Raw genomic sequence first — 72,089 nt, forward strand, 5'->3', positions numbered from 1 at the left:
GATATTAATAATTTAATCTTTAATTTTTTAATTAATATTAATAATTTATTATTTAATTTTGTGAAGGTGTAATATTTTATCCATGTGAAATGTCATGTGTCAAGGTTTTTTCAAATAAAAGAGTCATTTCAAATAAAAGAGAGAGTGTATTACACACACTACTGAGGTGTGTTTCTCAAACTAATAAGTGATAGTTTATGTATGAAAGTCACACTCTCAAAAATTTAGGTATAAAACTAAAAAAAAAGAATACATAAGAGAACCCTAGGCCCGCCTAAGTGGCGCCACCACAAATCAGGATTCCCTTTTAATTTATTTATTTCCAAAATAGTCTTCCCCTCCTCTTATAAACCTTAACTGCTTCATAGCCGTCACCACCATCTTACAAATTAAGCCTCAATCAAATCTTCCATATGTATAAATATAAGCCCCCCTTTGAACTTACTTAAAAAACTAATAGCCAGAGAGAAATACTAGGCCAAACTTAAGTTGCTCAGATGTATATATAACAGTTATACCTTGAGAATTTTCTTTTTGATTTTGGAATTGTGAATGCTTCTCCTTTAATCCTATGTATGCATTAGTCTACCGTTTCTCGATAATCTTACTTTACCTTTGGTGATTTGAGTTAATCATTTTTTGTCTAGGGGTGGTACAATATCGATTGAAGGTCAATGTCATTTATTAGAGTTGCGACTTTCATAAAAAGTAGTGACTTTTATGAAAAGTTACGACTTTTATGAGGAATTATGACTTTTATGAAATGTTGTGACTTTTTCAAAGGGTTGTAATTTTTCCAAAGAATTGTGACCTTTCCAATAAGGCACAATAAACATTTGTTCACATTACCCTTTGTTGTCTATAAATATAAAGATCTCCTCTCATATTAAAACAACGAAAATTCTGAACTACTACTTCTTCTTGTTCTTCTTTTTCTACACAATTGAATATTCATGTATTTTGCTCCTGTTGACTGGCTCACTGACACTATTGTTTTTTTATCAATACACTGGTGAATAGAATTGTTCTATCCTGAGAGAATTTATTCCTTTAAACCTTGGGTACTAGATGGAAATAATTTCCTTAAGGGGACACTGTGCATAAGTGCATTTAAAAGGCTCGATTTTTTCTTTATGTTTCTAACTATTGTTACAGATCCTGGTATGTTTTTTAAAGTCATTAATGTATGCTTATGTTATTAATTGTTGTTTTTGCGTACATGCTTAAAACTTTATTGTTTATGTTTCTGCAAAGTTATTGTTATAAAGTAATTGTTAGTACAGATTAAATAACAAACGTTAATTGACTAGTCACGTAAGTTTTTGCTACTGGAGTTGTTGAAGGTACAATTAAAAAATCCCTTAAAGATCTATACTACTATCTCTTGAAGACAAAATTCAAATTTGGTATGCCATTGTAAGCAAGGGCGGAGCTTCAGTAGGCTTAAGGTGTCCAAGCGGAAAATTAGACTGTATATATAAGTAAAATAATCGTTTTAATGGTTAGATAATACATTTTGGACACCCTTGAATCAAAGAAGTGTCTTGGCGCATTGGTTTCAGCTGCCCCGCGAAAGCTTGATGGCCAGTATGCACGTGGGTTCGATTCCCCATTGCTGCACTTTTTATTACACTTGATTTATTAATATAATATTATCTATTAAATTAGAGACTACAACTTAAAAATTTAAGAAAAAATAAAAGTTTAGTAGTCAATTGATTTTTTAATCAATCTGACTTCTGATTTTTTTTCTTTTCATTAAAATTTTTAATAAAATTTAAAAGTAATTATTTAATTTAAAGTTAATAAGTAGATCCTATTTTTTTTTTTATAAAGCTACTAAAAGTGAAAATGGCTCCGTATAGAATTTCTTTTTAAAAGAAAACTCATTCGATTCTACTATTTATTTACCATGTCTCGTTGTTAGTCCTCAGAGATTCGTGAAATCCTGAAGCATAAAAGTGATTTCATTCTAACTGAATTTTTACTTTTTTTTCTTTGTTCGTTCACTTCCTATTATATAAACATGAACGTCAAATCTAATTATCATGTAGTTTGATTTTATAATTTTTGGTATATTTATTAATTAAAATAAATTATCATTAATGTAACATAGTTTGATTTACAAAATTTTAGTACACTCATGCGTTAACTTATTTTTATTCACCTATGCGATTCTTGGACACCCTAAGGGGTCGTTTGATAGAGTGTATTAGGAATATAATGCATGTATTAGATGTGTGTATTAACAATACTTTATTTGGTACACTTTTTCATACCAAGTATAACTAATGCAATTGTGTATTAAGTTGTGTATTACTAATACCAAGGAATTCTAGGTATTAGTAATACATAACATTTTAACACTTGCATTAGATTAAATAATTACAAAACTACCCTTAAAGTCTTTTCATTTTCTTTGTTGTCATAAGTTTTTATTTTTATGTTGATTTATTTTTTAGGGTCTTTTAATTTATTGGTGTCTTAATAGGCTTTATGGCCTCTTAAGTATCTTAAAAAAAATAATCTAATTTCAATATAATTTAATCAAAATTTTTACTATTGTAACGATAAATTTTAAGCAGCCCACTGCCTCACCCCAACTTATTAACTCAAAAAAAAAACTTATTATTTTTTCACATCCGTTATGCTTTTCTTAATTAGTATATTCATCCTTAAAATATGATTAAAAAAATGAAGGTAGAATTTTTTTTGTTGTAAAAGAATCCGATCTTAGTTGATTTATCATAATAGCCAAGTAATAATTAGATGTGAACAAGTAAATTACTATCTTTTTCTTGATTGATTGCATTATTTTCCTGTATTTTATTAGTATTTGATGACAACCTAAATGCCTTATTTTCAATGTAGACAAAAAAATTTCTTTGCCAATTTTTTAAAAAATATTTTAACTCAATAGTATAACTATTTAATATTATTTTTGAAAAAAAGAAAAAGAAGAATGAAGAGTTAATGATGTTTTAGCAAAGAAATATATTTTTGATGTTTTAGCAAATAACTTTGTTACAAAGGAAGTGTACAAATAAATAAAGTGTGAAGGGTATTTTTGTAAACATATATTTTTTAATAGAAATTATGCAAGATTTGTTATTTTTAATACATCAAACCAAACAATGTATAAGAAATAATGCTTGCATAACGAATGCATGCTAATATTACTAATGCAAGCACTACTAATGCAATCATTATTAATGCATCATATTTTGCATTATTCTTATACACTCTACCAAACGACCCACATAAAGACCTTAAAAATCTTATCGTACCTTGATGTGCAAAGTTAAGCAAGTAAAGAAGACAATAATTAATGAACTTTTGACATGGCTTTAATGATGTTGTACCGAATGACCTATAGATGAATATGACTAGGCTGAAACCTCTTTTAATCCCAAGACATAGATAACTACATAATAAATTAATAACTCATATTTAATATGAAGTATGGATATATTTTCAAGTTTAGTGCAAGTTGTAAATACTTTTCTTGAAGTAATAAATGTGTTTCTCGACACTGCTATTGGAATAGAAATATATTTTCAAATTGAACTCTATCACTCTGGTGTGATGATTTTTAAAAAGCACCCAAACAAACTAAATAATTTTGTGTAATATATTTTCATTTCAAGTATATATAATAAGTTGAATTGTTGTCCAATATGATACATTCTCCCTTTAATTTTCCATTTTAATAACTTCTTATGATACATTTAAATGAGGATCTTTAAAATGATATATGTAAAACAAAATAGAGACTTACCTTTCTACATGTTAAAATTAAAATATTTGTTCACATTTTTCAGTCTTTTAAAAATTATTTATCCATTTACCAACGATTATTTATTTATCAGAAAATTTAACATCTCAGGTTGATGTTCATTTGATTCCCCAAAAATATCAAATAGTAACACTTCCTGGAAGCAAAATGATACATTATAAAATTAAATTAAAGATGATTGATCGAAACATAAAAATGTTATAATTATCATTTCTTTTACATTATTAATGTTTGTTACTACATAATTTTGTATGTAAGATAATATAATATTTTAGATTAATAACCAATAAGTTTTAAGTATTATTTTAGAAATTTCGATAATAAATTTGCAATTTTACTAGTTTCTAATTCAAATCCAAACAACCCAGTCTGTGTCACCGTTTTCTTCAGCCAATCACCGCTTATATCTTTAATAACAACACCACGCCGCCATCACCGCTAGCAGTCGCCTCCGCCGTTGGAATCTCCATTTTGAGCCAGGTGTCGCTCTCTCATTGGCTGGATTTCACACAATGTAACTTTTCCCTATTTTTTAATTTATATTCACCTAGTTACCCCTGTAAAAAAAAATAGAATTAGAGGTCTAAAGAGTAGAAGACGAATAGGCGTGGGAATTATAAGTAAACATGAAATTAAGGCTTTATTGCGACGATTCGAAAAAGGAGGAGAGACCATAAAACTCATAGCACTTTATGAAATTCGTGAAAGTGATGGAGATGGAGGTACAAAGCTTCTTATATACGGCCATTTTCATTTGTGAGAATTAGTTAGGGTTTGGGAGTTTGAAGAAATGGGAAGGAAGAAAGTGGAAATAAAGCGAATTGAAGATAAGAGCAGTAGGCAAGCAACTTTCTCCAAACGAAGAAATGGACTCATGAAGAAAGCCAAACAGCTCTCTATTCTCTGCGATGTTGATGTCGCCGTCCTCGTCTTCTCCAGCCGTGGACGCCTCTTTGAATTCTCCAGTACCAACAGGTTCTTCTTTATTTTTATTTTTTTTACTTCAAAATACTGATATGCTTGATTTTTCTATTATAATACTTCCTCCTGTTAGTTTGATTTTTGAATTAGCCTTATAAATATATATGTAATGTTTTAAAAAGCACTAAATCCTTTAATGGAAACTTTTTTTATTATTAAAACATACTTAAAAAAGAAAAATATAACGAACAAAGTATTATAATGATAATACTAATACTTTTTGAGTCCTAGATATTTGCAAAAGCAGTTTTTTTCTATCGGATTAAAGTCAAGCTATATAAGCTAACGCAGACGCCTATGTCATACGCAGTGTCTAAAACATTGTACGTATTTTAATTGGAATACAAGTCTTTATTTCATGCTCTACCTCACACCTCAGAATTCAGAAAAGTCTTCTTTGCCTTTGAGCATGTTTCACATGGGTAGAGAGTTTACTGCATGTCATAATATACTGTTGTGCAGAGGCGAATGAATTTAGCACTCTAGCTGGATTCGAACCCGGTGGTTCTTTGCCTTGTACAAGCAGCACAAGAACACCCCTATGCTCCTCATGGGTGCATTGTTAATTATATTTTTTTGTCAGTTTCTCAAAATAGATATACATATATACACATGATTTTTTTCGAAGTTAACGAGTGCACATGCACCCCACTAGTAAATGTAGGTCCACCTCTGCTATTGTGGACACCAATACTGAAATACCCATTAACCACATCAAAATTGAAATTTTACTACCATAGTACATGAAAATTATGAATGGACTCTTTAATCTGGTTGTTTCTAAAGAGAGCAAAGTTAGGAATAAGGGTGCATCTTTGTTGTAGATTTGGAAGCCCTATAGGGATAGTAGAGCATGTCCAATAAGATATAAAGGATGAAAGGAATTTGATGAATCTACCGTGTAAGTATTCATCACCAACTTAATTAATATATATTTTAAAGAAGAATCTAAAATATTCAAGAGTGTTGAGAATTGAAGAAAAAATCTCTAGCATGAGTATTCTCTGAGTTTAAAAATATTGTAGAAATAAATAGTTGGAGGAACATTCTAGAATAAAATAGTAAACATCCTTAGTAAACATCCTTTAACTAGATTCTTCCATCACCACCTAGAATCTTCCATCACCTATAAATAGAATCTTCCATCACTACATATAAATAGAAGTGGCTCATTTGAGGTGTGTGTGCTCAACAAGGTTTACTCAGTAAAGAGAGAGTGCGTAAATGAGTTGAACTCGAATAAAGATTGAGTGTTCAAGCAAGTAAATAAACAAGAAGTGAGTGATCAAGATAAAAATAAAATAGAGCAACAAAGGAGAGTTGCTTGAGTGTGAGTGCAAGAAAAATACAGGGTAAGAATTGTAAGACCGAACCCTTTGGGGTGGCCCAATGGTTTGGGCTTGGGACTTCCATGTTGAAGGTCTCAAGTTCGAAACCCCTTGCCAGTGAAAGCAAGGGGTTTACCTTCTGGGTCGAGCTCGTCGCATCGGGCTTGCCTAGTGCGGATTACCTCTCCTATGTGGTTTGCGAGCTATTGCATAGGAGTGGGGGTTTTACCCTGTGCGCACCCAAAGGGTAACTGCTGCGGGTTTCCCTTGTCATAAAAAAAAAGAAGAATTGTAAGACCAAAGTGGATCCTTACTTTGCAATGACATAATGAAATTCAAGTTATGAGCCCAACAATTCTCAACAAGTGGTATTAAAGTCGAGTGGGTAAAGAATGAGGTAGCAACTCTGACGACGATCTCATCTGAGAAGAATGATGCGCAATTACAACTTGAAAATGAGTTTTGTCGATCTCACAACGGATGATGAAGATCAAACAATACTTCTCAAAGGTAAAATGTTTATCTAATGAAATATCAAAATTAGATCCAGAGAATACTATCAGAGAGACAAGGATGAGGAGAATCACGGTTCATGTCTAAAATTGGAGTATAGAGACATAATTACGGCCACACGCTGGTTTGGCCAGAGAACCAACTTTATCTGTGTTGGAAAATTTATTGGTAAATGAAGAAGACTTTGGAGAAACCATTATCAAGTGTTCTTATTAAAAAAATGAAGATAAGGCACTCTTCAGCAAAAGGCAATGCTACTGAAAAAGGGGATGAAGAGAAGCTCATGGCCAAGGGAATGGGAATACCGGAAATAAATCAACCGTAAGAGCTTCTCACCTCTCACTCTAACGAAGAAAGGAAGCTAGATCTTGCAACTGTAAATGATAAACTTATTAGTTATGAGCATATGATTGAATCATTAATTTGTGATGCTCCAATCATATGACAAGTGATGTGAAAAGCTTATCGCCTTGAGCGAATATAAAGGTGGTAAGTAGTGGTGACTACAAGTAATTCAAAAATGCCAATAACTTATAATATTGGTAAGACGTGTTTGTGCTTCGTCATAGCCCCAGACAAGTGTAACTTCAAAATATCTTTCATGTCTATGAAGAACTTATATTTGTGTCACAACTAACAAATTCAGGAAGTTATGTCTTGTTTGGGCCAAATGACATAAAGTATATCAAAATTTGGAAGTCACAAGCACGTCAATCATCTAGAGAAGAAGATTAGAGTAAATCTATGGCATACCAGCTGAAATATCTTTTGTGGTATTTGATGAAGCACCAACATGGTGGTACAAATCAGTCGTACCAGATTCAAGATAACTAGAGCAAGAGTTACAATATTAACTTGAAGAAGGTATAGGGAAAATACAAATCACATACAAAAGAGCTATCTTCAAAAGGATAAAATAAGATCCCATGGCAAACTAGAGTACATGAAACCCCACAAGAGTTGTAAGGAGTCTAATAAGCTCTACAACCTCAACTAAGAAGATCGACACGACTGAAATGCCCAAATGACAAATATACATATGCAACAAAAATTAGTTGAGGTGGTCAATATCGAACAGTCTACTACCTTTGAAAAAGCTTTAAAGCATAGGGATCAGGAGTAATCCGGCAGAGATTGAGATTTTGAAAGGGCATAGACATCATGTTGCTTGTAGAGTTTCAGGGATCGCTCATGACGAACACACATAACACATTAAGTTGGCATTGAGGGGTAGTGTTAAGTATTTATCACCAACTTAATTAATATTTAAGATATTTCAAAGAAAAATCTAGATTATTCAATAGTTGTAGAATAATTGAAGAAGGATCTCTAGAATGAGTATTCCTCACAGAAGTCTAGAAATATTATAGAAAGAGTAGTTTTAGAATTAAACAGTTGGAGAAACATTCTAGAATAGAGTAGTAAATAGCCTTAACTAAATTCTTCCATCACCACTTATAAATAGAGGTGGTTCATTTGAGATGTGTGTATGCTCAATAAGGTGTACCCAAATAAAGAGTGTGCGCTCAAATAGGTTGAGCTCAAGTAAGGAATGATCAAGTGAGAAATAAGAGAGAATAACATAGAGAGTTTGCTAGAGTGTGAGTGCATGAAAAATTGAGTGTAAGAATTATAAAATTGAAGAAGTTCTTTACTTTGCTATATAAAATTCAATTGGGAGCAACCAATTGTGTGCCCTACAAATACTCAACATCTTCTTCCTTGGAAGACCCGTTATTGTATGTCTTCCAAAACCCGGGGATAAATTGTTGCTTTATATTACTACCATTGGATGTTAAATAGAGCCGTCAATATGGGCTAGGCCCGTTGTGCCAGTCTGGCCTAACCCGGGATTTGATAGGGCTGGGCTACGATTTTTGGAGTCCATTTAAGAAAAGGGCTTTTTAGCCTGACCTGAATAAGCCTGACGATTTGTGGGAATTGAGAAATATGGATAGGGCCGGCCCCTGGGCCAAATAAAAATTAATTAAAAAATAAAAAATAAAATAGAGTATTAAAATTAACAAGAGTCTAAACTCAAGATCAGTTTAAAGTTTGAAATATTACAATTTAAATACAAATTATGTTTATAAAATACATATTACGTAAAATAAAAATACCCTAAAATTTCTAGGAATCACTACATAGGCCGTAGCCTATGGAATATTGTCATAGTTTTTTGTGTTTTATTATGATAATTGGAAAACAATTAAGTTTATATTTTTATTTAGCTATTTATGCTTTTACTTGAAATCAAACTTAATAAATATTATAAAGATAATTTTATTTGTGGATTTGATTAACAAGTAGTAACACTAACACCATGTAATATTATCTTGTTGATATTTATGATAATATTTTTAAATTATAATTTAATTTAAAAAATTATAAAAAAATATATTTTTACGAAAAGAGGGCTGGCCCGGCAAGCCCGTAGCCCACGTACTTGTGGGCTGGGCCGACCATTTTCTGGCCTCACCAAAAATGGGCTAGCCTAGCCTGGCCTGACCCGTCAAATTTCAAAGCCTGTATGGGTTAGCTCGGATGGGGTGGGCCAGCCCATATTGACAGCTCTAAATGTTAAACTTGGTTTATGAGCATGCGATAGTAGTCTACGAGCTCTAGATCGAGCACACATTTTTGGTTCGAAAAGATCAGGACCTTTGCATAGTCCTTTTAAACCTTAAGTTGTTTCGTTGCCTCACTTAGTCCTTTTTTTCTTTTTCTTCACATGTAATTTCAATTAGTTTGACTCCATTGTTTAATTTGTCTCCACCACTCCTTCCACATTAATAGAGTTCCCATCTATCATTTTATGTTCCTCTTCTTGACATTATCCCCACATTAAAAGAAGTGTATGTTTATGGGATTGGATGCAAATATTTGTGCCTTTCCTTCTTTGTTCTCTTTAATTGGAAAGACGGAGGGAGGGGGTGGATCTATGATGACCTCATTTTGAGCTCTCTTTCTAGCATTAGAGGAACATCTATTTGATTGCCTTCTTTAATCAGAAGTAATATTGGACAAGTAGTTAATCTCTTTCTTTAGTATTTGAATAATCCAAGTGGTTAATTTCATAGAAATGTTCATTTAACTTTTAATTCATTGCATTGAAGTCACAAAGTTAATTTTTGTAATATAAGAATAATTTTGCAATTTTAAGTATGTCTTTTGACGTACACACTACAATTAGATTACTAATAATCATATGTTATTTTAATAAATTATTTCTATTTAGTAATTATGATCTTATATAACCAATTTAGCACTTGAATTGAAACATAGTTTAATCTTGCAATAGTCAACCTTACATCAATGCTCCTAAAGGATATCCCTATGCTTTGGTGGAGATGACTGTATGTCGACATGGAGAAAGGCTTATTATACATCAACAATTGTGAGTAGTTAAAAGAGATAAAGAGGCAATTACAAACTGCAATCGTTTGAGACGCAAATAGGTGCCATTATGTGGAAGTACATTAAGGATTTCATATGCTATGCTCTAAATTTCTAGCATGTTGGAGGAGGAATCCTATTTCATTTTGAAAATAGCTTGTGGTTGGACAAGCTTGAGCTATGACATGCTCCAAGTGTCCAACATGGATGAGACGGTAATGCTAGGAGTCTCTAAGACAACTTGTGAAATTAGAATTTTGTAACCTAAATTTTGAAAAGAAATATAAGTCGTTGTTGGAATCTGGTAAAGACTTATTTGTGTCACTGCAAAATTAGATCTGACAGGCACAAAGTGGTTTGGAAAATTATATGAGTATGGTCGGAATGATGGATGACCTACTGGAAAAAGAAATCTGATAGATAAGTGGCCAAAAGATTTCTCACACGCAAGTGTAGGACCTTCGAGAAGCGCATGAGATCACATGGGGGATTGTTTTCTTGGAGCGACAAACTAGGGTTTTCTCGACTGAACGTGATCTATGCTGTGGTAGTGTCGGATTTTGCACAACACTACTAGATAAAGATTGTGATGTGAGCACTGAGCAAGCCACCGGAAAAATTATGCATGGTGGTGATTTTTCTCCTGGAACTTCGCTAGAATATTGCACTACATATTAATTCTCACTGATGCTTTGATACCATGTGAGAACCAAGTAGGATTCTATATTCTATTCTTATTCATATTCCTATTCTAACAACTATATTTTTCTTTTTCAAATTTTACCCTCAATTTTTTATTTTTGTAAACATGACCCCATTAAAATTAATATTTGATGTATTTTTATGAAAAGGATATTCAACCAACCAAATATTGTTTTCGTAAACTATAACCAAACAAAACTCCATCTTCAACTCATCTATGCTCTTACTCGAGTTGCTTATAGAAAAGGTCATAGTAGCAGATCATTGACCATGAAACTCCAACTTGTGTTCTTGGCACCTAGCATCATTGTAGGCTTTTACATTCTTGCATTTGAAGGTCAGCTCCACCTCCTAGTTCTCTGAAAGGAACTCGTGGTGTGTTCTTTCATTAGCATTTATTACCCTGTTATCACTGTCTGGCACAAAGGCAAGGCTTCTTATTTCCCCAAAAGAACAGACTCTTCCAACGAATCTTCAATTGATAGAAAACCAACTTTTGGGTAATCAGCTCAAATAGCCAACTAATATATTCAGTGGCTTTAATAACCTGCATTTTTATCAAGGTCTGACATTATTTTACCTGGATCCTTACAATTTTCAAATCATCTTAGATTAATTAACTTGTAGAAAAATTTTATGGTGGTTGAGGCACAACCAACAATAGTTGTGTGAGGGCACCATTTCCTTTTGACATGTGTTTTCTGTGGGTCCCTCTTATTGTCACACTTTCTCCCCCTCACTTCCATTTTCTCAAAATTTACCCTTTTCTTTACCAATATTTTTACCGCTTTTTTTTTTTTTTTTTTTTTTTGTAGTCCTACCTTTAGTGAAAATAAATATATTCATGCAATTATTTATTTTGTGCTTTATCAAATTCATTTGGTTGACTCTTTTTTCTATTAATTTTCGTAACCCACAAGAAAAAATTGAATCTATAAAAGTTTCATTTCACATTTTAAGATACTAAACATAAAAAAAAATCTTTAACGAGAAACACAAAATCAATATTGGTGGAAAATTTAACAAATCTGGAAAAGAAAAGATAATTGAGTGTTTGATATCATTAATACATTATTATTAATATTAAGCATAAACAAAAATAAAAAAAAACATATTTGATAACTAAGAATTGAGTGATTAAAATTGAAATCTCAAAAAAAAAAGAGACTAAAATTTAAATAATTAAAATTAAATTATATATTTAAGTGTAATAAATAATGCCGATTGAATTTTAGTAGTTCAATTGGTTGATTACATGAATTTTTACTTTATTGAAGAAATTTCAATTTTTTTTTAAATTTCACTATCCTCAATTTTCTTGAATTCATCCAAAAATAAATAAATTTAATTTTTTCGACATATTACTTTAATTTCCCCTCAAATAAGTAGTAATAGATTTATAAAATATATAATAGATACCATGGGTGAGTTTCAAAGTTTCTTTATTAAAACAAAAAATAAAAAATAAAATTTACACTAAGAATTAACAAATAAAAAAGAAATGCTGGTAAGAAAGAAAAAGTAAAAGAAAAGATTAAAATTGGAAAGAAAAAGTAAGGAAATAAGTACATTATGGGTCCCATAGTATACATGTGGCAGCCAAAAGAGGTCTCACACAACTGACAGTATGTGTGCCTCGCCTAGAATAAATTTTTTCTAACTTTTTAGCTAATGACTGAAGAGACTGAAAGCTCTTATCCTTATTTACACTGTTTGCAATGGTTAAGTTTTGCTGCCCTCGGGTATCTGCATCTAGTATGTTTTCTAGTTCTTATTGAGGATGCTCTGATGAGACTCTCACTTATGAATCTTCTAAATAAATATTATAGACTCATAAAACATCTAAAATATTTAACTGAATTTATTCATGCTAAGCTACCTGGAGAACCCATGCTCTACTATAGACACTCTTAAAGCATCTGGAATTTTAAATGAACCTAGTCATACTAAGCTACCTGGGGATCCTGGAGACCATAAAGAAGCCTTGAAGAGCAGCTTCATGTTTAACTTTTATGTATGCAGATAATACATAGTTAATATGGACTATGCTTCTTGTAAAGTGTGATCTAATGTCATATTTATACAGCTATTTCTTATCATTGTACAATTAGACTATTTTTTATCCTGCCTTTATTTCTCAGTCCTGCTAGTTGATGCTTCTGAAATAAGGATTTTCTTCTTACAAGTGTGTGCTTCTAGTGATTCTGTCGGGCTTTAGGTTATTTTCTTGCTCATGTTCAGGATTTTTATCTCCTATGGATCATATCAGTTGTTACTGGGTGGCAAAGTCTTTTTTACTGGCAGTCACCTTACACAGTAAGAGTACCAAATCAATCAGTGACACTACTAAGCTAGGTTATTCAACTGTTAAGTGGTGAAGTTTTGACCACTTCCATACAACCACTGGTTCCAGAAGAGCATTCACAAAGTTATGGATGGAAATCACTAGAACACTTGTCAAATTGACTGAAATGGTCTTAGGGGAATTTCAACGTTTTCTTAGCTATATTTAGAATGAAGAACGGGGGTGACATGTTGAACTTATGTCTAATGATTTTTACAAATTCTTATCCATATCCTCTTTTTGGATTTGGGAAACGGCAGGCAATGGTCCTATTTTTACCCTTTCTTTCTTTACTGTGAGAAATATAAGGGAAGAATATTATTGAATTGTTGTTGTGTCTACATTATTACATTGAGATCCTATTTATAGACACTAGAATACAATCTTTTACCAAGTAGGATACTATTTACTATTCCTATTCCTATTTGTATTCTTATTCCTATTCTAAATAGGATTGTATAAACCTATTCCTATTCTAATAGGATTGTATAAACCTATTCCTATTCTAATAGGATTGTATAAACCTATTCATGTTCTAACACTCCCCCTCAAGCTAGTGCATACAATTCATGTACGTAGCTTGTTACAAATGTAATTAATACGAGGACCAATGAAGAGCTTGGTGAGATATCTGCAAGTTGATCAGCCGACTTCACAAATGTGATTGTCAATCTCAATGTGCTTGTCTTCTCATTAAATATTGGATTTAATGCATAATGTCAGTCAATCTCAATGTGCTTAATCTTCTCATGAAATACTGAATTTGATGCATAATGTCAATAAAACACAGAGTGATAAAATTACAGTGTTGAACTTCCTAAACCAAACTTGCAAAGACTGTTTCAGACCATAGAGCGACTCACATAATCGACATACAAGGCACTAAACTCCCCCGAGCAACAAAGTGCTCAAAATCTAGTATAAAGTAAAGTGTATAGATCGTGTTGGAATCAATAGATGAGTATATTAAACAAGAAAGTCACCGAAAATTGGCCGAAACATGCTCATACGCCGAAGTATTAGATTTGATGGCTGAAAGTGGTCATAATCTAAGAAATAAAATTATATGGGTAGGGTCGGAATAATGGCACGACCCAACTAGAAAATAGAAATTATTTAGGAAAGGTCGGATTGATGGCACGACCCTATTGAAAAAGAGAAATAATATGGGTAGGGTCGGAATGATGGCACAACCCTACGCAAATCAGATTTGAAGAGTCACCAGAAAGACGAATGGAACTATGCAAATCAAATAAATCAAATCTTAGGAGTCACCGAAAAGACACACGGTGCTATGCAACTTAGATGTGAGAAAGTAGTTCGGAAAAATCCACGGTACTACGCAAATTAAATATGAAAAGTAGTCCAGAGAGATGCACGGTGCTACACAAATCAAATATGCAAAAAAAGGTAGTCACCAGAAAGATGGAACGGTGCTACACAAATTAAATATGAAAAAGTAGTCACCGAAAAGATGGCACGGTGCTACACAAATACCGACGGATATGGGGTGGACACAAAACAGTCCTAGAAAATCACCGGAAATTGACGCACGGTGACCTGTTTAACTGAGTTTTCTTCCCTTGAATATGTTCATGCATATATCATTGATCTTACTTTTGTTAACATAATCATTGGCCAGACGGACAACATATATGGGTAATAGCCACCCGCCGGCTGCGAAAGCTCTTTGATTCTCTACCAAGATCGTAGAGGCTCTGATACCATGTGAGAAATATAAGAGAAGAATATTATTGAATTGTTGTTGTGTCTACATTATTACATTGAGATCCTATTTATAGACAGTAGAATACAAACCTTTACCTACTAATACTATTTACTATTCCTATTCCTATTCTAAATAGGATTGTATAAACCTATTTCTATTCTAATAGGATTGTATAAACCTATTCATGTTCTAACATTTATGATGAGACACCTACTTTAATCAAGAAGATGATTAAATTATCAATTTTCCATTGGTTAGAATGGACAACGTGTGTGACATGTTGAACTTTTGTCTTATGAATTGAAAATGTGAATTCAATGTTGATTAGGCCAAACACATGTGTTGTGAAAATTCCATGTAATTCACATGGCATTGAGAATAACTTGTACATTACTCAAAGAGAACAATGATATAAATACATGGAGAGAATAAGCCAACTATGGTAACGAAATATTCAAATCCCTAAAATCAACTATATTATCTATATTCATTATTATACAGATTTTGTAGCACTCCCCCTCAAGCTGGAACATAGATATTGATCATGCCCAGCTTGTTACAAAGGTAATCAACTCGAGTTCTATTCAACGCTTTTGTAAACAAATCAGTTAGTTGGTCTCTTGTCTTCACATAGCCAAAGGAAATCAAATTCTCCTGAATCTTCTCACGAATAAAACAACAATCAACTTCAATATGTTTAGTTCTTTCGTGATACATTGGATTTGAGGTAATATGAAGAGAACCTTGATTATCACACTAGAGTTATGCTAGGGTATGATGCTTCAACCCAATTTCAGATAAAAGATGATGTATCCACATATAGACTGTAACATAGCTCTATACTCAGATTGTGCATTGGATCGAGATACAATACCTTAATTCTTACTCCTTTATGATACTAGGTTCCCTCCAACAAAAATACAATAGCCTGTAGTAGATCTTCTATCAATTTTGGATCCAGCCCAGTCAACATCTGCAAAACACTCCACACGAGTATTACCGTGATTGCTATACAATAAGCCAAGTCCAGCATCTCTAAAACACTCCACACGAGTATGATCGTGATTGCTATACAATATGACAAGTCTAGGAGCTCCTTTTAAGTAACATATGATCTGTTCCAAAGCTTCCCAATGTTTGATCGTAGGTGCAAACATGAACTGGCTAACAACACTTACCGCAAAAGCAATATTTGGACGAGTCACAATAAGGTAGTTTAACTTCCCAACTAACCTTCTATATCTCTCGAGATCATCAAAAGAATCACCATCTTTCATAAAATGCACATTGGGAACCATTGGAGTACTGCAGGGTTTGGCTGCTAACTTTCCGATATCTGCAAGTAGGTCAAGGATATACTTCTCTAAGACAGAAGAATTCTCTTCTTGCTTCCGTTTACTTCTACTCTCAAAAAGTATTTCAACGAACCCAAGCCATTTGTATGAAACCTAGAATGCAAGAAAGATTTGAGGGAAGAGATTCCCACATAATCACTTACTGAGATGACAATGTCATCAACATATGCAACAAGGAGGATAGTGCCAGATGTTGGTTGTTGGTAACAGATCGAGTGATTACATTCGCTCATTTTCATCCCAAAATTCTGAACTACCTTATTGAACTTTCCAAACCAAGCTCGAGGACTCTGCTTCAATCCATACAAGGACTTCTTCATATGACAGACTCCCCATACTCCCCCCAAGCAATAAAACCATGTGGTTTAGCTCCATATACACATCTTCTCGAAGACCACCATGAAAGAATGCATTCTTAATATCTAACTTATGGCCCCCAAGGCCTAGCTCAAGTGGCAAAAGGTGGAGGATTTGTGGCTTGGGTCACAGGTTCAAGCCCCACACCATGCAAAACGAAGCCTGATATTTAAGTGGAGAAGGGTAGAGGGGCGGGTCCATTATCCATCGAGTTTAGAAGACTGTGATTGATCCAAAGGGCGGGTCACAGATGGATATCTCGGTTATCGAAAATAAAAAATAAAAAAATCTAACTTATGTAAAGGCCAATTCTCGAAAGCAGCTAGAGAAATGAATAAGTGGACATAAATGAGCTTGGCAACTGGGGAGAATGTGTGTGAATAATCTTCCCCATTATGTTTGAGCATACCCTTCAGCTACAAGTCTAACTTTAAGTCTTGCTATAGTTCCATCTTAACTTTCAATGTGAAGACCCAATTACATCCCACTAATTTCTTTCCCTTGGGTTAATCCACTAAATCCCACATGTTATTTTCTTCTAAGGCATGTATTTCATCAAGCATTGCATCAGACCATCCAGAATGATTCAAGGCCTTTTGGGTATAGAAATAGAGTCTAGAGAAGCAATCAATCAAAGATCTAGACATAGAGGATAAGTGGCCATAGGAAACAAATTACTAATGGAATACGAGGATTTGAAACTACGTGTACCTTTGCGAAGAGCAATAGGGAGGTCAAGATCTCGTGGAGGATCAGATGAATGAGGATTTGATGACAAAGGAATTGGTGCAAGACATGTATCATCAGCCCCTCGCCTCTTCGAGTAAACTTGAACAATTGGTGGTCTTGCCACATCAAATGGAGAAGGAGCTTCTGAAACAATAGTCGATTGGTCCTTAATAGAAAATTTGAGAGATGGAGGGACAACATCTGATTCTTCTGTCAAAACACTGGTGACCTGATAGACTAACCACTCATTTTTCTCTCCTTGACTTGTAGAAAAAGGAGGTGCATAGAAGAACGGTGTAGTCTCTGAAAATACCACATTAGTTGACACCAAATATTTGCCAAGTTTGGTAGAATAACATCAATACCCCTTTTGAAGGTGAGAATAGCCCAGAAAAACACACTTCAATGCTTTTGCATTCAACTTGGTAACAGATGGTCGAACATCTCGAACATAACATGTGTTTCCAAACACAATAGATTGCATGCACTTAATCAAAAAACAAGTTGGAGAGATCACATCTACCCAAAATTGTTTAGGAACCTTCATTTGGAACAAAAGTGCTCAAGTTGTCTCAAGTAAGTGCCTATTCTTTCTCTTAGCAACTCCATTTTGAGAAGGTGTATCGACGTATGAAGACTGATGGAGAATACCTGTTGTCTCATATGAATTGTCACTCCTTAGAATATGTACCAAAGCATTGAATTGTATTTTGACTTCAACACAGAAGGCACAAAAGTGAATAAACACTTTCGAGCAGATCTGCATAGAAGAAATCCAAGTCATCCACAAAAGTAACAACATACTTATGCCCAAATTTGGAAATGGCAGGACATGGTCCCCAAACATTAGAATGAACTAACTCAAAAGCTGACCTGCTTATTAACCCTTGGACTTAATGAGTTGCGATGATGTTTTGCAAATCGACATGACTCACATTCTTTTTATTTTTGATAACCTAGAAATCCGTCTGTGACCCGCTCTTTGGACCAATCACAACCTTCTAAACTCGGGGGATAATGGGCCCGCCCTCTACCTTTCTCCACTTAAATACCGGGCTTCGCTTTGCATGGTGTGGGACTTGAACCTGCGATCTAAGCCACAAATTCTCCACCTTTTGCCACTTGAGCTAGGCCTTGGGGGCGATATGACTCACATTCTAATGAAGAAGTATTATGAAATTGAGGACATTACTTCTTTAATAGAGGTAGAGAAAGATGTCTCAACCGATAATGTGCTTCATATAGAGACACAACAGTAGAGCAGGCAACAAATCTAGGCTCCCATTCATCAAGGATGTAGAGATTGTTAAATACATGCCCTTTACTAATAACCTGATTCGTCTTATGATCGCGAAACAAACAATGATTGGGAAAGAATGAAATATAACAATTAAAGTCTCCAGTAACTTAGTAACTTGGCTAACAAAAATAAATTAAAGGCCAACTTTGGTAGACTTAATACAGATGATAGAGTAATAGAAAAGATTAGTCTAACCGTCCCATATCCAACACTGTTGCAAGTTGATCCATCAACTTTGGTAATCAGAGAGGGTGCTCTATGTGCTTGAAAGCAAGAAAAATATTATGATTACCTGTCATGTGATTTGTGGCACCCGAATCAAAATCCCGTTTATTTGAAGAGGTGATAAGATATGTTTCATTTGATTCAACAAAGGAATTAACTTAAGTGGATCCTTCGAGAATTTATGGTATTGAGAGAATTTAGCAAACTCCTCTGCCGAAATTAGGACCATTTTGTTAGATAATGGACTACAAGCACCAACAACTTTAGACCTTTGAATTCTCTAATTACAGTCGGTCATTTTCCCAACAAAAATACTTACTATACCAAAATGAATTGATGGAGAAACCAACTAGTCCAACCAGATTATATCTTAAAATTAGACAATACCCAAGATAGACAGTAACCTATTTTGGATCAATAATCAAAGTAACAGTTCTTCCCCACACCAATTCCACTCAAGGCTAGCTATCCAACAAATCAGAGACCCAAAAATAGCTCCTGATAAATCAGAAAATCATCAAATAAATAGCCAAGTAGAAGTGTTGATTGAAGAGCAAAACCTGATGATGCTATAACAAAATCCCAATGCTAGTAAAAATTGTACGACATGAGTGAACTCGAAACATCAAATATTAGCAGAAATCCCTAGGAAAAAAATGTCAAAATACTACCAGGAGTTGCCCGACACAGAGAGACCACCAGATTATTGGTCAGAAACAAGCAACTCTCTCAAATCGTAGTGGTCTGTTGAACAAACAACCACCAAATCTGATGCAACACCACTACTGCAGTCTCACCGGAAAGGGTAATAGTGGAGCGTGACTCTCACACGAGTGACTTCCAACTGCCGAGATCTAGGAGTTTAAGATGGTGGGAAGTAGCCAAGTGGGTGGTGACAGAGATTTTGGAAATCTCAATCACTTCCGGTGAAGCCACAGTGGATTCTGGCGAAGTCATAGTGACTTCTGGCAAAGTCATAGTGACTTCTGGCAAAGAAAAAATACCAACTCAGACATTGGCTCTGATACCATGTAATTCATAAGATATTGAGAATAATTTGTATATTACTCAAAGAGAACAATGATATTAATACATGGAGAGTCTAAGCTAACTGTGGTACTAAATATTCAAATCCCTAAGAATTGGCTATATTATCTGTGAGAAATATATGGGAAAAATAATATTGAATTGTATATCTAAATTGTTACATTGAGACCTTATTTATAGACAATACATTGAAATCCTTTTCTAACTAGGATTCCTATTTCTATTCTTCTTCCTATTCTAAGTAGGAATATATATACATATTTCTATTCTAATACTTTCCCTCAAGTTGGTGCATACAATCATATGTACCTAGCTTGTTACAGATGTAAATAATACGAGGACATGTGAGGGACTTGGTGAAGATATCTGCAAGCTGATCATTTGACTTCACAAATTTCGTAACAATATCTCCTGAGAGTATCTTTTCTCTGACAAAGTGACAGTCAATCTCAATGTGCTTAGTCCTTTCATGAAACACTGGATTTGATGCGATATAAAGAGCTGCTTGATTGTCACACACAAGTTCCATCTGATCAATTTCGCCAAATTTTAGTTCTCCCAGCAACTGTTTGATCCAAACTAGCTCACAAGTTGCTGCAACCATTGCTCGATATTTTGATTCTGCACTAGATTGAGCAACCACACTTTGTTTCTTACTCTTCCACGACACCAAATTACCACCTACTAAAACACAATATCCGGATGTCGAATGTCTATCAGAGGGTGATCCTGCCCAATTAGCGTCTGTATATCCAATGATATGCTCATGGCCTTGATCCTCATAGAGTAGTCCTTTACCAGGAACTGACTTTATATATCGCAGGATACGAACAACTGCATCCCAATGACTATTACAAAGGGAAGTCATAAACTGACTTACAACACTCACAGGAAAAGAGATGTCAGGTCTAGTTACTGTGAGATAATTCAATTTTCCAACGAGTCGTCTATACCTTTCAGGATTATTAAGTTGCTCCCCCTGTCCTGGAAGGAGTTTAACATTCGGATCCATAGGAGTGTCAATAGGTCTACATCCCATCATTCCTGTCTCCTCAAGAATGTCTAAGGCATACTTGCGTTGAGAAATAACAATACCTGATCTAGACTGAGCAACCTCAATACCTAGAAAATACTTAAATCTGCCAAGGTCTTTAGTCTGGAAGTGCTTAAAGAGATGTTGCTTCAATTTGGTGATACCATCTTGATCATTACCGGTAATAACAATATCATCAACGTACACAACCAAATAGATACAACGATTTGGTGCAGAATGCCGATAAAACACAGAGTGATCAGCTCCACTACGAGTCATGCCAAATTGTTGAATAACTGTGCTGAACTTCCCAAACCAAGCTCTAGGAGACTGCTTCAGACCATAAAGTGACCTACGCAATCGACATACAAGACTACTAGACTCCCCCAGAGCAACAAAACCAGGTGGTTGCTCCATATAGACTTCCTCCTCAAGATCACCATGCAAAAAAACATTCTTAATGCCCAACTGATGAAGAGGCCAATGACGAACGACAACCATAGATAGAACAAGACGGACAAATGCTATTTTAGCAACAGGGGCGAAAGTGTCACTATAATCTAGCCCAAATATCTGAGTATACCCTTTGGCAACAAGGCGAGCCTTGAGCCGATCAACCTGACCGTCTGGATCAATTTTGACGGCATAAACCCAACGACAACCAACGGTAGATTTACTTGTAGGAAGAGAGACAAGCTCCCAAGTACCACTCTTATGCAAAACAGACATCTCATCAACCATAGCCTGCCTCCATCCAGAATGAGAAAGTGCTTCACCTGTAGTCTTAAAAATGGAGATAAGAGGACAAAGACGATACAAAGGCATAATGGGGTGATGATAGACAATGATAACTGAAAGTTTAGATACTGCAAAAGTATATTTTATTCATAGTGTTTGTACAATATTTATAAGAGAACAATAAAGACCAATTAAACTAATCAATCCCTAATTCTTAGGAAATCCTTGAATCAAGGGATTTCCTCTGAACTATTTTTCCTACAATAATATATTCTAATCCCATATTCACAGGAGCAGATTCTAATCAAATCTGCCAGCTTTATTTGTGGAGCAGATTATAATCAAATCTGCCAGCTCAATGGTGGAGCAGATTATGACTAAATCTGCCTACTTATTCAACACTCCCCCTCAAGTTGGCATGTAAATATCAAACATGCCTAACTTGCTCACAAAGGACTCAAAAGTAGTTCTGAAAAGACCTTTTGTGAAAATATCTGCAACTTGTTCTGTTGTTGGCACAAAAGGAATGCACACACTTCCATCTTCAATCTTCTCTTTAATGGAGTGTCTGTCCACTTCAACATGCTTTGTTCTATCATGTTGAACTGGATTATGAGCAATGCTTATGGCAGCCTTATTGTCACAATACAACTTCATTGGAAAACTCACAGGTCTTCTTAGTTCTTCCAAAATTCTCTTGAGCCACAATATTTCACAAATTCTGTGTGCCATGGATCGATACTCAGCCTCAGCACTACTTCGAGCCACCACATTTTGCTTCTTACTTCTCCATGTCACCAAATTTCCCCAAACAAATGTACAATATCCAGATGTAGACCTCCTATCAATAGATGAACCAGCCCAGTCTGCATTCGTATAAGCCTCAACACTTCTTTGCTCGTTCTTCTTGAAGAACAACCCTTAGGATTCGATACACAACTTCTTGATGTTCTTCTCGTGGAGAATGCATGAACTGGCTGACTAGGCTCACAACAAAGGAAATATCAGGTCTAGTATGTGACAAGTAAATCAACTTGCCTACCAATCTCTGATATTGGCCCTTATCAATCAATTTTCCTTCCTTTACAAACTTCAGATTTGGATCAATTGGAGTTTCAATTGGTCTACAACCACTCATTCCTCATTCCTGTTTCTTTTAACAGATCAAGAACATACTTCCTTTGTGACACTATAATTCCTTTCTTCGATCGTGCAACCTCCATGCCAAGAAAGTACTTTAGCGGGCCTAAGTCCTTTATCTCAAATTCTGAGCCAAGGCGTTCCCTTAGATTTTTTATCTCAACCACATCATCTCTTGTGAGGATAATATCATCAACATACACTATAAGAACAGTTGTTTTTCCTTCCAGTGAATGTCGAGTAAACATTGTGTGATCTGCTTGTCCCTGCACATACCCTTGCTTTTTCACAAATTGAGTAAACCTTTCGAACCAAGCCCTTGGAGATTGTTTTAGACCATAAAGAGATCTTCTAAGCCTGCATATCTTTGACTTGTACTTCCCTTCAAAACCTAGTGGGGGATCCATATAGACTTCTTCCTCTAAGTGCTCATTCAAGAAAACATTCTTCACATCCAACTGCTGAAGAGACCAGTCGAGATTTACTGCGATTGTCAACAGAACTCTAATTGAGTTTAGCTTAGCTACTGGAGCAAATGTCTCGAGATAGTCAATGCCATATGTCTGCGTGAATCCCTTAGCTACTAGGCGGGCCTTATACCTTTCCAAGGATCCGTCTGATTTGAATTTGGTGGTGAACACCCATTTACAACCCACTGGTTTCTTTCCCTCGGGTAAATCCACTAACTCCCATTTCTCATTTTTTTCAAGAGCTCGCAATTCCTCCAAAATAGCCTCCTTCCACTCGGGAACTTGTAGAGCATCCTGCACATTTGTTGGAATCTCCACACTAGAGAGTTGTGAAGTAAAGGCTGAATAACTAGGAGACAACTTTTTGTAGGACACAAACATAGGCATAGGATATTTAGAAATAAATCTAACACCTTTGCGTTTTGCAATAGGTAGATCTAGATCTAAGGAATTAGAAATAGAATTTGTTGGAAGAGTACCTTGAATTACAGTAAGGTCTTGTGGGACTGATTTTTGGCTGTGTGAGAATCTTCGGTCTTTTTTTCTTGAGTTCAGTTCCTTCTCGAATACACCTGCATTTCTGTTTTTTGTTCTCTATTCCCATTTTTATTTTTGTCATTTGAAGGCGCTACAGGTTCAAGTTCAATTTCTGAGTTTTTATCATTTAAGTCACTTTGGTCCTTATCATCTCTTGGATCACACTTATTCATATCTTCTCCTACATCTCTCACATCAGTATTTATTGTAATATTAGGCTCTTCATTTGCTTGATATCTAGTTTACTCAATATCACAAAAAAAGGAATCTTCACCTACATGATACTCCCCCTGAAGATGAGTAGTAAAATAGAGTTGCGACTCAAAGAAAGTTAAGTCCATTGTGACAATTATCTTCCTAGCATGTGGATCATAACACTTATATCCCTTTTGACTTGGGGTATATCCTACAAAAATACACTTCTTAGCCGCGGTTCAAGTTTACTACGATTATGGACATGAACAAATGTTGTACAACCAAAAACACTCAGAGGCAGATCTGTAGTTAACCTAGAACTAGGAAAACTTTCTTTGAAAACTTTAAAAGGTGTCTTAAATTTAAGAGGGCGAGATGGCATCCTATTAATAAGGTAAGTGGCAGGCAAGAGAGCCTCTCCCCAAAGGTGTTGTGGAGCTTTACTAGTAAACATTAAAGCCCTCGTTACCTCTAAAAGGTGTCTATTCTTTCTTTCGGCGATACCATTTTGTTGAGTTGTATCTGGACAAGAGCTTTGGTGTACTACCCCAGTTTTTCTAAAAAAACTTCCTAATTGTTCATTAAAAAATTCACGGCCATTGTCACTCCGAAAAATCTTGATTTTCTCATTGAACTGTGTTTCCACCATGACATAGAAAGTCTCAAACATATTTTTAACCTCAGATTTGTCCTTCAATAAAAAAACCCAACTCAATCTAGTATGATCGTCAATAAAAGATACAAACCACCGTTTCCCAAAAATTGTTGAGATTCTAGACGGACCCCAAACATCACTATGAATCATTGTAAAAGGTTTTGAAGCTTGATATCTTTGAGAAGGAAAAGAAGATTGGTGATGCTTAGCCATTTCACAAAATTCACATTGGAATAAGGATGGATTTTTATCTAAATAACTAAGGTAACAAATGTCTTAAATAATAAAAACTTGGATGTTCAAGCCTATAGTGCCAAAGCATGACTTTATTCAAAACAAAAGTAGAGTTCAAACAAATAGGATTTAGTTGTAGTGAGTTATTCCCGTTGTCAAGAAAATAAAGACCTCTTGATTCTCTAGCACTGCCAATCATCTTCCCCGAGACCTTTTCCTGAAATTCACACAAATCGGAATAAAAAATAGCACGACAATTAAGAGAACGCGTTAATTTACTGACAAAAACTAGATTACAAGAAAGCTTTGGAACATGAAGAGTATCATGAAGTATAAGAGATGGTGATAGCTTAATAGTTCCTTTTCCAGCTGTGAGAAATATATGAGAAAAATATTATTGAATTGTGTATCTAAATTGTTACATTGAGACCCTATTTATAGACACTACATTGGAATCCTTTTCCAACTAGGATTCCTATTCTTATTCCTATTCTAAGTAGGAAATACTTATTTCTATTCTAACACTCCCCCTCAAGCTGGTGCATACAAATCATATGTACCTAGCTTGTTACAGATGTAATTAATACGAGGACATGTGAGGGACTTGGTGAAGATATCTGCAAGTTGATCATTTGACTTCACAAATTTCGTAACAATATCTCCCGAGAGTATCTTTTCTCTGACAAAGTGACAGTCAATCTCAATATGCTTAGTCCTTTCATGAAACACTGGATTTGATGCGATATGAAGAGCCGCTTGATTATCACACACAAGTTCCATCTGATCAATTTTGCCAAATTTTAGTTCTCCCAACAACTGTTTGATCCAAACTAGCTCACAAGTTACTGTCGCCATTGCTCAATATTCTGATTCCGCACTAGATCAAGCAACCACATTCTGTTTCTTACTCTTCCACGACACCAAATTACCTCCTACTAAAACACAATATCCGGATGTCGAACGTCTGTCAGAGGGTGATCCTGCCCAATCAGCGTCTGTATATCCAATGATATGCTCATGGCCTTGATCCTCAAAGAGTAGTCCTTTACCGGGAGCTGAATTCATATATCGCAGAATACGAACCACTGCTTCCCAATGACTATCACAAGGGGAAGTCATAAACTGACTTACAACACTCACAGGAAAATATATGTCAGGAAAAGATATGTCAAGTCTAGTCACTGTGAGATAATTCAACTTTCCAACAAGCCGTCTATACCTTTCAGGATTACTAAGTGGCTCCCCCTGTCCTGGAAGGAGTTTAACATTCGGATCCATAGGAGTGTCAATAGGTCTGCATCCCATCATTCCTGTCTCCTTAAGAATGTCTAAGGCATACTTGCGTTGAGAAATAACAATACCTGATCTAGACTGAGCAACCTCAATACCTAGAAAATACTTCAATTTGCCAAGGTCTTTAGTCTGGAAGTGCTTAAAGAGATGTTGAACTTCCCAATAAAAGTTCTGAAGTGCTTATAGGGCTAGAACTTCCAATCTCCATATTTTTAGAACCAAAAACATCACACCCAAAAGACATTATGCTAAATTTGTCTTGGAAACAACAAAAAAACAGCCTGGAAATAGCCGGAAAATTCAACTCTCGAAGAAAAAGGTCGTCAAAAACCGCCTGGAAATAGTCGGAACCCTAATTTCAGTGATCGGATCTAGTCAAAAACAGTATGGGCCTGGTCGAAATGGCTGGACGACCCCAACTGTCAAAAAAATTCTCAAAAAATATGATCAGAAAAGCCCTCACGCGCCGGCGCGTGAGCCAGATCTCACCGGGAATTACCACCTCCGATAGGCGCGTGGGGTGATGTTTTCCGGTGGTTTTGGCTGGGGTTTGGTCGCGGGAGCTTTTTGAGCCTCGTGGTGGTGTTGTTTTTCGCACAACACCTACAGAAAGAAAAAAGAATAACAAAATCAGACCCAATAGTCACCGGAAATTGACATAGACATACGGTGACTTGTTTGTTCTCACCAATGCTCTGATACCATGTGAGAAATATATGAGAAAAATATTATTGAATTGTGTATCTAAATTGTTACATTGAGACCCTATTTATAGACACTACATTGGAATCCTTTTCCAACTAGGATTCCTATTCTTATTCCTATTCCTATTCCTATTCTAAGTAGGAAATACTTATTTCTATTCTAACACTAGCAATTGCAGAGAAGGAACCATCAGCTATCTTGATTTTATTATTCCTTGCACAAGGAGTGTAAGTAGAGAAAAAACGGGAATTTCCAGTCATGTGGTCACTAGCTCCTGAATCTATGATCCAAGAATCTATTTGATTGGAATTGGTACTAAGAGCAGACGATACAGTACCTATTTGAGCAAAAGAACAGGAAGGATTAGAAGAATTTTGTGCATTTGCACGAAATTGTGGAGATTGAAGGAGTTTGTGCAGAATTTCCAATTGTTCCCTTGTAAATGGAGACGTTTCTGGAGAAGGTTGCTGCCCCTGATCAAAATAAGTTGTTTGGAGGGCCTGACCATTTTGAGATTGAAAGCCACGATCATCAACTCCCTTTTTCTTCCAGTTTTGTGGTTTCCCATGAATCATCCAATATGTTTCACGGGTGTGCCAATATTTTTTGCAATGATCACCATGGCCTTTTGTTTTTGTCCTCTCCATTCTTCATTGTTACAAGAGCTGAAGAGTCTATAACAGGTTTTAGTTCAACATTTAAATTAGGTTTTAACATAACTTTCCTCCTAGTTTCCTCTCTCCTAACTTCAGAAAATGTTTCACGAAGTGAGGGCATAGGATTTTTTCCTAGGATTCGCGACCTGACCTCGTCAAACTCTCAGTTTAATCCTGCTAAAAAAAGGTAAATCTCTCATTTTCTTCCTTTTTTTTTTGCTTTTACACTAGCCACAGAACACTCCCATTCATCATTGTAACACTGGTCTAACTCTTGCCACAAGGACACCATTTCATTATAATAAGTAGTGACTTCATCTCACCCTGCTTAGCTTGCCATAGTTTAATTTTTAACTCAAAAATTTGAGAGGCATTTTCTACATCTGAATATGTCTCCCTAACGGCTTCCCACACATCCTTAGCAGTGGGCAAAAAGAGATAAGATTTACCTATGACTGGTTCCATGAAATTTATTAACCAAGCAATCACGAGTGAATTCTCTAATCTCCAAGAGTTCATCTTTGGGTCTCCAACTCCAGACTTTTTTGTCTTTCCGGTCAGATGTCCCAGCTTTCCACGGCCATCGATTGCAAGCTTTAATTCCAGATAGTTCTTCCTATTTAATCAATGAGAAGTTAACTGGAAGGTCATATGAGAAGCATTGCCTACTTGTGTCATCAGATTTTCTGCAGGAGCTTCCAGAGAAGAACTTTTGTCTTTTGTTGATGTTTTAGAAAGATGCTCTCCGTGAAAGGCTGTTTTACCCATATGATATTTGGGGAAAAAGTCCCGCTCTGATACCATGGAAGTTTAGATACTGCAAAAGTATATTTTATTCATAGTGTTTGTACAATATTTATAAGAGAACAAGTAAAGACCAAATAAACTAATCAATCCCTAATTCTTAGGAAATCCTTGAATCAAGGGATTTCCTCTAAACTATTTTCCTAGAATAATATATTCTAATCCCATATTTACAAGAGCAGATTCTAATCAAATCTGCTAGCTTTATTTGTGGAGCAGATTATAATCAAATTTGCCAGTTCAATGGTGGAGCAGATTATGACTAAATCTGCCTACTCATTCAACAATAACTCAAGAAGGTATAATGAGGGTTAGTATTTCGAGTGGATCGTATACCTTTTTGAAGTGCAAGCGGTTGGCTAAGAGGAGGCAAGTCCGCAGTACGAGCAGGGTCTGGCGCATGACATGAATCATCTGGGACTAACGCTGGACGCGGACGACAATGATAAGTTAGGAGTGGTGGCACTACAACTGGAGATGTAGAAGTAACCGTAGATTCCTCAAAAGTTGGTATAGGTAAAACCTGAGGTATGGGTAAGACCATAGATACATCAAGATGATCAGAAGACGTATAGTAAGGTTGAGACTCAAAGAATGTAACATCAGCGGACATAAGGTAATGATGAAGATCATGTGAATAACAACGATACCCTTTTTGAACTCGAGAGTAACCAAGAAAGACACATTTGAGGGCACGAGGGGCTAATTTATCTTTCCCTGGGGCAAAGTTATGAACAAAGCATGTGCTCCCAAAGACACGAGGGGGAATAGGATAGAGATGTGACTCAGGAAACAGTATGGAATGTGGAACCTGATTCTGAAGAGAAGATGAGGGCATTCTATTTATTAAATAACAAGACGTAAGAACTGCATCTCCCCAAAAACGCAGCGGAACATGGGATTCAAGGAGAAGAGTACGAGCAGTCTCAATAAGATGCCTATTTTTCCCTTCTGCTACACCGTTCTGTTGAGGGGTGTATAGACAAGTAGTCTGGTGAATAATGCCTTGGTGAGTCATAAACTCCTGAAATTGGGAGGATAAGTATTCTAAGGCATTATCACTACGAAAAGTACGAATAGAAATACCAAATTGATTTTGTATTTTCAGCAAAGAAACTTTTGAATATAGAAAATAACTCAGAATGATCTTTCATTGAGAAAACCCAAGTACATCTTGAATAATCATCAATAAAACTAACAAAATAACGAAATCCTAAGGTGGAATTGACTCTACTAGGACCCCAAATATCATAATGAACTAATGAAAAAATAGACTCTGAACGACCCTCAGTATTACGTGAAAATGTAGCACGAGTGTGTTTCCCAAGTTGACACGACTCACAATCTAATTTGGATAAACTAGACAAACTAGGCACCATCTTTTTGCAGTTTGGATAGACTGGGATATCCCAAACGTTTGTGAATTAGATCTGGGGAATCTGTAACGTTGCATGCTTTCAAGAAATTTGAAGAGGCAAGGTAGTAAAGGCCTTGTGATTCATGTCCTGTTCCAATCGTCTGCCCCGTACTGCGGTCCTGCATGAGAAAAAAGCCATCAAAAAAAGTTATGCTACAATGTAGATCCTTCGTCAAACGACTAACAGATGCTAGATTAAAAGGAGAACCAGAGACATAAAGAACAGAGTCTAGGGTGACAGAAGATAGGGGTTTGGCTTTTCCAACCCCTTTTGGTTTTGTTTGGATCCCATTGACTAAAGTAATAGTTGGAAGAGATTGTGAATAAACAATATCGGACAAAAGTGATTTATTACCAGAGATATGATCAGAAGCCCTTGAGTCCATGACCCATGATCCAAGAGTACTAGACTGTGACACGCAAGCAAAAGAATTACCCGCAACAAAAACATCAGGTTGTTCAACCGAAACTACTTGTGGAGACGTTTGTCATATTCTGTCTGAGCAATATGAGCATTATTGGATGGTTGATTAGGTTGAGCACCATATGCTACTGGTGGAGATGTCTGTTTACTTGCACGATTTCGAAGGAACTCATTATATTCCTTAAGAACAATAGGATCATAACTAGGTGGTAGACCATGTAAAATATAACATATATCACGAGTGTGTCCAGGTTTATGACAATGACTACACTTGGATCGAGGTTTCCCAAAACACCCTCCCCCTCGCTGATTCTCCATAGACTGGTATGCATGCTTTTCTGTGGTTTGAGATGCGAGAATAGAGGAGTCAACAATGGGTGATGAAACTTCTTTGTGACTGGGAGGTGCAGCAAGACGAAGCAGACGAGAGAATAATTCATCAATTGAGGGAACTGTAGGACTGGCTAGAATCTGGTCACGCACAGAGTTATGGTCAATAGGAAGTCCAGCAAGTGTAAGAACTAGAAACAATGTCTGCCTTTGCTCTTATTGCTTTTCCACGTTTGTAGTGATAGGCATCAACGTTTCAAATTCCTCCATGACTGCCTGTACTTGTCCCAAGTAAGTAGACATATCGGATTCTTGTTTCTTTAAGTTGGTCATCCGAGATATCACATCATAGAATCGAGATATGTCATTAGTGTATAAAGCACGTGCCTTTTCCCAAACTAAATAACATGTCTGGAATGGGCGAAACAAGGTCATCAACTTAGAATCAATAGAGCGCCAAAGGAGACTACATAATTGGGCATCCACTTTCTCCCATTGTGCTTTGGCTTTTGCACCTTCGTCACTAGACTTTGTCTTTTCGCCAAAGTGATCTTGAACACCTTGACCCTTGCACCCAACTCAACTGAAGAAGCCCATGCTAAATAGTTTGAACTTCCCATTAATGGTTCTGAAGTGATTGTAAGGCTTGAACTTCCAATCCCCGTATTTTTGTAGCCAAAAACTATCACACCCGAAAGACATTTTTCGAAATTTGACTTGAAAAGAGTAAGAAGCTCACTGGAAACTGCCGGAATCTACCCACAGTGGCCTGAAAATTTTGATTTCGCTGGGAACTTGCCGGAAACTGCTTGAAAATCACCGGAACCCTAATTCCGGTGATCGGATCTAGAGAAAATTGAATGAGTTCTAGTTGGAAATACTGGGCGACCCCAACAGAAGAAAACAGCTCGAAAAAAATGACCGGAGCAGCACTCACGCGTGAACAGATCTCGCCGGAAAACTTCCACCTCCGAATGACGCGTGGGGGGTTGTTTTTCGGTGGATCTGCTTGGGGTTCGGTCGCCTGAGCTTCTCGAGCCTCGTGATGGTGTTGTCTTTCACACAACACCTTCAGAATGAAAGATGACACAAATCAGTCCCAACCAACGTCGCCGGAATTTGACACGGTGACTTGAAGTTTCTCACCAATGCTCTGATACCATGTGAGAATTATATGGGAAAAATAATATTGAATTGTGTATCTAAATTGTTACATTGAGACTCTATTTATAGACAATACATTGAAATCCTTTTCTAACTAGGATTCCTATTCCTATTCTTCTTCCTATTCTAAGTAGGAATATATATACATATTTCTATTCTAACATTATCTATATACATTATTATATAGATTCTGTAACATTCCAAAATGTGAATCTAATGTTGAATATGTGATTTATAAATTTGTGGCCAATATTGCAAACGGTAACAATTGATAGAGAGTGCAAGCAACACAAGTTAAGATTATGGAGATTATATCACGAGGGTTCTAGATCTCTGGAATCAATAGACACTCAGTTAAGAACATAATATGATAGAAGTGAAGGATCCATCCAAATGATACCCAATTAGTTGAGATTGACTTGTTAATGGTCTCATTCTTCAAATATTGATCCTCAAACATTAGATTGATACAAATGGAGCGGCATGCTCAAGGAAGATGTAAGAAATATAGAAGAAAAATATTATTGAATTGTGTATCTACATTATTACATTGAGACCCTATTTATTGACACTGCAGTGGAATCCTTTTCCAACTAGGATTCCTATTTTTATTCCTATTCCTATTTCTTTTCCTATTCTAATTAGGATTGTATATACTTATTTCTATTCTAACACAACCCCCTTAAGCTGGTCTATATAAATCATATGTACCTAGCTTGTTACAGATATAATAAATACGAGGACCGGTGAGGGACTTGGTGAAGATCAAGCTGATCATTTGACTTCATGAATTTCGTAACAATATCTCTTGAGAGTATCTTTTCTCTGACAAAGTTTGTCAGTCAATCTTAATGTTCTTAGTCTTTTCATGAAATATTGAATTTGATGTGATATGAAGAGCCGCTTGATTATCACACACATGTTCCATCTGACTGATTTCACCAAATTTTAGCTCTCCCAACAATTGTTTGATCCAAACTAGCTCATAAGTTGCTGCCGCCATTGCTCGATATTCTGATTCTGCAATAGATCGAGCAATCACACTCTGTTTCTTATCTTCCACGACACGAAATTGCCTCCTACTAAAACACAATATCCGGATGTTGAACGTCTATCAGAGGGTGATCCTGCCCAATCAACGTCTGTATATCCAGTGATATGCTCATGGCCTTGATCCTCAAAGAGTAGTCCTTTACCGGGAGCTGACTTTATATATCTCAGAATACGAACAACTGCTTCCCAATGACTATCACAAGGGGAAGTCATAAACTGACTTACAACACTCACAGGAAAAGAGATGTCAGGTCAAGTCACTGTGAGATAGTTTAACTTACCAACCAGCCGTCTATACCTTTCAAGATTACTAAGTGGCTCCCTTTGTTCTGGAAGGAGTTTAACATTCGGATCCATAGGAGTGTCAATGGGTCTACATCCAACATTCCTGTCTCCTCAAGAATGTCTAAGGCATACTTGCATTGAGAAATAACAATACCTGATCTAGACTGCGCAACCTCAATACCTAAAAAATACTTCAGTCTGCCAAGGTCTAGGTCTTGAGTCTGAAAATGATTAAAGAGATGTTGCTTCAAATTAGTGATATCATCTTGATCATTGCCAGTGATAATAATATTATCAACATAAACAACCAAATAAATACACTGATTTGGTGCAGAATGTCGATAAAACACAGAGTGATCAGCTCCAGTACGAGTCATGCCGAACTCTTGAATTACTCTGCTAAACTTTCCAAACCAAGCTCAAGGAGACTGTTTTAAACCATAGAGTGACTTACGCAATCGACATACAAGGTTACTAGACTCCCCATGAGCAACAAAACCATGTGGTTGCTCCATATAGACTTCTTCCGCAAGATCACCATGTAGAAAAACATTTTTAATGTCCAACTGATGAAGAGGCCAATGACGAACTGCAGCCATGGACAGAAAAAGACGAATAGATGCTACTTTAGCTAAGGGAGCGAAAGTATCACTATAATCGAGTCCAAATATTTGAGTATACCCTTTGGCAACAAGACGAGCCTTAAGCTGATCAACCTGACCGTTTGGATCAAATTTGACTGCATAAACCCAACGGCAACCAATAGTAGATTTACCACATCCGTGCTACATATTCCCGTAGTACTGAGGGTCGTTCAGAGTCTATTTTTTCATTAGTCCATTCTGATATTTGAGGTCCTAGTAGAGTCAGTTCACCCTTAGGTTTTCGTTATTTTGTTAGTTTCATTGATGATTATTCAAGATGCACTTGGGTTTTCTTAATGAAAGATCGTTTTGAGTTATTTTCTATATTCAAAAAATATCAATCCTGAACGACATTGTGAAATTAGAATATTCTCACAAAAAATAAAAATAATTAGATCTGACTGTTGGAAATAAAATAAAAATTTGGGGCCAAAATCTGACTGCTGAAAATAGATCTGACTGCCGGAAAAAAAAAAGAAATCTGGTCGGAATCAGGAAAATAAATTATATGGTCAGCCTCGGAATCAAGAGGCAACCCCACTGGAAAAAAAATGGCCGGAATAATTGCTGATTTTTTTTCTTTTTTTTTCTGGGACAGCAATTTAGGTCACCGGAAAATTGCACAGTGACGGCTGATTTAATTTTCTCACCATTGCTCTAATACCATGTGAGAAATATAGGAGAAAAATATTATTAAATTGTGTGATACATTATTACATTGAGACCCTATTTATAGACACTACATTGGAATCCTTTTCCAACTAGGATTCCTATTCTTATTCCTATTCCTATTCCCATTCCTATTCTAATTAGGATTGTATATACTTATTTCTATTCTAACGGAGGATTTGTTCAACTCTTCCTAACTAACTAGTTAACTCTAAAGGATATGGGTGAGCTTTTGGCAAACTCGATCTAGTATCTGAATGAAATGGAGTTCAATAGTGCGGAATGAATATAGAGGATTCATGTAATCTTTTCTACTTATTTTCATTGAGGGGTATTCGATTGGTTGATGATTGATTGTTAAATCTATTTGGTTACCATGTAGACTATTGTAGTCTAAATCCCCCAGTTATTGAAAGGCAACAAGATGGTTTTGGCCAAGTTGGTGTGTCTGGATTCCTATGAACATTTTCTTGAACCATCATGTTCCTCTCTTGCCCAAGTAGTCTGACCTATAGCTTTTCTTATCTATTCATTTTCTTATTAAGTGGTGGAGACCCTACAATTTCTTGAAATTGGAACGTAGCTATAGTTTCTTTTACGGCTAAGTGAGTTATCACTGTTCTAGTTGTTTCCAACAGTTCTTGCTTTTTAGTGATCAAACCAGTGTGGTTGTAAATATTCCAAATTTACTGTCTAGTGTAATTGTGTTTTGATACTGCAGTCCCTAATGCAAGGCTGAAATTTAAGAGAAACCACAAATTTGTGGAGAATTTGTTTGATGCATTGTGTTTTTGAACTACACACATTACTCTTTCTTCCTCAAGTATGAACTTAATATTGTGGAGTCCATTTCCTGTTTGAGTAGATTGGCTAACAAACTGATGACGACCACATGATATATGTGTTTCAGTCTGACAGGAGTTATTCACCGATATAACACCCACATGAAAGCAGAAGATAAGGTCTCTGCAGAAGTCGATGACACAGAGGTATATATCTAGTTAACTTCACTGTCCTCTTATCTCTTGACAGAGGTACTGTATAATGAATAAATATAACGAGTACACTAAATGTTTTTATGGTTCTTCGGGAACTAGAAAGCAACTCATTGCCTGTGAAGTTGAAAAGTTTAATCACCATGTCAAATTATTAATGTTTGTATAGTTTTTTGATTTCCCAAAAGCAAATCCATAGATGTTAAGTTAATACAAATCTTTGCAGGTGACTTGGTGGCTTGTAATGCATCTTTATCTATTGTGAGTAGATCCTAGGACACTAAATCTATATGTGAAGTTATATGTTCTCAGCTTTTGTCCTGCTCTAGTTAGAAGCTCCAATTTAGTATGTGGTAATTAAGGATGGTCATTTTACATCATAAATGAATCTTATTCAATATATTGCTGTTTGTTTTTCTAGAATGCGTTGTTTTAAACATAAGTTGTACATCGTCAAAACCAGGAAAGTGGCGCGACAGTTGTTCAGTCACATACATCATGCAAATAATGAGTATTAGCTATAGTCATTCCATTGAGAGTTAATCCAATATGCCTGGAGTAACTATATACAATTTCAGTTGCTGAAATTATTCTATCGTTGTATGGGAACAGGAATCAAAATATGCAAGTTTCATGAGAATGGAAGAACTGCTACAGACGGTAGAAAAGTACTGACCTTTTGCTGCTCTTTTTTCTTTTTGAGCTTCCCTTGGAAAGCATGGTATTGATCCACAATTTGACAGGCAACTCAAGGAGCCTGATGTTGATGATCTCAGCATTACTGATCTTGTCCATTTGGAAAACCAAGTCGAGACTGCTCTGACACAAACCAGATTTAGAAAGGTTTTGGATTTTCCACATTCCTCTGTACCTTTACTCATACACGGACTTGTTCCAGCTGCTCTATAGAAACAACTTACCTTTTTATGGCCTAGAACTTACATAAGTGGGATGCCTAAAGCTGAATCAGTCTTGTTGGTGGTGTTACATCAGTTGTATTTCTAAGACATTGCAACCGTACAAAGAGTTCCATAGTAGTGTGATCATTTTAATCCAATGCCACACCCATGCGTGCTAATTTTATCTTTTGCCTTCTTTTTAAATTATCTGCAATTCTTTTACTGTTCGACTGCTTTAGTTCCCTATTTCTTTTGGGAGTGATATGAAGTGAAGCTAACTAGTTTTGTTTTATGCAGACACACTTGTTGATTGAATCAATTAAGAATCTTCATGACAAGGTAGGTCTCCATTTTTCCTGAGCAGAATTGCTTAGTTTCCCAAAGAGCATGCAGGGCGCCTTCTATAGTTGATGTAAATATTGACATAGCTGGCCTGGTTCTTCTTTCACGAGCGTGCATTGTTCTGATGTGAAGCGCTTATAAACTGATTGAGAGGATATGAGAACAATGAGAAGGTAAAGATAAGTTGGAAGATATGATGAGTTGAAGAGCCTTATCATTCTAGTTGTAGCAATAGCTAGACCTTAAAATTCATCAAGCGTCCCCCACTATACTTGGTATTATCTGTCTCCATCATTGAATCAATGGAAGTTATGGTGTCCTACTCCTTGTCACTTTTATCCTTTGATTCTCAACTCTCTGTTTTAAGTGTATCAATATAGGCCAGCTAATATTCTGTTTCATCAGCATAAAATGAAAACCTGAAACTTCATCTCCCCACGAGATGTAAGATCCCTTGGTACCTTGAATGCTATACTCATCCTTAGTTTCAACTTTCAAGTAAAGAGTATCGTTGCATGCCAATGTCATAATTAAACAGAGCCTGCTGCCTTGATGAAATCCACATGAGAGTTTTGGATTTTGCTAGGTCCAGAGATGACTCTTGCTGCTAGACTAAACAAATAGAATGATATTCTTGAGTCCAGACCACTGTAGAATTTGAGAGACAACAACATACCCAGTGAAATCTCACCAAGTGGGGTCTGGGGAGAGCAATTTTTGGAAGTTCTAATTTGCTGTATAGTGAGGTGCCATCTTGCTGTCAAAGAGAATTCTTTTTCCAACGGCAACAAAGGTTTTCGCTGTATGTGGGCTTTTTAGAGTGTGTTATTGTTGAGCACCCAAGGGTGTGGCCTAGTGGTCAATGAAGTGGTTAAGAACCATGAGGTCTCAGGTTCAAATTCCAGCGGAGACAAAAACACCACGGGATTTCTTCCCCTAGCCTTGGTGGATAGAATTACGTGGTGCCTATTACTGGTGGAAGGTGGCAATTATACCGTGGAATTAGTTGAGGTGTGCGCAAGCTGGCCCGGACACCACGGTTATAATAAAAAGTGTTTAATTGTTGAGCACAGTCATGATATTTTTCCAATCTACCTGTCTATTCAGCAAATAATAACAGTTCTTTTTATCACTATGTATGGGTGAGGTGCCATCTGGCCGTCAAAAACTGCTTCAGCAGAGTGTTTTAAAAACAATTTCCTGGTGTCAAGAAAGGGTATAAGATGCAGGGCATCAACTTTTCTGGAAGTGAGCTAAGCCAGATACTTAATCATTAGGACAAGGATCAAATATTTTCTATCATTTGATCGTCTACCAAACTCCTCACTCCTGGCTGAATGTTTTCCCTGACAATTGCATTTGCACCTCTTAACGCTGGACTTGTTATGGAATTGAGAAAATCATGGAGCTAGTTTGGCTCTTCAAGTTCACTAGCATACTGGCATCATGCTGTTTACAGTTATTTTTAGCTCTATAGATTTTTTTAAGGAATCCTATTATCAACTGAAGTTTATGCAATATTAGTATGCCATATATCAGCATTTTCTGGACACAGGTTTATGGTGTTACATTGGGATTTTGTTTAGCGTGCTAGACTTGACTGGAAACTATTTATCTGCAGGAAAAGCAGCTGATAGAAGAAAACAAAGTTCTGGAGGATGAGGTAAGTGCTGCAATTCTGCTAAACAAATATTAGGGTGATTTGTGTGGATGTTTGGTACATGTGTGTGAATGACTAGTATGTTTACAGATAGGTACCATAAAGAACAGAGAAGAAAATGAGATGGCAATGAATTTAAATAACATTGCACCAACCCATATGGATTGTGGACAACAGAGGGTGACCCTGAATTTTCTCTAGAGTCTAAACACACTGAAGGCATCACATATCAGATAGAAGCTCAAGATATAAATAACAGCCTTCCCAAAATATAGCAGAGCAGCCACTCCTCTTGCCGTGGGATATGTCCTGCCGAGGTTATATCTGCTGCATCTAATTAGGGTGTGCTACTATGTAGTCTTCTCTTGTATGTTGTCTTGGTATGGTTGAAACACTGAAAAACTGTATAAGGATAAATAAAGAGATGCTGCTGCAGCGTCTCGATAACTTGTATGTAATGCAATGACTATGTAAATTAGAGGTTATATCAAAAGTAAGGGTGACAATTAGTCCATAAAATTATGACCCGTCTAATCCGTTTATGTTTGATAGTCCATATCAGTCTAATTCATTTCCGTCCATTAAAATTTTGGGACAAATGTGGCTATACCGAAGGACTACTGCATCAGCAAAATGACTTGAAGATACATATAACCTAAATTCTAAATATCTTTCCTCTTCTTCATTTTTCTGCTCACCCCGATTTTGTACATTAGATACAAGATACATATAACCTTATAGAGGTTTTTTAGAGCTATAGTTAGAAATAATGTTCTTAAATTTTAGGGTGAATATTTACGTTATTTTATCAATTAGATTGTAGTGTCTGTCACTTTTGATATAGGTTGTAGTCCTAATAAAAATGATTATTTAATATTTACATATCACTAAAAATAACAACATACCAAGTAAAATTTTGTAAGTGCGATCTGAGGAGGGTAGAATGTATGCAAACCTTATCACTACCTCATGGAGATAGAGAGGTTTCCAAAAGACTATATGAAGTGCAACAAATTCAAGTACAAAGGAGACAATGAAGAAAATATAACAAGTAACAAGGAGATAATGTAAAGTCTACCAGAAGAGAGCAAAACAACAATATAATGTGATAATCAAAACACAATACACATCATACTAGGATACATTATTGAAAACAAGAGCTACAATACACCAACTAGTTCTATGTCAACCACCAACCACCCTAAGCAAGCCAACTACAATACCTCCTAACCTTCAACCCTAATACGAGTCCTCCACACCTTCCTATCTAAGGTCATGTCATTGGTAACCTGCAAGTGCATCATAGGTCTACCTCTGTCTCTCCATGAACCCTTGATAACCAACCTCTCACACCTCCTACTGGTGCATCTACGCATCTCCTCTTCACATATCCAAATCATCTCAGTCTTGCTTCCCTCTACTTGTCCATCACATATGTCACTCCCACCTTCATTTAAATATCCTCATTTCTAATCTTATTGCTTCCAGTATGACCACACATCCACATCAACATCCTCATCTCTACAAGATACATCTTCTGGACATAGGAGCTTTTGACTGGCTAACACTCCATGCCATACAATGCCGGTCTAACCATCAATCTATAAAACTTACCTTTAAGTTTCAGTGGTCCTTTTTTATCACACAAGACTCCAAAGGCAAACCTCCACTTAATCCACGTCGCACCAATACGATGTGTGATATCATCATCGATATCCACACTCTCCTAAATTATAGACCCAAGATATGTGTGTCAAGCCTCACTTCCACATCATTGGCATACCCCTAAATTGATCGTAAATGAAATTTGCACAAGTATTATTGTACAATATTTTGGTCTTGTTAACAGAATTTCAACTGTCATAATATTTTTACTGATCTCACTGCAAGACTATGCTTTAAAAGTTTGTGCCTACTTATTGGCCGTTGTTTCCATCTTAGATGTGGGTATTATAATTTAAATTTGGTTGTAAAAGATGGTTGTGATTTATTTACCTCTTCTTTTGCTGAAATTTGATATGCTTGAGGCTACATTAAGTTTTGGAAAAATTACCTAACTATACCTCCTTTTTTATCCTAGTTTTTATTACTCCCTATCATTCTAAAAAATTACAAAAATCCCTCTTTTCCATAATTTCTCTAACTTTTTCGGATACATCATTATATACTATCACCCAAAGATTTTTTTTCCTTTTTCCACGCCTAAAATCACTCAATGATATCACCAATTATCTCCATCACTCTATTTTTGAATTTCAAATCTTTTCTTTGATTTACCAATTGCAAGTTATTGAAGTGGTGGTTCTTCATCTTCTTCTTCATCCATTTTTTTCTTTCCACTTCATCCGGTATCAATCTTTTTTATATTTCTTTAGTTTTTCATCTACAAATTTAGTCGAAGAAGGATGCATCTTCAACATTAAAATCGATTGTGGAAAAAACGCCCAAAAAAGAAGAAAAAGTCGAGTTGTTGGTGGCACCGGTAAGGGCTTTGGATCGAGATCCATGGGTGACGTCATTGTTGAAAGTGAAAAAAGGTTACGAGAGTTGATACAGAGCAAAAGACAAAGTGTAGAAGGATTTCTTCATCTTTTTTTTTGGCTTTCAATAGATTGTTGACTTTTTTCAGATTTTTTGTTGTTCATCTTTTTTCTGATACATTTGAGTTCAGTTTTCTTAATGATTCTATTTTTCTTTCTGTTTCTTAAATTAATGTATAATGCATTTGTTTCAATATTATGATACATTACAATTTTATCAAGAGTGGTTGGTGGCTCCGATAATGTTTTGGGTCGAGATCCATGGTGACTACAAGAGTTGATTCAGAGCAAAGGAGAAAGTGTGGAAGAATTTCTTTATCATTTTTTATTTTTTATTGCTTTTAGCAAATCAAATTGTTGATTTTTTTTGTTACTTTCAGCAGACCTTTTAATGTATCTCGTTGATTTTGATTTTTAAATTAATGTATATTTTGTTACAATAGTGGCTTATACATATCTTTTTTTATTGGAACAAGGGTCAAATATGCCCCTAAACTATACAAAAATGTCTAGATATACCCTCTGTTTGAAGTTTGGCTCATATGTGCCCTCGCCGTCCAACTTTTCGCCCATATATGCCCTTGTAGACGTTAGTTGTTTTGCTGGAAATAACCAATTCATTTTCCCTTTCTTTAAATACCAAATGGAATCGCAACATCCCCTTTTAATTACCACGTGGAATTTATTTATATTTTAAAAATGAATACACATCTTTTAAATAGGATATTCGACCCGTAAATCATATCCGACCCAAGGTGACCGGAGTTTCAATTCCTCCGACCAGATCTAAAATGAGATAACATTTGACATCTGAAATACAACTATTTTGGGGTCATTTGCTAGCTGTCTTGCCAGACCAGTGGGGTGTGTGGGTTGGTGTTTTGTCGGCTACCTTGGGGGTGGTGTTCTGGAGCTCGTGGTGGTCGGAGCTATTTGGTGATTGTTTGTCTGAGGTTATGTGAATCAGTGAGCTCATTGGAGCTCTATTGTTTGCTCATGGTTAGAGCTAGAAGCTCACCTTTAATGGTGTTTTTCTTTTAGGAGAAAACGATGAGTTTGGTTGGAGATGGCGTTTCTCCGACCAAATGTATTTTGGTCATATATGATTTATCAGCTTATGTGAAATAACCACCAAAGAAATTTGGATCGGATAGGATTTACGGGTCGGATATTCTATTTAAAAGAGGTGTATTCATTTTTTAATATAAATAAATGACATGTGGTAATTAAAAGGGGATGTGGCAATTTCATTTGTTATTTAAAGAAAAGAAAAATGAGTTGGTTATTTCCAGCAAAGCATCTAACGTCTACAAGGGCATTTATGGGTGAAAAGTTGGACGGCAAGGACACAAATGAGCTAAACTTCAAACGGAGGGTATATCTAGATATTTTCGCATAGTTTAGGGGCATATTTGACCCTTTTCCCCTTTTTATTTAACGAAAGTGAAAAATAAAATTATTCTTTTAAAAAATCATGTAGGGATATATATAATCTTTTTCACACATGATATATTTTTTGACTTCTTCGATTATCATTATTTGAGTTTCTTATTCTTATTTTAATATTTTTCGTTCATTCTTTAGTGTAATAATATGAGAATTAGAAAAGAAGAAGAGTGAATGGAAAAGAGAAAATAATAAGAAAAAAATTTAAAAATTCCGAATATATTATAATTTATTTCTTGTATATGTAAAAAAAATAAAATTGGGGCATATATGATAAAAAAAAATCAAGAAAGTTAGTGACAATAAATTTGACCATCAAAATAGTAAATTCAAATTAGTCATTGAATCAAAGAAGTAAAAAAAAAAAAATATGCGTGAGAATTCGAAGGATCAAATATACTACATGATTTTTTTTTTTAAAAAAAAATTAAAAAATTAATTCAAATTAATTTTTTCACTTCCATTTGTGTAATAATAGGAGTATATATGAACTACTTTTATAACAAAGGATATATTAACTATATTCCTCCAAATGACAAAGTCGATGGGTATATCAAACCATTTTCCCAAATTAAAATTCTAAATCATCTCTAATATACACACACTTAACGATGGTTTTAACTTAATTATTCAATTATTAGTCACTAATAACATATCAATCATTAAGTTCATTTATTTTTTAGGTTTGAATCTTAATCATTCAAATTATAATCATTAAGTGTGTTTGTTATTTTAATGGTATAGTTACCTAATGAGTCTGAATAGACGTGAATGATTAATTAGTTTTACAATAAAGAAGACCTAATTCGTTTTCATTAAAATTAAAACGTCTGAATCTGATTAAACATTTGGATATTAAAATGTAGATTATAATTTAGATGTATGAATCTAAATACATATATGAATTACTAAGATGCTATATTAAGATCTGAATACTATATAATTAAAGTTATTTGTTTTTCTAACACTTCTATATATAAAATTTGTCTTCATTTTGAAATTAAGAAATATAAAATTAAATAAAATACTAAATTAATTGAATACCCTGTAAATATCAACAAAAAAATATTTTTTTAAGGTGATCGATGGTAATGATGAATAGTAGTAATGTTTGTGGATATCTAGTGGGGATGATTGTAGGGTGGTAACATATAGTTATTCTAATGGTGATGAGGATTAACAATAGAGATTTATGGCGGTAGTAGCTAATAGAGATAGTAAATAAAGACGGTGGTTGGTTATATATAAGTAGTGACGGAAGGTGATAATTTACAGTTATTGTGATGATGATTGTAAATAGTGGTTAGTGATAGTGACTGATCACAAGAATGATGATTTTGAATTTTGATGCTAATAATGGTAGATGATAATGATAAAGGATGACAATAACACGATTCAGTTACTATTAAATTATCTAAATATATAATTAATGTTAATTATTTGTTATCAAGGATTTTAAGGAATTATATTTAATTGAACATAAAATAAAATCACAATTTTTTTTGGTTAATTTTAAAAGTTGTTAGCTTTACTTTGTTATCGCGGCCTCTTCAAAACTTGTCCAATCATCGTGCGTCTATGACTGTGAAGTGTCAATAAAAGTCTAGTCTCAAGCTTAGTAATTAGCATAAATGCATAATCATCCCCATGAGTCACAACCACATCATCATATTTTCTTAGTTTTGTTTAATTTTTTTTTATTTCTCATTCGGTGTTCGGAGTTTATGTTGAAGCCCCGACTAAATTCGGATCGCGCACTACAGGCCCCATTTGAGGGTGGCGCTCCCAACAAAAAAAAATTCCATACCCAAGGCTCGACTCCAAAACCTTTGATTAAGAGTGAAACAGTCTCATCACTTCACTACAACCCATAGTTTTAGTTTAATCCTATATATATATATATTTTAACTAAATAAATGAAGCAAAAAGAATAGCAAATTATGTGTTGTAACCTCAAGGGTTTGCGTACGTCAATATTTCATTATCTATTCTGATCAAGTAATAATAGATGAGGTGCAATATACATGTAATAAAATAAAATCTTTAAATAGTAATAAATGGTATTTACCTTTTAATGAAGAAATATGGTGTCGATACTTGATAACAAGCTAAGCTGATGGGCAGATCGAAAGAAGAAAAACAGAGATGGAAGAGCTTTAGTTTGTTTCGATTCGAAGGCGTCCGGGGCTGGAGGGAGCAGCTAATAAATAGAGACAAATATGCAAAACAAGGATTAGCGAAGTTGGCACTTCTCTTGGCTTGAAAACCTCCAACACAGCCAAGTGTGTGTGCCAACTATGCAAATCCTTACCTGTTTTAATTCTTGGCTTACAACCTTCCACATGTAAAGTCATTTTCTATCAGAAACTTTATTTTAATTTCAATTTTCTTGTTGTATTTTGTTAAATTTACTTTTCTACATTCTTTGACACCTTCGTGGGTCGTTTGGCAAAGGAAATGGAATAAGTAAGAATATCACATGTAATTATTTTATACCACTTTTTATATGCGATAACATTTCTATTATTTTAGTATATATATGAGATAAAATAATTCGACAATTAGCTAGTATTTCAAATCAAATATGAAATAAATTTAATTTTTAAATTTTATCTTGAAATTATTATTTTTATCATAGTTACCAAATCATTTTAGTCAAGTTTCATTGGCACTATAAAGTAGTTGCTATCTTTATATTTTCTAGGAAACAACAATGTAGAAAGTAGATACTACTATTATTTGATTCCTTTTATGTGGTCAGCAAAGCTCTAACGAGAGTTCTTGTATACTCTTTCATCCCTATTCACTACTACTCTTTTGTTGATTTATTTGATGACCCCCCATCCCCATGTTCATGCATCATCATGACCAACCTATAATGTTAAGGATTTTTGGTCCACTTATTACTTATGTGGGATTATAATGGAAAAATTATTTAGGCACTATACATTTATAAACCTTAAATTTATCATTAAATTTTATTTAGATACTTAAATTATAATATGTTTTAATTGAACACCTGAATGCATAATTATAAAAAACAATTGGCTCAAATTTTGAGAAAAAAAAATTATGTATACATTCTCAAACATTTAATAGGTAGATAATGTCATTGAATTTAAACTTATAAAATGGTTTGGATTATATTTGATTGACCTAAGTGAGCTATAAGATTAGTCTTCTAGGATGATTTGCTTCTAAATACCCATTAATTAATGATTTGTTAATTTCAGAAATGACAAATCTTTATCAACCTCAACTCCTTTCAATATGAATAACAATTCAACCAATTTAATAGACTATAACTAACATATAACAAGTATGGAACACACAAATAACAAAGAAATATTCTTTTGGTATGTTGACAACATCAAAACAAAAAGAGAAGTTTTTTAGTAAATCATTATTTTCTCACGATTGGGTGGATGTGAAGTCTACTGGTATGGTAGAAGGACCATTATCTTTTTGATATCGGGATCCTCGTACTATGAGGACAAATGAGTTGTTTGCTTCAACACAAAGAAAAATTGAAAAGCTCACTCAATTAGTCACTGAGATGGAACTCGACGAATTGGAAAGACTATTAAAGGTTACTACTCGTTGTGATGAGAATCTAATGAGTTGCACAATCAAAGTGACGACACTTTGTGTTATGAGTACAAGGTAACAATGTTAATTCTTCCACTTCCTTAAACTTGTAAATTCATTGTGTGGTAGCCAATTGAGTATAAGTGATAGCTTGTTTTCATGTGAGATTAATGATTCCGTACCATAGAGTGATAATGTATTTGTTAAGAGTGTTCATACACTAGTTGATCTTATTGATGACCGAATTATTTCTTCCCATAAGATCAATTTGTGTCCACCTAGTGTTAACACTTGTGTCTTGAATGATAATACATTTTCATGTGGTTCTTTGCCATGTTTTGATAATGTGCATGTTGAGAATGTGAATACACTAGTTAATCCTATTGATGACCACATTGATTCTTCTAGTAATATTAATTTGTGTCCACCAAGTGTTGATACACGTGCTTTGAATGAATCCTTAGACCTTAATACCATTTCTTGTTTTTCTCATGAAAATCTTGAGGTGGGATGTGTGTTTAGGGATAACATCTTATTTGATGATGACATGACTATTGAGGGTGTGCATAGTGGAATGTCTTGTAATGATGGGGTAGCCACTCTTAAAGGTTACAATTTATTTAGTAATCCACTATAGTTTGATGACACACTTTTCGATGATGAAAATCTCTTCTTAGAAGATGATAGCATGTCCATTGGGAAGGATGGTGTTCTAAAGAAAGCTGGTGTATGTTCTCCAATGACCCCTTCATTCTTGTGTGGCCTCATTCTTAATCATGCCCTTAATGCTCTTGGATCAAAGGTTGATTCTATATGTGGGAACGCCTTGGATGAAGTTCATTTATGTAGCACCTTTATTTATTACTTGTTTGCATATGATGATTCTTTTGTCAAATGTAATTTTAAGGTTGTGCATCCCAAGAAAAATATGTCATTGCTTATTTTTGGAGTTTCCTTTATACTTGCGTACTTGTTTGACACAATTGTGCTAAGTTGTGTGAACCCCAATTAGTGGGTGCTAAATTATTTATTTATTTTTAGGAGAGTCCAAAAATAAGGACTCTTTGTCACCTTCATAGGATTGGACAAGCTAAATTTTCAAGTGCGATTCTCTGAAGCATGATTGATACTCTTGGAAATATGCTTAGCACCTTTCTTTACTACCTCTTTGTTTATGATGATACCTATGTTGGTACGAGAATTATTTACTATAGAGGTATAGGTATATGGGTCTTGCACTTCTTTTATCCGGATGAGTCTTTAAGGGTAATTGCACCACTTTTGGTGAGGTCTTATTGTGAGGCGATGAAATAATTGTGGCTTATGACTCCTAAAGTATATGTGATATCATCTCTTGGGATTCCTTGTCTCATGATGTTGCTAATTACCATTTCCTTTGTATATATGATGAATAGATCTTCTTCAACATAACAGATTGTTGGTTATATTTCAAATGTGGGCCTCTGATAAGTCGGGGATTTTATACTCATTTGAGGTTTCTAGTTCACCAAATCATGTTTGCAATGCTTGTTTATGTTAATTTATGATGTTAACTATTTGAATTTCAGTTATGAGAGCTCAAAGACAACATGAGGATAAATAATAACAAAAAAGAAGTGAAGTGCTTGAAGAAGTAAAGAAACTGGAGAAGTTGAAGCTCTCTAAACACACTAGGCGACTCACCAAATGGACCTCAACTCTACAAAAAATTCAGATAGATGTGCTCAAAATTCCAAGTCCATTTGGCCAGTGAAAGAAGAAAATGACTCGTCGATCCATTCGGTGAGCTCAATTAGCTCGCCCAAAATTTCATAAAACTCTGCTCATAAACTCATCCCAACTCAGTGAGAGACGTGATCAAACGACGACTCGCTGATTAGGTCGGTGGACTCCATCGCGCTCTCCAAAACATGATCAAAACTTGAAGGCATGGAGTAAAGCTAAAAAATAATTGGGTAATGAAGAGGAGCATTCGAAGACTTGTCAAGTTGTTCAGCGAGTCCGATTAATTTTGCCGAAGTGGATTTTGAATTGAATTTTTTGCCAATTTTTGAAAAAGTATAAATTAATATTCAGGAGAGAGAAACACGTCTTTTATGTTATGATAATTCTGTACTTGGAAGCTTCTAAAGCTTTTGGATATTTTTCTAGCTAAGACTTGGGAATTTGGGGTATTGATTTGGGTTAATTCAAATTGAGGATTGAAACATTTCTAGCTTGATGGAGAATAGTTTCTTTGGTAAAATTCTTTTAATTTTTAGATGCTTGGATAAAACCCTATAGTCTTAGGGGTGTGATATGTAATTGAATGCCTAATTAGTTTGTGGATTTTTTTATTGCTTAATTAAATGTTGGTTTGAAATGGGTTCATCTATTTCTTCATGCTTTTATTTATGATTTGAGGTTGCACTTATCTAGCTTAAGTTCTCTGCCTAGAATGGAAGAACTAGTTGATAATTGATTGATTAGCTTTATATATGAGCCTTGATATATAAAGAGGGTTGAGTTAAGGTGTTGGACTAGTTTTGAATACATGTCAGGGTTTGATAAAGTTTGCATGAGATATGTTAGTTGATTGATAAATAATTATCATGCATATTAATCTAGCCTACTCATTGATAATCAACTGTTTTGAGCAATACATTTACCCACAATACGAAATTGGTATTCAATTATGCACACTACTAAGATTTCCTTCTTACTTGTTGAATCTCTTTGTTCTACGCTTGTGTCAACAACTTGTTAAATAACTCCTTATTCATAATCTAAATTTCTTGAACTTACTTTCATGCCTAAATTTATTAAACAAATATGCAAAATTTTAGTACTTGAGTTCACTTCATGAGTTGAATTCTTGCTTAACATTCTTTGTGGGATTCAACCACAACTCCTCATTCGATTTATATTGCTAATGACCACTTACACATTGAATTGTAAGATGTGTAGTTGAGCGTTATCAGCCTGCTTGATGAGTTGGTATGGTTAATAACCCATGATCTAACTCTCATGCTATGAGTATATATTTATTGTTTGTCATTTTTGTGGTTTTCCAAGGTATAGATTTAAAGACGAATCTTTTTCAAGAAAGGGATGATGATAACGGCATGGATAGTTAAGCAAATGAGCTCCAAAACTTACAACTCGAGAGAGTGAATCCTAAACCCTCTCCCACACATTCAGCTCGAGAGAGTGAATAGACTAAGGCGAAGACTGTGCTTCATTGCCGCTTATTGGTGTTCGAGAGAAACTGATTTGATTCGGGGTAAATTGTTTGAGAGAAAGTTTACCCCCACTAGTCTAGCTTAGTTTCCAATTTACAGCAATTTACTATCAATAGCAATTACCCGGTTGTTTACCTTAGCCCATAATTCTATCACATCCCAAGAATCCCGTCTCCATATTTGTATATTTATTTTTAGTTGTCGTTTTAGTTGATAATTGATTACACAACCCCCTTTTGATACTTGACACTTGTGTCATCCTTTAATTTATCATGTTTTTCTTCGTAAATGTTTATAGCTATAATTGACTTGAACATATTTATGCTTTTCTATTGATTCTCAATTACGAACCGCTCCCTTGGGACTCGACCCCAACTCACTAGTTGGGTTATATTATTACTCACGATTATTGACACTTGAACTGGAAGTAGTGTCATGATACGTGAAGTCAAAATGGCGCCGCTGTCGGGGAGTGGTGTTACTTGAGAATTGTTAGTTAAGTTAAATTTTGCTCTTGTTAGTTATAGTAAAACTTACTTAATTTGTAGTTTTGTTTTGCTTGTTTGTGTGTTGAAAACAGGAAGAATGAGTGTAATTGATGATTGTGAACAAATGGATCACCTTCCGATAGAAGTGATGAGGTTCAGGGATAACATTTTGACCTTCAAGCAGCTAGAAGGGGAGCTTTTTCATGAGTCGTGGCTGAGGTTTAAAGCACTGTTGATACAATGCTTAGCTCATAAAATTCCTGATCTAGTTATACTAGAATGCTTCTATAAGAGTCTTAATTTCGAGAGCAAAGGATTAATCGATCAACTTATCCCGGGTGGTCTTATGGGGCACTCCTATGAGACCGCAACCAAACTTCTTGATCTTGTGGCCAACACCAACAAGGAGGCTGAGAAGGACCAGCACTTGGTCATTTTGCTGGGTCAGATGGATACCTTAGCCCAAAAGGTCGATGAACTGGAGGTGCTATCCAAAAAGAAAGGCATATACATACCCCCTCATGAACGGAGAAAGTCTACGGACAATGAGAGTAAACGTATCGAGGATACACTATTAATCATTCTCCAAAAGCTCAATGAGCAAGATAGAGTTCTAGAGGAGATGAGGGAAAATGTTCTAGTGCTAAATCAGATGGTTGGCTCTCACACTAGATCTATCAAGCTAATTGAAAACCTCATGGGTCTTGTATTGCCTCATCTCTACCCAAATAGACAAGGGGGGTTACCTAGTAACACTAGGGCCAAACCCACAAATGGAGTTTGAGTAAGGACTTGCGTCGTGCCACGACATTAACTAAGGCGCTTCTTGGGAGGCAACCCAAGGTTTTATTGCTTAATTCTTGTTTTAGAAATAATGGTGTGTTAATTGTGCAGGTTAAAGTGTGGGAAATGTTTGAAAGGTGTAGATTGACGAGCTAAAGTCCAGTCGGCGAAACACCAAAGAGATCAGCGACCCCGACCTAGACCGCCGTTGGACTCAAGACAACTTTAAGGTAGAGTTTGTAAAACTCGGTGAGCCCAGGAAATTATTGGTAATTCACCGATCAGGTCGGCGATCGTGATCCATACCGCCGTTTGGACCCCCACATCAATTGAGGGTCCTGTAAAACTCGGCTAGGTAAGTGACCACTCGGCGCGTCACCGAGTGGGTCCACGATCACGACTAACATCGCCGAATGGGCGAGAACTGGACGGTTTATTAAATGACCAAAGGTTTAAATTTCAAATTCTTTCATTTTCCCTCATTTTTCATCTTCCCAAACTTGCACCTATTTAGTATTTTCGATATTTTTGCATTTTTAAGAGTATTTTAGTCATCGGAGTTGTGTTCAGAATGGATTACATTGCTACCTAGCTTTTCAGTAATTATTATTCAGCATTTAAGGTTGGTTTTCCGAATCCCACATTTATTTTTAGTAATTTGTACTTTTATGCAAGAATTAGTATGTTGTTGATGTGTGATGGGCCTCTTTGATATGATTAGAATGTTTGAATGCCTATTTGTAATTCAATAGTCCTGCCCTTAGTGCTTTGAATGTTAAATTCTCGTATTTTTTGTGCTTTAAAATGAAGTAAATTTTATGGGGTTGTGCTTGCATGTTGTTTAGTTTAGTTGGGTGAAGTCTGAGTAGCCTGCATTTGTGCCAAACAACGTAATTTGCCTAATGATAGAGCAGGTGACTTCGTTTGTAAGGGAAAAGATCGTCAATTGGCCAAATTTGGCAAAGCCGGAAGAAGTCTGAGTATTCTAGGGAAATGGGTGTTATGGGTCTCATTTGAATTTGAGTTTTGCATGTTTTGATTTTCTTTTCGAAGGTTGCGAGATTGAATTCGAGAAGTTGGGTTGAAAATAGACACGTTGGGTTATTTGGCGAGCTGGGTCGAGCTCACCGAACCACTCCGCGGTTCGCGTAATGTCCCCATCTCGCCTTTAATTTCATGCTTTATGTGTTGTTGGATTCTGTAACTTTCGGCGATAAGCCTGAGGTCGCCGAGGGTACTCGGTGACTCGCTGAAAGATTTCTCGATCTCCCTTTGTCTGCACCCCAAACCCCTTTTTCCACTGTAACTCTCGACGAGCTAGTTCATGCTTGCCGAAAGCTATTAGCGATTCGCCGACAAACCTTTCCTTCGCCAACTTGCTAAGAATTTTGAGCCAATCCTTTCGGCGAGCCCAGCCTAGCTTGCCAAAGCGAGTCGGCTAGTCTGTTTGCAACTATGTTTCTGTGATTTTAATTGAAATGTTTCTAACTTTTTCCCGATGTTTTGCAGACATGGCTAGATCTAAAGTTGCATGAAGAAACATGCCACCCCGAGGGAAAGCAAAAGGGATTACACTCAATGAGGATGCAACTGCATCCAAGGGAAAGGCCACAAAACTCACCATAACTGGTGGGAAAGGCAAGGGTAAAGGCAAAGCACCTGTGTCACCGAAGGCAAGCTCCGATAGTGACGGTATCTATGACACTTACCTCACCATATCTGAGAGTAAGGGTGAGCATCAGGAGCCTCAAACTATAGCGTCTGATGATGATGAGTTGGTAGTAGCACGGAGGGCAGAGCTACGTTAAAAAAGAATTAATGATTTGTCTAGGATTCGAACTCCTCCGGCTACCACTCCTCCTCCAGTCCCAGAATAAGCAGTGGTGTTGGCACCCCCGTACAGGTCCCTCCTCCAAAGTTGATGAATAAATTAAACATTGAGGGGCTGAGGACAAGTATTGAGGAAAAACGTATGTCTACGGATGGAGTTATTGATAGGTATCCATAGATTATGAGTTGCCTCAAGTATCATGATTTCCAGATCTTCACCAAGCCCCGTGGCCCATACATTCCAAATTGGGTTCGGGAGTTCTATGCTTCTTATGGGACCTTGATACCACAGAGGAAGAAACAAACAACAACATTCAAACGGGTTGACTATGTAGTCATTCGGGGAAAGAAGGTTAAGTGTGACCATGCCATTATTGATGCTATGTCCTGATAACATTGATGATGACTGCCAATGCATGATTAGGACTAAAACGCTAGACAACATGAAGAAGTGGTTAGCTCCGTTGATCTCAGACGACACTCCCAAGTGGCTTGAGGTTGGTGCTGTTATTAAAAAGAAGGACCTCAACGTGGCAATTCAGTATTGGTTTGGTTTCATTAGCAGTACGATCATGCCATCCTAAAACGAGTCTATTCTCCGACATGCCACAACAACCTGTCTAGGTTGCATTATTGATAAAACTCAGCTAAATTTAGGGATGATCATGGCTTCAGAGATTCTCATGTGTGCAAAACAATGCTAGACCTCACTTTCCTTTCCGGTATTGATCACCGAGTTGTGCAGACGGGCTCGGGTACCCAGAGATGCAAAAAAGGATCTGGAAGTGATTCCCACATCCTCCACTGATATCCAGAGGATCAAAGTTGAATATCTTAATGATCAAGCAGAGAAGGGGCAGAAAGCAGCCCCAATGGACCCTTTCCCGATTGTGGATACAAACTCCATACCTGCAAAGGCATCTTTGTCTACTCCGGCCCATGGGCCTTCAGGTACCTCTACTGCTACTCCTTCTTATGTTCCTAGTTCTTCTGATGCTACACTGCCCCCTAGACCTGCTGTTGTTGTTGTATCCCAGACTCCGATCACCTAAGCTTCATTACTCTGAATGGGGCAACTTGCCTATTCTGTTGATCGTCAAGCTGCCAGACTCGAGGCCTCCATTTTAGGCATGATTCAAACTGCCCTGGCTGATGTTGTGACACCATTGAGCACTGCCATTAATGCCCTTGCGTCAAGGATAGCGGTGTGTAAGTGTGGACAAGAAGCCACCGAGGAGGTGACAACCTTAAAGGCTGCTATAGCTGTGTTGCGGAGCAATGTGGATCAGCTGAAGTCCACCGATATGTCCATGGTCTTCGGGATGGTGGAGATCCCAGATATGCAAGAGATGCCTCCGGCTACCACCGGAGATGAGGGTAAAGTTGAGGAAGCAGCTGATCCTGAGTCTGAGGCGGAGACTGATGATGAGATGCTCGAGATGGCTGAAGAAGCTTCATATGAGGGCCTTACTGAGACTGAAGAAGCCATGGTAGATACTGTTGTGCATGCTTCCTTAGCAGATACTCCTTTGGCTGCTCCTAGTGCTGCTGTTGTTCCTTCTGAGGTGACCCCGGGTACTGAGGCTCGAACCAGACTGATGTACCTGGCACTGATGCCCAGACAGATGGAGCGACTGCGTAGACAGGACCCCTTTTTTACTTCCCTCTCTGTCTTACTTTTATTTTAATTTTTTGATATTATTAGCTTGTTTGCATTTGAGGACAAATGCTTTTATTTGTGGTGGGGTGAGGTGTCACGCCCCGAGCCTACACCCTGGACGTGGCCGGCACTCGAAGACCATTGCTGGCCCCAAGAGAACCCTTGGCCTGACTTTCTTAACTCAGCGAAAACCTAACTCAACAGAATAACTCCATGCAATGCAAGGACATAAAACAACTTAACTGATGAAATCTGGCCCAAATAGGCAACTCGAGTCTCAAAATAGAATATTTACATATATACACATATGAGAGACTCAATACTAACTGACTGACTGTCTATGAAACCTTTATAACACTGAGATGGATGCTTGGATAGACCCCGCAACATCCTAATAAAACAAAACTAAGAACACAAAATAACCGAGTCCTCTGGAATGCAAAGAGGCTCACCACTGACTCTGAAGTGCTCAGTTGGATCAACGGCGTACTGGATGATGATCCTGGGTACCTGTGTCTGCATCGTCATAAGACTGCCAGGCCAACTGGCATCAGTACATTGAATGTACGAGTATGCGAGCTGGAAACTAAGCAACATAGGCTAGAAAGAAATCTGGAAGAAACTGAAAAGCTTACCTGGCTCAACTCAACTCAACCTGACTGACTTCTTTCAATATAAGGCAATTTAAAACAAGTGTGATATAAAGAAAGGCTGTTTAAAACATGCTATAAACTCTGTGTGTATACAAAGATACAATAAGCCTGAGATGTATATAGAAATACAAATGAACTGATGTATATAAAAATACAATAACTTCTGTGGGAGTTTCTCTAACTGACAACCATCACATAAGAGCTATAGTGATGATACAATGATCAACCTCACGCTGCCAGAGCATTCTATACTCGGCCAAAGGTATAGGACCTGAACTGCCTAATGGATCCACTAGTCTAATCTGAAAAGGATTCATCTAAAAAGTATGAACCTCTTCTACCCATGATGGCTACATGGTTCTATGGGGGCTGTAGGTTCTTTGAACGCTCCCCTAATTAGGTGCTCGATACTACTCCCAAAAATGTACTGGCTCTTATGTTTTTAAAACATATGTCTTCCTGCTGATTTGAGATAATTACTCAAAAACTTAGCTCAAAGGCTATCTTGAAAATCTCAGTTTCCTCTCTTGCTTCATTTAGAAAGCGAATACGCTCTTTTGGAAAACTAGCCAGAAGGCTCTTAGGAAATCTCAGTTTCCAATCTTGTTTAAATGTGAAAACATTTCTTTAAAACTTCTTTGGGAATACATAGTTCCCTAATAACTTTTGAGAATTGAACTCAACTTTGTACTCTTGACTTAACTTGAAACTCGATACTCTTTACTTAACTTGAAACTCTACACTCTTTGCTTGACTTGAAACTTGATCCTTAAAATGAAGTTAAAACGTCCAATAAAGACTCTTGAACAACTTTAAAGACTTGCTTTGACTTACTTCTTAACTTCTAGACTTGACTTTGATCCAAACATACCTCGAATTGGATTATGAATTCAAGGGTAATGATCTCATGTTTATGGATGAGTCCTTGACGTTTAGACGTACCTTGGAGTGTTGAAAACAACTATAAAACATAGGTACATTACCAAGGAACATGTATGAAAAAGTGGGGAATGAATGGGAAGATTTAACGTCCTTGGCGCTCTGAGAGGCGCCGGGCGCCAGCCTCCAGACTTCAGAAGGCCTGCTGGGCGCCTGCTAGGCGTGCCGCCCTAAGGGCTGGGCTTCAGAGCCCCTTTGGGGCGCGCTGGCTGGCGCGATGCCCCAGCCCTTTTCCCAAAAAATTCGACTTTTCTCCTTCAGTTTTCCAACTCTAAACCTCCTTAACTTCAATGGTTCCAGCCCCAAACACTAAGAATCATAAAACCCCTCAACATACAATAGATTTCAACTCACATACACAACCGGAAACATGTCCCAAATTAACAAGAAACTTCAACAACAAAACCACAACTTCAACAACCACAACCAACAACTTTAACAAACACAACCAAATCTTTTCTCGGAAATTAAAACGAGTTTGCCGTGTGGGGGAAAGAACCAACCCAACACTATGATCTCACATACCTTAATAGGGATCACCCCCGACGAAATCCATGACGATCTCTATGAAGTTTGCTTCTTCTTCTCCTTTCTCCTCTACTCTCCTTTTCTATCAAGAACCCTAACCCTCACTTTAAAAAGGAAAAACTGATTTAAAATCAATCTAAAACCTTAATATATATCCAAAAGAAAAGGCTAGGGAAAAGACCAAAATACCCTTACAAAAAATCGGGTTAACTGCCCTGCCAACAACCCAACTTCCAAAGGGCATAACTCCCTCATACGAACTTGGAATCGGTCAAACTCGGCGGCGTTGAAAAGATCATTCCACGAAATTTGCAAACATAACTGAAACTATACCTAACTCAGCCTGAACTAGGAGTTATAACAGTTCAAAGTTTGCCATAAACTCACTTTTTCCCATAGTTAAGCAAATATTTTCCAGATTTTTAATTCCTTCCAAAAATGACTATTTCCAATTCTAAGCCTCTTCATAGTTATTTCAAATTGCCGGATGTTACATGAGGCCCACCTTTTGTGTGACATTCGTAATTCTTGTTTTGTTTATATATTTGGGCTTTGAGCTAAATTTGTGTTATACACTGCTTTTTATGGATGTTTGAGCTTGTGGCTCCTTGTTTTTAATTATAAATGATTTTTTACCCTTCCAAAAAAATTTTGCCACCTCTTGTTTGTATTGAATGTGGTTGTTCTTGTGCAAATTTGAGTATCAGTTTTGATCAATATCGATGACTTGAATAGTGCTCATAATTGAACAAAAATGAATGTGCGGCTACGATGAGGCCAAATGAAGTTGCATAGCCAATATGTGAACTCTTTGCATCTCGTTGTGACTAGCCAAGTGTCGAATTGAGTATCTTGTGATGAACATTGCACACTAGCGAAAGTGTGGAGTCTTGTTTGACTTTGGTGTCAATGCCTTGTGTGATGAGCTTACTATGAACCATGTGTGATGTCACCTAGAATATATCCCGTTGGTCCGGTTGACTAAGTGATGTGAACTCTTGATATGATCTTAGGCAACTTTATTGAGTGTGAAACAATTTCCTCTTTTTGTGGCCTACCTTGTGAGTGTGTGAAACCCTTTTGAGCACCCTTTGAGCCTTGACATTTTCTTGGAAGAAACTTGACAACATTGTGACCTTTGATTGATCCATTACCCATAATCCTCATGATTTGTGGTTTATTTAAATAGCCAACTTAGGCAAAAAGCCTAAGTTAGGGGTGTGGTGAAAAGAGAAGGTAAATCAAGAGGTGCAAGAAAGTCCCCTTTTACCCATGTTTTGAGAAAAATGGAACCCCCTCCATAGAAAAAAAATAGAAGAACAGAATGAAAAATTTGTGGAATAAAGTTGTGAAAATACAAAAAAGAAATGGGGTTTCCAGCAGTCCATGTAAAGTGAATAATGTGATGACTTGTAAGCACAAATGAAAAATGATGAAGAAGAGGAAAGAAAGTGTTGTTCACACCATGTTTCAGGAAGACTGTAGCCAATGAGCCTAAATGATCATACCTTTGCACTCAGCCCCGTTACAAGCCTTGAAAAAACCTTTTTGATCTTGAGTGAGCTAAAACAAATGTTGGTTGGAAAATACGAGCAAACCTATGGGTGAAATCATACATTGTGTTCATCTTTGTGAGTGTGAGCATTGCATTTGATTCCGAAACTTTAAATTGTTGAACCGTTGTGTGTGAACATGGAATCATTCTTTGTGTGAGGGGATTTGATTTCCTTTGTTGAGCTTGAACTTGCATTTGAAGCAAATATTGTGAGCTTGAGATTCTTTGATAAGGGTGAGTCACAATTGGAAACTTTGAGTGCACATTTGATCCTTGCATGAGTAAGTTGAGTCTTTTTGTGTGCATTCATGATTGAGTCTTGTGTAGCACTGTTTGAGACATCCTTTTTGAACTGCTGAACTTGAGTTTTACTTGAGGACAAGCAAAAGTTTAAGTTGGGGGTGTTAATGAGTCCGCGATTTAGACTCATTTAGGGCTTAGTTTTTATAGATTTAGTGTCCTTGAATGCATATTTTGTCTCAATAACTGATATAAATCTTTGAATTTCAGGTATTTGAACTTAGGGACAAATCATGGATACTATTGAGTAAAAAAGAACAAGGTAGCTGAAAGAATGAAGAAAAGAAGGCAAGAGGATTGCCTAAACCATTGGGCGAGTCGCCGAATGGCCTTGGTCTCGCCTAATGTTCCAATGTGCCAAACCCTGAAGGAGAAAATCAAGCCGGTGATAGAAAGGAGCAGTCAGCGAGTCGCCGATCAATTCCGCGATGCATTGCTATATCACCTAAAGTTACAGAACTCGAATTTGCTGAAGGCCAATGCAGAAAGGCGATGAACCAGATCAAAGGGCAGATCACCGAGTGGATCGGCGATCCCGACTAACTGCGTCAAGTGGACTTTCGCAGCACACTTTTTGACAACTATAAATACTTGTTTGAATTTTTAGTTTAGTATACAACAAGTTTATGAAATTTTAGATTTACTCAGTTTTAGAATTTAGTTTTTGGAGACATTTTCCCTTAGCTTTGGAGATTTTGAAAATCCCCATTTTGAAGAAATTGGAAGTGGGTATTGAAGTTTTTTCTTCTTAGACGTGTGTAAAGACCGTATCAATCGTACCCACTTGATGGAAACACTTTCCGATATCGATTTCTATCTCTTTACTATGTCTAGCCAAAACCCCAATTCTTGGGGTGTGATTATGTGAATATGGGTTGAATTTACTGCTGGGTATTGCTAATTGATAGTTCATTTACTGTAAAAAGGTGATTTCGTTCAGTGGTTGTTTTTGAATTTAATGGGATTATAGTTGCAAATACAATTTTAACTTCGTGTTTTTGGCTTGCTCGAGAGAGAGATTTTAAAACCAAAACTACTGAATCGATGGTCTGTGGTTATTGGGTTGTCGTGGGTTCAGCTCGAGAGAGTGAATCCTAAACCCTCTCCCACACATTCAGCTCGAGAGAGTGAATGGACTAAGGCGAAGGCTATGTTTCATTGCCGCTTATTAGTGTTCGAGAGAAACCAATTTGATTCGGGGTAAATTATTCGAGAGAAAGTTTACCCCCACTATAGTCTAGCTTAGTTACCAATTTACAACAATTTACTATCAGTAGCAATTACCCGGTTGTTTACTTTAGCCCATAATCCTATCACATCCTAAGAATCCTGTCTTCATATTTGTATTTTCGTTTTTAGTTGTCGTTCTTGTTGATAATTGATTACAAAACCCCCTTTTGATACTTGACACTTATGTCATCCTTTAATTTATCATGTTTTTCTTCGTAAATGTTTATACCTATAATTGACTTGAACATATTATGCTTTTCTAATGATTCTCAATTACGAATCGCTCCCTTGGGACTCGACCCCAACTCACTAGTTGGGTTTTATTACTACTCACGATCGTTGACACTTGAACTGAAAGTAGTGTCCTGATACGTGATGTCAAGGAGTTTGAAGGATGCCAAAAGAAGACATACAATGTGTGGAAGGACAATCAAAGAAAAAGGATGGAGAAAAGAGGTTACTTGTGCAAGTGACCATCTCTTAAATTCAAGAATTCACTAAATAAGGCAACCAAACAAGGTCCTTATCTCATTAAGGGTAAAATTTTTATAAAGAAAGTGTCTTCTTTATTTCCTTAGTATAAATTGTAATCTTTTGCCATTTTGGAAGACTTAGATTATATTGAATTTTGAATGTTGAGTACTCTTAAATGGGTAATATCTAGTTTTAGTGATTAGTGTAATTCCATTAAGGAATTAGTGAGTGATTAATAGTGATCTCTTAATTGTCAGTTAATTTTTTTTCTTGATTAATCAAAGTGTCTCCCATTTGTGGTCATCTCTTGGTTTCCTTTGATTCTTGAATAGGGTTAATTTAAGTTGTTGAAATCAATGTGGAAGTGAGAGTCTAGTCCTTTGTAGCCCATAATCTCAATTTATTAATCTTAATCTTCATATGTTTTCTTATTTCTTTCAATTTTTCCTTTGATTCTTATCACTGTTCCAATTGCTATTCTAGAATTTGAGAGGCCAACTAGTTATTTCTATCATCTACAGCCAGGGTCTCCTTCTCCAATTTAACCTAGGGTCTCTATCAAAGTATGTGGGAACTTCATCAATGGGTCATTCTCCACCCATTGAGTCCCAAAGAAATTTTAATTTCTCAATTTATGATTCTTCCCCAATTCTACGATTTCATGATCTTTTATGGGTTTTTATTAAATTTAAGTTTATTCTTCATGAGTAATCTTAGTATGCAAGATTTGATCATAATTCATTATTTTCAAATGATATTTTCTTAAAAGCATGTTATGCAAGTATTTTATGATCCTGACTGAGCTATTTCTCTATGCATGTGTTATGAAGATTTTTATGAATCAAGGATGCTTTCAGATAAAGTATCAATCAATTTATATGAATATCATGATTTAGATGCTTAAGATAAGTGTCTCAAGGAACATGTTATGAAATCATGATTTTTAAGGAGCTATTATTATGATTATCACATTTATCATGAATGATTCAGTATTACCAATTTCTTATTGTTTCTATGAATATTAATATGCACATTTTCCGGTGGGAGATTACATAGCACCGAGTTGGGCTAGTGACGATTACCCGAGTCCCAAAACTACGTGTCTTGTAGGACTGTTATATTCTAGGTGTTTTGATGATCCTCACAAATTCAGGGACCTGGTCCTTGGAAGAGTACCTCCGTCCAAACTCAAAGTGGTGCATAGTTGTAAAGCTATCTTTACAGTTGTCTTGTCAGGTTGGTTGTTGAGATGTGCATCGTTCTTCACCAATATGAAGGGCGGCTGTTTTATTTAAAATATTAATTAGACTGGTTTAGAGTCGCCACTTAATTTTTAAGAAAAAATCAAGAAAACTATCCATTTTCACAAGACTAAAACAGAAAATCTAATGAAAATATTTAAAGGGGGTTCGAGGTTCTTATTAACATTCTAGGAAGGTTTTAAAAGCACCTAGAATATCCACTAATGTGGTTATCCAACAATTAAATTATTTGACTAAAATATTTTAACTTATCTTGAATTGCAAAAGTGAACTACTTTATAGTTGAGACCTATTTTAGTAGAAAAATAATGAAACATTATCTATGTGAAGTATTTCATAAGCTTATTTATTTATTTTTTAAGTCAAGTGAAAGACGAGTAATTTAGTTAAGTAATTAATTTGAAATGGGTGTCTTTCGGGGATTTGAATATTTTCGATCTTAAGATTAACGACAAATATTAACAAGTAAATAAACATAATAAAAATGAATAAGGGAAGAGACTTGGGCCCAAGTATGGTTTTTCTGTCCGCCTGGACCAGTACTTGGGCCTAATTTTGTTTTGGGCCAAAGGCCCCAATTCCACCTGACCTACAAACTAACGAGGTAATAATAAAAATAGAAGGGGGCTTAGGCCCAATAACAGGGGGGGGGGGGGGGGGGGGGGGGGGGGGCTCTAGGCCCATTTTTTGTATACATTAGATGTATACTAGTGTATGCAATCTTGTATATCCGCTCGGAACACCTGTACATCATTTTCGATACTCTCTTGAACACCGAAGGGCTGACTCGATACTTGAAAATGCAAGGAGGCAATGGAAAGAGTCGAAATAGACTCGGGCATTACAAGTAAAGAAAAAAGTAGAAAAAATAATAATAAGCAAATTAATATACTCAAATGCCTTCTATAAATAATAAAGTAAAGCTACAGGAAATATAACTCAATGCACATGCTAAACATAATAAAATGAACTTAAAAGAAATCATCTTCCAATTGGCTCCCAAAAAGACAAAGTAAGATCATTCCAAAAAAAGTGGAAATAATGACAATATTAACAAACCATACGCAGGAAACATATACAAATAAACTTTGATGCCTACTTCCTAGCATGCTTAGACTTTAACTAAAATTATTTGAATATTTACATTGATATGACATCCTAAGGAACAATAGCTTTGATAAGGGAAATGGATTTAAATTCGGAAATCTAAAATAGTGACATTATACATGGTTGAATAAATTTCAAGAATGCAATTAAATTAGCTCACGTAACCAACTAGTGTACCACAATTAACACAAAAGGTAAAATAACCAAGTAAAGCAAGCACATTTCATTATTTCTTAAGAATGGAGTAAGATTCACATCGATTTGGGTTTACGAAAAGGCAAACACGCTAATCATAAAATCGGCACATCACGAGGGTATTTTACTGTCAAAAGGGGGCCAATATCTGAAACTTAAATACTAAAAAAATAATCAATGTCTATGACTAAACAACAAGTAATCAACTGGGAATTAAAGAAGATGAAAAAACAGTAGCTAAACATATATTCAATGACAAAACAAAAACAAAACTGAGATGGACAGAGAGGACGGATCAGTAGTTATCCAAATAACTCTAGAAACCATATAATATTCTAATAGACGCGAGAGCATGTTGATACATTAACACTTTTATGCTCATAATTGAAGGACACATAAGCTAACTATTCGTCAGGCGAATGCTAATTTGATGCAAAACATGACCACATTAATGAACGAATCTTCTTCTTAGAACAATAGGCTGCGAATTAAGACGTAATAAAATATCAAATAATACTAGCAATTGGGAAGGAAACAAGAACTAGAAGTAAAGCGAAAATTGGGAAGAAGCAACATTCCACTTTTTTATAAACTTAAACTACAAGTAGTGAATATTTTCGACTAAAATTTAGACAAAAATGGAGATGCAGACATGGTTCACATACGACCTGTTGGACAACAAGAATGATCAGGGGATTTGAAAACGAAGAAGACGAGCTACTACCTCAATAAGCACTAGATAAAACGACAGACAACTTTCACTTTAGCTAATTTAAGATCTGCCCCTATTTTTACAAATAAAACACCATCAACTGTTGCCAAACGAATGATGTTTAATGTGATGATAAAGATAGAATGGATTCGACAACATTCAAATAGCGAATTCAAGGAGATGAAGAATGAAACAAACTCAAATAAAGAGGCAGAGAAACCCAATACTAAACTTAAAACTATGAAGTTTCAACTTGAATAAGACATGAAGCTATTTGAGGACACATATATAGCATATTAAAGTCGCTAATTCTCAATGACACATAATAGCCATACAACAGCAAAGCAGAGACGAAGAGAAGATTACGGAGGAAGCATTACCTTTCTCCGGCAGCGAACTAGAGACGAGATGAGCAGAAGACGACTTCACCACTAATGTGATCTTTGAGAAATCCCAATCAAGGAGCAAAACGAATAAAACTAGGAGCAATATGGTCCCTCTCTGTTTGGATTCTGTCTCTTATGTCTTTATATATATATATATTTTTATATCTTACTTGACTGTTTCGTTCAACGCCACTCTCAGTGAAGAACAACCTAATTTTTTTCCCTTAATTGTAAACTATTAACTCAAAAATATAAGTGTTAACTAACTAAACCAATTAACCAACTAATTAAGTAAAATAAAAATCTTTTTGACGCGATTTTTGAAATGTTTATAAAATATACTAATTGTATATAAAATTATATAAAACACAAATGTTACTTAAAAATTATAAAAATGATAAAATTAAGTAATTTGAAAAATATTTTGAACTTTATAAAAACTAATTATTTCAAATCGTTTGAAATTTAAGAAGCTCGATGATTAATTTGTATTGTGGAGGTCCAAAATTGGGTGTCAACAACTGTCCCTCGTTTGACTTGGATGGATGAAAGAGATCCGAGACAAATGAAATTGACAAATCCAATTTTGGCCGACCACATATTCATCCTTCAGAAAAAAAGCTTTTGGTACGGACTTTAGGAATTATGGCTGAACCTTGAAAATGGATTTCCTACATATCTCAGGCTATGTGAGAGTTCAGGCCACTTGTAGTTTGACACGCTCGATTTGACGCACGATTTTGAAAGAATTGAAAAGTTATCTCGACACCGAATTATAAAAAAATCAAAATGCTCGAGAATAAGATTTAAGAGAGAATGTTGGAAATACAGCCGAGTTTTCAATACTGGTCCCGCCTACATATCCCTCAACGTAGGGAATCAGGCTGCTTGTAGTTCGAATCGATCGATTGAAAAGGAAATCTATTATGCTAGATAACCTTATGTTCTGGAGGACTGACAAATAAGTCGAGTGTGAAAAGGGGCTTGCAACCTCTGCCATGAATGTGGAGCTCTTCATATCCATAAGTAAGAACTTACATGGACATAATTTTCAAATCTCTTGGTGCATTGTAACTCAGATTGGAAAGTTACTTTCGATGAAAATTAAAATTTTCCAGATGTGAAACTGGAGCCGACAAACCTAAACAAAAACCCACACGCCTTTTGATGGGTGTGGTTTGATTGTGGTGGAAGTCGTTCCTCAGCTCGCGCCCTAAGAGTTTGGCACTCATCTTCGAACTATGTCCCAATTCGCTGCTAAGAAAAAGTTCCACGTTGTGCTGCATCCTTGTTGATGTCATCCACACCTGTGGTTTGACTTGAGAATTCATCCTCTTGGATGCTCTCGACAAAGACTGAGACAAAACTCATTAGCATAAAATGTAATTCAAATGGAGAGATAGCGTCTTTTACTATGTTGACACATAGTAGCTCTCCTTGAACATTTAACGTCAGTTCCTTTAGCTTGGCGTTAGGATAATAAAACTTGTATCTCATATTTGCAATATAATTCTTCGAATGTACTCTTCTTTTGATATCGAAATAAAAAAAATATAGACTGATGTAATATGTTGATGGCTCTCTTGATGACGTTCTTGCAAATGAAAATAATGATGATGATTCTTTATTGGTAAGATGATGATAATAATAGGATGATGTTGCTTAATTGATAGGATAATGATGATGCTAGGATGATGTTGATGCTCCATTAGTAGGATAATGATGCTTCATTGATATATAATGATGATGATAGAATAATGTTGTTCCATCGATAGGATGACAATACTGTTCCATCGATATGATGTTGATGTTGATGCTCCATTGGTGGTAAGATAATGATGCTTAATTGATAGGATGACGATGATCCATTGGTAGAGTGATGTTGATCCATTGGTATGATGATGATGCTACTTCATTAATAAGATGATAATGCTCAATCGATAAAATGATAATTGACAATGATCCATTGATAGGATAATACTGATGAAGATCCATTGATATAATGATGATAACAAAGATCCGTCGGTAGGATTATGATGATGATGAAGATCCGTCGGTAGGATGATGATGATGATGATGATCCGTCGGTAGGACAATATTGATCCATTGGAAGGATAATGTTGATGATCCATTGGTAGGCTAATAATGATGATCCATTGGTAGGATAATATTGATGATCCATTGGTAGGATAATGATAATGAAGATCTGTCGGTAGAATGATGTTGATCTATTGATAGGATGATCTTAATGATCCATTGGTAGGATAATGCTGATCCATTGGTAGGATAACATTGATGATCCATTGGTAGAATAATGTTAATCCATTGGTAGGATAATGTCGATGATCCATTGGTGGGATAATGATAATGAAAATCCTTCGGTAGGATGATGTTAATGAAAATGAAGATCCGTTGGTAGGATGAGGATATTTTATTGATAAAATGATGATGATGTCCCTCTGAGTGGTGGTATTATCTCATTTGATAATACTTCTAGGAATGTCCATCCAGGTGGTAAAGACGGTGTCCCTCATGGTAGTTCATATTACTGCGTCTGATATCAACGAGATTCGTGAATAGTCTTCAAACACTCTTTATGCTGAAAAGTGTAATCTCATTTCATCGAAAATGCTTGTATATGTTGAGAGTGATGCTTTCACTTGTTCCCATTTTGAACACTTTATTTTCGTTGTGACTTATGCTTTGCTGGGAATTTAAACGAGGGGTTGTTGCTCGCATTCTAAACTCTTTCTTTTTCTTTTGAAAAACTTAAATGACATTCTTACATCCCTAGAAAAGTTGTCAATTTTGGGGAGCTCCTTGCCCTTTTGACTTCTCTATATTCGTTTAATGGAGAAATATAACAAACTTGAGGCAATCTCATAGACCTGCATTCGCAGAAAAATTGTTAGTTTTTAAAACAAACTGATATGTGTTGACTTCTTCAATCGCTTGCTCCTTGTCTTGCTATCTTCAGTTGATCGCTCTGATCTCTTGCTTCTCGATAGAAAAGACAAAAATTTTTATCCAAAAACAATTGAAATATAGATAAAATCTTTAAGAAAAAGGTTTTCAAAAAGCTGTAATTGAAAGAGTCACTGCTAAGTGTCATGTCACGTCAAGCTTAAATGAACATAATTGGTTTGAAATTTTGGTGTGTTCGATAGCTTCTTCTGGAGAATTCAAAAATCCTTAAAGCCAACTTTAAACTTCTAATATGCTCAAAATATTCAAAATTTACTACAAACTTCTAGTGATGCTTGAATGAATTCTTGAGGCCATCCTAAAAATTTATGTCCAGTTAGATGTCTTGGGGTATCTCGAACTGTTGATATATGACTTGTAGAATTTTTGAAACCCTCTCAAAAATTCTGTCCCAGTTGCAAGTCGCAATGTATCTTCAATATTGACTTGTTGGAGAAAATATCTTACTCTTTAGAATTTTTGAGTCCCTCTAAAAATTTCTGTCCCAGTTTCTATTGCAAAGAAAAATAGAAATCTTATAGGAGATATGACCGAGCCGTTGCGGCGCCTACGTATCCCGTTGAGGCAGGAATCAAGTCAAACGTAGTTCCCCCTCTCGAGGATTAATAAAATAAGAAATTTTAACAAGTAAATGACCGAGGCCGACACAGGCCGCCTACGTATCTCATTGTTGAGAATTCAGGTCGAACGTAGTTCAAGTACAAAAGGAAGAATTAAAAAGGGATAAAGGCATGACCGAGGCTGACATAGGCTGCCTACGTATCTCATTCTTGAGAATTCAGGTCAGACGTAGTTCATTACAAAGGGATAAATTCTAAACATAAACGATTACAAGCAAATGAAAGCGATTGCAAGGAAAAGATAGAAATCGAGTCTTCAAACATTCTATCTTTTTACAACATTTAAGTAGATTGGTGACTTGTGAGATCCAATGTTCATGCTCAACCAGGTAACATCATCAAACAAATGTATTGATGTGTTTTCTAAGCAAACTGATGAGTTCACTTTCTTGTGTTTTTGTCATATAGACACCAATTTTGATTTCTTTGATGCATTAATTATTTCCTTGATTCACTACTCCGATCTCTTCTAAATTCGGCTCTTCGTGAATTTCAAACTGTCTGAACTCCTCAACCGTGTGTTTGGGTACCGTGATCTTCTCATTGTAGTCCTCAAATTCCTCCGCATGTACCCCATTTTGTTCATTCGGCTTGTGACATGACATGATATTGACAGATTTGATAATATTTTCACTGAAATCATAGATAGATATTGTTAGGTAGTAAATATAAAGCAAGAAAAACAAAATTTTTGCAATAAAGAAGTTTTTCATTTGAAATAAGAAACTAAGAATTTTGGCCATGACGATAAATCATTTTGCTTTTTTTTTTCCAAAATATAAGGAGGGAGATTAAAACATAGTGAAGCAAAAATAGAGTAAATGATGGGTCTTGAGCCTCATTCGGAACACCATCAATTTTAGAAATAACATAAAAAATGTCTATGTCTACCAAGACGAGGTAGGAGTCAAGAGCGAAGGTGACGTCCAATTAAGCATTTGCTCCTTTGACTCGTTGTCTAGTATGACTGGTGTCTCGATCATCTCTTTAAGCACTATATCACCTTCTTTGAACCAATTTTTTATTCCTTCCCCTAGACCATTTTGCATTGGAAAAGGCTGATATAAGTGAGGCAATGATTTTGGAAAAGCTTGATCGAACTTCTGCTTGTTCTGACCCTCCTTCAGCACTAAAGAAAAAGCTTGATGAGGTGCCATGATCACAAATTTGGATTTCTCTCTTTTGGTTGGAGAGGCTACAACTTTCTCAAGCTTTTCAAGGTTGGCTGAGATAATAACTTTCTTCGCATTCAAATCTTCTTCGACTTCAACCATATTAATAGTTACCCCTTCATGATTCGGCATGGGGTTACTATTGACATTAGGAGTGACAGTCTGAAGAATGACGACCTTTTGATCTATCAAGTCTTGAATTTTATGCTTCAAGTTGATACAATCCTCGGTAATATGCCCAGCACCTCTTGAATGGTAAGCACAGTGAAGATCGGATCTATAAAGCTTGGAGTTGACATTGATATTATTCGGATCAATTGTTTGTATCAGGCCAGCTGATTTCAATCTCTCAAAAAGTTGTGTTCGACTCTCAACCAAAGGAGTGAATACTCTAGAAGGTTTCTTCTTAAGATTTCGGCGAGGAGGATAGTAATTATTTCCTGCATGTGAAGGTACTTGACGGTAGTTTGGAGGATTTTGGTGAGTTGGTGCATGCGTTTGGAAATTTGGGTATTGTGGAGCTCAGTAACTAAGAGGGGTGTTTTGGTAATGCGGATGTGGAGTTTGATAACTTGATTGGATATTTGAACAATTAACTGATGGAGATGGGTAATATGGATGGGTATTTTGGTAATGTGGAGGTGGAGTTTGGTAAACAAGAGGTGAAATTTGATAACTCGGTAGTGGAATTTGGTAGTTAGAAGGTAAAATTTGGTAACTCAATGGTGGAGTTTAGTAACCTGATTGGGTATAACAAGCTGCATATGAATTTTGAGGAGCTTGAGGATAACCTTTGTAAGGTGAAGATTTTCTAAAGTATCCTTTTCCATCAGATGCGCAGGAAATAGAAGACACATCGTCTCTCTTCTTTTTCAACAATCCTGAAGATTCGGTTGGGGCGGCAACGCAAGAAATCTTTCCAGTTTTAATCCCTTCTTCGATAGCCTCACCTACCTTGACTATCTCCGCAAATTTTGCTCCAATAAGCAACATTATCTTGTCATAATACTCTGGCTCTTGAATGCGTATGAACATTTCAATGATCTCTTTCTCAGACATAGGAGGTCGAACCAGGGCGGCCTCTTTCCTCCACCTATAAGCATATTCATGATAGCTTTCAGGGGATTTCCGTTTAATTCTCTCCAGAGAATAGCGATCAGGAACGATCTCCACATTATAGGCGAACCATTCGACGAAATCTTTAGCTAGTGCATTCCAGCTAGACCAGTGTTTTGTCTCATAGGAGGTAAACCATTCTAACGCTTCTCCATTCAAACTTCGGCTAAAAAGCCGCATTAATAAAGCTTCATTCCTTCCAACTCCCACGAGCTGGTCACAGTAGGCCCTCAGGTGTGCCAAGGGATTCCCTGTTCCTCCGAAAGTGTCGAATCTTGGCACTTTAAACCCTTCCGGGAGGTCCAGATCCGGATGGATGCACAAATCCTCATAACTCAACCCATCGACTTCAGGAATACAATGCAACTCCTTCATGGCTTTCCTGATCTCTTCTTTTATATTCAGCTTGACTGCCTCTTCCTTTGACCTCTATTCTCTCTCTCGTTCCTCATACTGATCAATCTCGAAACAGTTGGCGTAGGGTTCATTTGGAATTGGAATTTGAAAAGTAGTCTTTTAAGGTAATGGCGGAGCAATGGAGGGATTCTGGGTATTTTGAGTGGCTTGGTAATTTTGGGGGAAAATTTGGGGGTTGGTATGTTGATTTTGGTGATGGGGGAAGGTTTGCGGATTGTTGACATTATGATTTTGATAAGGAGGGCAAACTTGCGGGTTGACATTTTGATGAAGAGGGAGAGTTTAAGGGTTGGTACCTTGAGGAGGAGGTGACTCATGGTAAGAGACAGAGGCATGATGTGGATTTGGGGCAGTTAGGTCGATGATTAGGAGATTTTGAGCAGGGTTAGAGGGTGGATTCTGAACCTGTTCCGTACTTGGAGGAGAAAAGTGAAGTGGAGGTCTTCCATCTCCTGGAGGGTTGAAAGCGAAAATTGGATTAGGCAAATCTTGCATTCTTTGCATTTCGACCCTCATTTCTGCAATTTGTTGCATTAACTGTAAAACTAATTCATTTTGATCAACGGTAGCGGGCTGAGCCACGACAGCATCAGTCAAGCCAACCTCGTCATTGTTATCACCCATTACTGCCTTTTCTTTGTGCAAACTTTGATCGGGGAAGGAATCTTTGGGGGCCTTAGATCTTGTGAAATAAGGATGACCAGCCAGCTTATCAACACAGATCAGTTCTAAGTTCCTGACAAAGAAAAATAACTCAAAAGATAAATGTGTTAGTCTATGTAGATGACAAATTATACGAAATATCACACATATGACGACAAACACATAAAAGTTGCTCCACTTGAAGATAAACTAACCCACATATTTAGAGAAATGACTAAATAGATAGAAATTTGTATATTTGATTTGAGCTTGGTGAGTTAGAAAAGTCAGTTGAGTTGAGACAAAGTCGATTGTATCTTTCATTGACATACTTCTCATTTTAATTGAAAAATCTAATTCTTTGTAAGAATTTCTCAAAAATAGGGACCGTGCCTTAGAAGGCTGCCTACGTATCTCACGAAGGAGAATTCAGGTCCTACGTAGTTTGACCTTTCTTTTTGACTTGAGTAAATCGACCTTTTCTGAGATATGAGAGTATGAATTTGAAAGTAAAGTTCAAATTTTGTTAGGAAACTAAAGACTCGAAGAGTATTTGGACGCACTTTTGATAGTGACTTGATATTTGTGCTTAGGGATTCTAAAAACAATTCGAAGAGGAGTAAGCTAGAATATCTCTAAATAAAGCAACATATTCATACAAGCAGTTAATCACATAGGACACAAACAAAATATTATGCATTTTTAAACAAATATGTGACCCTTTTATGCCAAAGGTAGGCCTAACGATTCAAAGGATGTATAACGTCATCTGAAATATTTCATTGCCCCTAAAAACCCAAATTATACAGATTTTATGAATAAGTCGAATAGGGATACACAATGGGGAATATAAGATACAAATAATCAGTCCCGCGCAGGGGTACAACCCTAAACTATGCATCCATGGAAGGTCCTTTGATCGTGAACTTCTTTCCATCTCCGAATGTCCATCCCTTTTGGATAGTAGCTTGCGTAAATCCTTTTTAGACTGGAAAAAGCTATTAAAATCTACTCCCAACCCCGAGGGACAATGACTTTTCAAATAACGTATACATCCTTCAAATTTAACACATAAGTATGATCGTCCGTTTAGGCCATGGGCCGTTTTGGACTCAAGGTGGTCTTTCTAATGGGCTCAACACGCCTTGGGTGTTGGGTGATCTTAGTTCAATGTGCTAAAAGGAATTTAGTTTCGCTCTATACTAGTTTTGACTAAGAGTGGGCTTTGTTTATAGTGGATATGTGACCCAAGTGGACAACTTGGGCTGGGACAGTTAACGACTGTTGACTATCCAGTAGCCAACTACATTCGTCAGGGTGCTCCGAGAACAATTTGGTTAACGAACGACTGCGGCTCGCATAATCGTCCTTTAAATGGAAATTAAAATAATTGTCGTTTGACGGAGTATGTCATGCCATGAATGCAACAATTCAATATATACGATAAATAAAACAAGTAGACAGCTAAATCACATAGCCAAATAAATTAATCTTAAGGTTAGAAGCATTCAAATCCCCATCAGAGTCGCCATTCTGTTTTATTTAAAATATTAATTAGACTGGTTTAGAGTCGCCACTTAATTTTTAAGAAAAAATCAAGAAAACTATTCATTTTCACAAGACTAAAACAGAAAATCTAATGAAAATATTTAAAGGGGGTTCGAGGTTCTTATTAACATTCTAGGAAGGTTTTAAAAGCACCTAGAATATCCACTAATGTGGTTATCCAACAATTAAATTATTTGACTAAAATATTTTAACTTATCTTGAATTGCAAAAGTGAACTACTTTATAGTTGAGACCTATTTTAGTAGAAAAATAATGAACATTATCTAAGTGAAGTATTTCATAAGCTTATTTATTTATTTTTTAAGTCAAGTGAAAGACGAGTAATTTAGTTAAGTAATTAATTCGAAATGGGTGTCTTTCGGGGATTTGAATATTTTCGACCTTAAGATTAACGACAAATATTAACAAGTAAATAAACATAGTAAAAATGAATAAGGGAAGAGACTTGGGCCCAAGTATGGTTTTTCTGTCCGCCTAGACCAGTACTTGGGCCTAATTTTGTTTTGGGCCAAAGGCCCCAATTCCAC

At 36.0% G+C, this 72,089-nt stretch overlaps 1 protein-coding gene across 1 annotated transcript; it reads left to right on the forward strand.

Annotated features, from left to right (window-relative positions):
* The first annotated feature begins 4,407 nt into the window (after positions 1-4,407).
* On the forward strand, positions 4,408-38,663 carry LOC125868185 (agamous-like MADS-box protein AGL27). The gene is made up of 7 exons (XM_049548811.1): positions 4,408-4,771; positions 35,159-35,237; positions 35,856-35,911; positions 35,987-36,086; positions 36,440-36,481; positions 38,106-38,147; positions 38,235-38,663. Exons 1-7 carry the CDS (start codon positions 4,587-4,589, stop codon positions 38,343-38,345), a joined length of 615 nt encoding a protein of 204 aa, XP_049404768.1. The 5' UTR covers positions 4,408-4,586; the 3' UTR covers positions 38,346-38,663.
* Positions 38,664-72,089: the final 33,426 nt, after the last annotated feature.

The sequence above is a fragment of the Solanum stenotomum genome, chromosome 6, assembly GCF_019186545.1.
Source record: "Solanum stenotomum isolate F172 chromosome 6, ASM1918654v1, whole genome shotgun sequence".
Classification (NCBI taxonomy): domain Eukaryota; kingdom Viridiplantae; phylum Streptophyta; class Magnoliopsida; order Solanales; family Solanaceae; genus Solanum; species Solanum stenotomum.

Excerpts from the sequence above, each read along its gene's own strand:
- LOC125868185 (XM_049548811.1), top strand. The coding sequence starts at position 4,587 with ATGGGAAGGAAGAAAGTGGAAATAAAGCGAATTGAAGATAAGAGCAGT. Across the intron at positions 35,912-35,986 it reads CTGCTACAGACGGTAGAAAA|GCAACTCAAGGAGCCTGATG; the intron begins GTACTGACCTTT and ends ACAATTTGACAG. Across the intron at positions 38,148-38,234 it reads ACAAAGTTCTGGAGGATGAG|ATAGGTACCATAAAGAACAG; the intron begins GTAAGTGCTGCA and ends GTATGTTTACAG.